At 45.7% G+C, this 72,089-nt stretch overlaps 1 long non-coding RNA gene across 1 annotated transcript; it reads right to left on the bottom strand.

Moving 5' to 3' along the window:
- Positions 1-33,890: 33,890 nt before the first annotated feature.
- On the bottom strand, positions 33,891-70,012 carry LOC146352318 (uncharacterized). The gene is made up of 3 exons (XR_014787347.1): positions 69,867-70,012; positions 38,904-39,181; positions 33,891-34,518 (listed from the first exon to the last, which is right to left on the bottom strand). It is a non-coding gene; the product is annotated as an uncharacterized LOC146352318 (long non-coding RNA).
- Between the last annotated feature and the right edge of the window lie 2,077 nt (positions 70,013-72,089).

Below are 72,089 nucleotides of genomic sequence, written 5' to 3'. Positions count from 1 at the left end.
TTTCAACTGGATCAACTGCACCGGTGGAAGTGGACTTCCCTGCTCCTTCCCATGGCAGCTCCTCCACCCACCAAAAAAAATGCTACACAGAGAGTCAGGAGACCCTGCTGAATGGGATAAGCTGTGATGTGTGTAGGTGGGGGGGGAGCAAACAAAATTGTGTGGTGACACATTCCACAAGTGGAGCCCTTTCTCCTGAGGAAAGTTCCTTCCTCTTGCAGAAGTCAGATCCTGGTTCCAACCCATTACCTATAAGTAACCCATGACACTTCCATCTCTCCCTGTTCCACCTCAACTGGTGAAACATTTATTATGCATGACAGTAGTCCTTCTTAGGCAATCTGGTGAATGCACATGAGCTCCTAACAGGGAAGGGAAGGACATGGATGCAACCCTTGCCCTTCTGTGAGCCAGCTCCACTTCTGACCTTCTTGCATTCAGCAAGTGTGTTCAGCTGAATGCACTTAAAATCCCCCCTCAAGCCATTATGCAGCATGAAAAAAAAAGTCAAAAGTAGAGCTGGCATGGATGGACAATGGGGGCAGGGCTTGCATGCATATGCCTTCCCCCCTTCAACCCCACACCCATTCACCCAGATGCCTGAATATGGCTACTGTCTGAGGTGACACTTTCAGGTGACATTGTGTGTGTGTGTGGACCAGTGGTTGATCATCCAAAGGGAGGATTACATTTTTTTAATGACATGTTCATTTGAGCTCTTTGAGCATTCTCATTTTTAAGATACTCATCCTTTTGTGGTAGAAAACAAGACAGAAAACAGCTTATGACTGAAGCAAACAATTGTTTTTGGAATTGCATCTAAATACTGTACACTGTGAAATGGCTATATATTCCTCAATGGCCATGAAACTCACTGCACAGCCTTTGGCAAGTCACTGTTCTTCAGCCTTGGCTACCTCACAGTGCTGATGTGAGGGGTGGGGTGGGGGATAAAGGGTTGTGAAGCATGTTGCTTGATAAAAGTGCTGTAAAAATGCTAAGCAATTATTTCACACTTATATCGCTATCCTGATATTTTAATGGAACCCCTACATGCGGATATAAGTAGGAACCAGGGGAGAAGATAGACCAGGAAGCAAGAGGAAGGAATCTAGGAGGTAGGGCTGAAAAATATGTGTGTGTTAAATAAAACATGCCCTCTTAAGATTCCAAACTTGTAGGAATTGAGGGGTGCACCTTCACTCTGCCACCATGTTGCCAGAAAGTGGAACAATCTTGGAAGATGCAAACAGTGCACAGGTATGAGCCCACAAACAAGTGATCTGCTTGGGCATTATAGCAAGCACACCTTCACGCATGCATCCTCTCAGCTGAATTCTCTCCTGTAGGATGCTTTAAGCTCTTGTAGCAGTTGGCGTGGGTGGGATGCTTCTCACAAAGGTCTGGGACCAGAGGAATGAATGTGTTGGATTAACTTCAGCTAACACAGACCCACAGAGCATGATGAATCTCCATTAGTCAGCCTCCACATCCCTAGTTGTTGGGTTGTTTAGGTCTTTTTGCCCACTGGCTCTATAAAACCACTTGATTAGAAAGAAGTCAGCAGACAGGAATTGGAGCCCAATCCAAATGAAAGGGCTCCAAGGGATATTCCCAGAGCCAGCTCTATAAAGCGAGGAGGCAAAAATATCTCCCTCTTCATTCTCCTTCATGGAAGTTTTAACATGTCTATGCTTTTCTTATATAAACTTCCACACATCCCACATAATAGAGTCTTCTATTCTTGAACCATTTTTACCAGCAGGGATGGGGTATGTTCTATTGGAAAAATGAGAGGGTGGGGGAAGAGAATGATCTATGTTTGGAGAATTTGCAGGCTTTCATGTGGGAGAGAGATGCCAAAATGCTCCTTTCCCTGACACACTGCATAGGGAATCTACTTATTCAGTTGATGCATTTATAAAACGTTCCAGCTTGTCTTTAATGGAACTCAAAGGGGTGTACATAGGCCTCCCAAACAGACTTCCACCTTGGCTCTAGCTGTAGATCTAGAACTGCTTAGCTTCAGGAAGACTGCTGCAATAGTTGGGCTTTACCTGGCTTTAGAGATGCAGCAGTGCCTTTGTATTGCATCAGGTGCCATTACTCCACTCACCACAGCCTATGTAAGCAGTCTCCACGTGAAAGAATGGGGAAAAGACTGCCATATTTAACAGGTCTGGAAGCCAAGGGTCAAGTAGCAATGTAGATACAGAGAAAACATAGCATAGCTATTGTCAGGACACAACTGAGTGACAGTGCAGAAATTAGAGAAGTGGGGAAAATTCTATAAGCTCTGGGGGAAACATTTTTAAAATCACTTCTTTACATTATGAAACAGTCAGCTCTAGGATTCAGTTCCATACATATCCATGCTATTTGATGGGCATTTCACAAGCAAGTGTAGTGTGGACATGCCTGCAATTGCTATTATATATAATGGAAACAAAATATGGCAAAACTAGCCTTGGTTGGCCTAAGATAGCACTTCCTTCCTGTCTTGATATAAAAGAGTATTTTCATTTACAACACACCAGCAACAATGTACACCTGACTTGATTATACATAATCATAATAAATAGCTTTTAATTAAAGACTAAGCCACTGAGATAGTTTGACTTTTGACCTTATACTGTAAGGGTTGGTCAAGACATGTTTACTTTTCACTACACTTGCTAGATCAGCAAGCCAATGCCAACACACACTGCTTCTATGTATTAGTGACTCTGAAAGAGTTTGCTCAACTACAACGGAAGGGGGAGAGAGAGAGAGAGAGAGAGAGGAAGACAGAGACAGAGATGTCCAGCGAGAATACCTTTAACCACTGCATTCTGTCATTCACACAGTCATAAAGCAACACATAGTCATAAAGACAATAAATCATTATCTGACCCCAATTCTGAAGTTCACAATGTTAGGTCTCTCTTAAAATGTCACAACTAACAATTCAGAGTTGGTAATTCATGGTACATAACTCTTTACTTTTTCTAGAGGATGGGTGGAAAAAAGGAAGAGCAAGGAATTAATGACTGGTCAACACAGAGCACTGATGGAAGGTCTAGAAAAAAATGAATTCCACAGGCTATCCAGTTTATAAAATGGAAAAGTAGATATTAGAGAAATATAAAATCTAACAAGTGGGACCTGTAAGAAAACAGTGGAGTGGGGAGTGCTACCGTCCATTCCATTCCCCCTCCCATTTCTTTTCCTCAACAAGCCCTATTCAGGCTTACGTGGAAAGTCTCCACTGATGCAGGAGACTCTCCTCTTCAGACAGTCGCCCTCCACAAGACAATGCCAATTAATGCAGAGGGGGTGGGGCTGAAGCATTCCCTCTCCTTGTGTGTTTGCTCTGTTCAGGTATAGAACAGTTGAACAGGGCGACAGTCAGTCAGCATTCCATAGCTGCTGAGCACACTTAGAGCTTTTCTACACGAGGCTGTTAATTGGCTGTTAATCCTCTGCATCTACATTTGGTTTTGTCACAAAATTGAGATCTGAGCACTACAGAAGGAGCATTTCCTTTCCTGCTTTCCCACTACATAGCCTTTAGGTGGCACTGTGGTATAATGGAATAGCACATATACACAAATAGAAACAGTGCTTCCATTCGCTTTCACAATTAAATGCTGCATTTTCTCAGCTCTAAAAATGCTTGCCAAGTCTTCACTGGCTGTTTTAGGGGTTCCTCTCCCCCTGCTTACCTGCAATGTACCTGCTTACAGGCAATGCACTTTCCTTGTGCATCATTTATTGTGGTCCAATTGAGAAGATATAAATGCTGGCATATTCCTTTCTCATTCACATCTGTTTCATACTTGGAAGCCAAAATGTAAGTTTAATTCACAGGGTACTACCATAACATACATTTACTTTTGTAAAGGCCCCAGCTTAGTGATAGAGCTAACACAGTAAAGCTTACATGGACAAGGTCTCAGGTTCAGTCTCAGGTATCTCTAGATAAAAAGGATCTCTGGTGTTAGGGTTGGGGAAAGCCTGGCCTGAGACCTTAGAGCAGCTATCTCCAACCTGGTGCCCTCCAGACCTTTTTGGATTACAACTCCTATCAGTTCTAGTCTCAATGGCCAATGGTCAGGAATGCTGGGAGTTGCAGTCCATAACATCCCCAGAGGGCACCAGGTTGGGGAAGACTACCCTAGAGACCCACCTCCAGTCAAAGTAAACAATAGTGGGCCAAAACGAGCAGTCGGACTCAGTATAAGGCATCTTCAAAAACATATGCATCTAAACAGAAATGTACACAGCCAATGGATAAAAAAATGATGTGTTGATCTTCAAACTAAGAAGAGTCCACCATTCCTTGCCTACCATTACTTATGCAGATTGAATCCCAGCAATAGTACAGTCAGTAGTAACAGTTCCAGGCGACTATATATGTGTGCAATGATTTCTTCATTGTTTTATATTGCCTTAAGCAAGTTAAACATAGGAACTCTGGGGGAAAAAAAGGTGTCCATTCCATCAATAAAGAAATATAAAACAAAACAACATGAAACAACAACAACAACAACAAAAACCCCTATCTTTGGTCCATGGAGATGAACACTAAAATCAAATACTTGTCAAAACTACATGAACGGTACCTACATTATGTCTCTAGTTTTCAAAAAGAATAAAAAGTTGAAACAGCAACGAATGTTGGAGAAACTGCAATTTTTTTATGTCTTAAAGGTCTGGATAGTAACTTATGCAAAACTTGTCCTTTCTTATTAATACTTAGGTGAGCATCTTTAAACTTTATATTAAGTGCATTGAAAACCATTTTCTAATAATGGTTTCCCAGTCCTTGGGTCCTATTAGCTTGCAGAACGTTCATGCAATATTCATGTTTTAATCTCCTAGAAGTAGACTACCTATAATATGCTAGCTCATTTTCTTTTCAAGTTCTCAAAACAAATCTTAATTCCCCATCTTGTAAAATGCCACACTGCATGAAAGCTGGTAACCACAGTGTAATTCCTTTCTGCTTAGAAATAGTTCAAAATTATAATATCTAAAGAAAGGGAAGAATATAATGTACTTTTGTCCCCTTAAATGCTCTCCACATTGTGGATCTGCTGGAAAGGATCGCAAAGGTTATCTCAAGGCCAACTTTGCAACATTCAAACCCAGAATAACAGGTATTTGGATAATTGCCCCTCAAGGTCCGAATTGCATAACCAACCATTGTGCATGTTGCCAGACATTTCTGATGACAGTTTGCTTATGTCAAACATGTCCTGTGTGATATCCTCACTGGTGTACTATTGCTCACCATACACATCTGTACAGTTTGTTGCGATGTTTGCACAACCTTGATCCTGAAAAAGAAAGAGAGCACCAGTTGTGTGCTTAGGAGTTGTGTGAATGAGTGCAGCTCTCTTTCTTGACTCCTTCCGGTTCTATTTTCATAAGATTGGAGGTGATAGCCTACCATTTCCCTATGGATTCTGCAGGGGGTCCAGTTAAAGATATCCTAGAAAAAAAATAATTGTTCCCCAAATGGAATGTGGGCAATTCAAAATATATCTAATTGCCTGCAGTGTTGTGAAATGGCAAACTTTGAACTCCATGGGGTCTTACAGCAGAATCCTATGCATGCTTATTAGGAAGTATTATTATTTTCAATGGGGCTTAGTCCCGAGTAAGTAGGGATGTACTGACTGTGTAAAATCTGTTCCATCTCTGTTCCGTGGATTGTCAGGCACCTTTCATTCCATCGTTTCCCCACTGATGGAATTGGGGAGGGTGTTTCTGAATTTGCACAAATTTGCATTAGGGCAATCGTGAAATTTTGCATGTGCAAAAATGTGTGAATTCCCCCCAAATGTGCATTTTCATGCTTTTGCACAAGGGGGAAATGTGCATTTTGACCAGATTTTTTTTATTTTGTGTATTTTTCTATGACGAATTTTGCACAAATTCAGGAAAATTAGGAAATCGGTCTGCAAGTCTGCGGAATCTGCCCAGCAGGGGGAAAGCTGGTCTGCTGTGTAATCCACAGGTCGGATTCATGAAAATCCAAACTCATTTGGTTCTGTTGCGGATTTCTCCAACATCTCTACTAGTAAGTATGCTTAGCATTTCAGCCTTAGTGTTCATAGACATGCATTTATGTGCATGCACACCAGAGGCAAGTTGCTTCCACTCCCCACTCTGAGATGTCATCTCTACAGACTCACAGAGGGGGCTAACAAACCATGAAGAGTGACACAACTCTAGTAATTCACACTAAACTTTTTAACAAGGCATCATGCAACAGGCAAAAACAGCAACAGTAATTTACCAGGGGTGGATACCAGATTATAGGGACAGTCCCTGGTAAATAGAGACAGTTGGAGCACACTGATGCTTCCCTGGGGAGCCATGTGCGTTTGATCCTTTGTAAGCATGCCAGATCCTGGATCATAAGTTTGCGTTTAGAACTGCCACTGAAAACAGCAGTACGCAATTAGTATTATGTCCCATATTCACAAAGGGTTAGCAATAGCTGGCAGAATGTTACGCAGTGGCATGTGCAAAGTGACATTAGGGATGTCTTTCTCTCATGGATAGAGAACATCCAGTGCTTCCTGTATTACTTGTGAAAAGTTTCTTTGGAAAACAAAACTTAAGAGCAAAGCCTTTTTGTAGAAATTATTTGCAAAGTAGAGGCCATTTTATGACTATATATATATATATATATATATAGCCAATGACATTCTAGAGTCAGTATATTTCACCCAAATTTACAAGCAGCTTTCTTGGATTTATTTTGGTAAGAGGAATAATTATCTCAAGTTTACTATCTTCTTGAGTATTACAATAATCTGTACTTTGAGAACTAGCCTGTAAATTCTTCACTCTGCCAAACGGTTGAGGAGAGAAAGAATTTTAAAAATTTATTTGGTTCATAAATCCTAGGCAATAGGATGGCATACAGGATTTTCCCTCCACATAACAAATAAATCACTTTAGAAGCTTTGGGGTTTTTTAGAATCAAAAGCAGCAACCCAGGTAATCAAGATATAATTATTAACTGCTGCCTGTTTCAAACGTTCAGCCACTAAAAACGATGACATATGCTTTCTTCATAGAAGAACTTGCACCATATTGTAGGGAATAAATGGAAATCAACATGCTCATGTTCATAACATGTACATTCACTAATTGGTGAAAATATTAAATCTAAACCACTGATGCTCCACCGTTAATATGTTCAAAAATTAATTGTAATATTTCAATAGAGCCAGTGTAGCATAGTGGACAGACTTTTGGGCCCTCGTCACATGAGCTTTTATTGTGCACTCATGGTCGGTTACTCGGGGAGGTCTGTGGGTCCTTTTCACGATATCATTAACCTCTGGTACCTCTCCCATCATTTTTAAGCTTTATTCTGGCTTTTTAAAAATATAAACTGCCACCAAAGAGGTGGTGTATTTCCAGAATTGTGCAATATCACAATGCCATCTACTAGCTGTATAAATGAAACATATAGAACATGCCCACAAAGGAAAGGGCCCCACAAAAAGTGGGGAAGGAGAAGTGCGTGTATTGTGCCAATTGTAATCCTGCAAAGACTCCAGAAGAAGAAGCTCCAGTAAGGGTGTGGAATTTTTGCTTCATGTAGACATGCTCTTGGACTAGAAATGTGAGACCCAGTCTCAAATCTCTGCTTATTCTTGAAATTCCCATCACATATAAGACGGCCTCCTCTCCTTGATATGGAGGGGAGGGGACAAGAGAGTAGAAGGGTTTTGAGGGAAGCCTGGGATCATAGTATGTGGTTTTTATATTAAAGCACATCTGATTAACATAACATACTAACATGACTGTTTTACCTGAGGTATCATTTTAAAGCTGCAATCCTATGCACACTCACTTGTGTTTTGAACTCATGGGACCTTCTTCTGATAGACATGGATAGGGTTGCACTTTTAGTCACCTCATGATAGATATTCACATACATGCTGATCCTGTAGGTGGTCTGATAAATACATCTGTTAAACAATCCGCAAGTCTGAAAAATATATATTATATGTGCCATGACTGGAAAATGGAAGACCCCCCCCCCCTTTAAGGTAGAATGAAAGATAAAATTTAGTTTAGTGAATCCACCATTTTGTGATGATGCATGAATTATAAATTACAGGGAGCCTCTTAATCCACATCTCTGCTCACAAGCATTGATAAGTACCTAGCAAATATTCATTAAGCAGATAATAAAAGTAGTTTACTCTTCAAAGCCTGTGTGCCAGCAAGAGTAATATCCTTTTGAGATAAATATATATTGAACAGACAATTGTCTTGAAGATTATAACCATAATGCAAATTTTCCTTGTAATAAGTCAATAGGTTGGATCCAGATTCACACATGTACTGGCAGAAGTCGACTTCCTCACCCTCACTTCTGCACTGCAGCCCCTCCAGCCCAGTGAAAATGTTACACAGGGGGCTGGGAGACCCTATGAAGGAGGTGAGCTGTGGACGTGTGGTGATGGTGAGGAGGGGGGAATTCCTGTTAGTCATGCAGAGGCACCTTCTGAGAATGGAGTTTTTCCATCTATGGAAAACAGGGAAGAGTTCACTGTCCTGCCTTGAATGTTGCAAAATCCTTTTGAATGTAGAACCCTTCCATCCATGGAAGGCAGATCCTGGATGTGACTCAATATGTTGCATTGACTTTCCAACTCTTCCAGTGATATCTATTAAAAACAACAACACTTAAACACTACTAACAACTTATTGGATAGTTACTTCTATGGTAACTATGTATGTGTATGGTAACTCTATGTGTATGGTAGAGATCATAGTCATGATCTCTTAGGTTCTAGAAAGCTAAGTAGACAGCAACTTGTTACAGTTTTCTTTGTTATACATACAATCCTTTAAAAAAAAAAACTATTAAAGTGTACAGCAAAAATATACCATACATACTTCCTTTCATGATATCCTGGGGACAGGGGGTAGATTCTCCAATCCGTTTCCTAAATGTACCCTGTTAGTAGGATTTAGGACCAAAATAAATTTCAGAATAGCCTTTATAAACCTCTTCATATAAAACTGTAGATAAAGGTATACCAATACCCTTCTTACCTCTGCTTATAAATATGCTATGGCTGCTGCTGTTCTCTGGCAATTTATTCCTTTGCAGTTGTGTGTCCAGAGTCCATTAATATGAGATGTTGTGATGATTAAGTTGTTATAAAATTGGAAACTACAGTGGGTCGTGCCAACTCTAAAGGACTCTGAGAAAATGCCACATTAATTTACTGAATTAATCCCTATTAATAGAGTGTTCTTAAAGACACTGATAATTTGGAGTCAAGCAGCTCATTAATATTTTAAATCCCAGAGGTTAGCATAAAACTAGGCTAATGGGTAAATCCTTTTGCTGCAATCGGAATGCAGTCTCTCCCCACCCTCTGAGGAGTTTGGAGTGTTTTGTTTCCAACATCCATCAGCCAAGAAGCATAGATAGAATTATTCTAACACCCTCACTTAATTAATTATGTAAATTATCTTGTGCTACTGTATTTTCCTGTTTGAATACATAATTCTACATTTATGAATATGTATGATTTGCTGTTTGCCATACTGCCCATTGTGAAGTCAGAATGGGTACAAAATGAAATGTTCTGTGGGGGGGGGGTAGGCGGGGTATTCCTCTGGATGAAGAAGGAATTACTGTACAAATTCGAGACATGGGCCAACAGATTTAGGGTGGCTCTTGAGATGTTTCTGCATAAGAAAATGTCTCCTTCAAATATCCTAGATACTCGGGGGTATACATTACCTTCATGTCCAGCTTTTGAGCTTTTTTTGAGCATCTGGAAATAGCATGCCAAACTAGTTGGGCTTTATTTTGATCCAGCAAGACTACTTTTATGTTCTTAAAATGTGTTGGTTCTTAAAACGAAAGCAAAAACAACAGTACCTTTTTTTACCATTAGACTTTCACTGTAGAGGGTTTTCCTTAAAACACAGGTGCAGAAACTCAGACCTGGGGGACCAATTCCAGCCCTCCTGGGGTCTCAACCTGGCCTTCTGGGGTCACCCGCCCATCACCTGGCCTCACCCTCTTTCCCCCAACCACTGATTGTTTGGTGGTTTCTCAGCTTTTGTGCAGTTCTTTTCTCCGTTCTAAAAGGTTGAAATGCCTCTCCTAGGTGTAGCGACTGGCGATAAGAGTTTTATGCTATAATAGGCTAGTATTTTTTAGTAGTTTGGCCCCAACTCCTTTTGCCTTTGACTCCACCCCTTTTACTTTCAGTTCTGCCCACCACTTGAATGTGGCCCCTAAATGTTTCTCCAAAATGGAATTTGGCTTACAGAGGTTCTGCACCCCTGCCTTAAAACATACTTAAGAACATACAAACCTAAGAACAGCCATGCTGGATCAGACCTGGGGTCCATCTCATCCAGCATTCTTTTCACACACTAGATAACCAGCTGCCTGTGGGAAATCCACAAGTAGGACATGAGTGCAATAGCACCCCCCCCCCCGCCCCGGCTGTGTTGATGCAACTGATGTACATAGGCATGATGCTGGAGGTAGCATATAGCCATCATGACTAGTTGCCATTGATAATCTCATCCTCCATGAATTCATAGAATCCCCTTTTAAAGATATCCAAAAGGTGGCTTTCACTACATCTTGTGATCACGAGTTCCATAGCTCAATTGTATACTGTGTGGAGAAGTACTTCCTCTTATCTGCCCTAAATCTCCCACCAATCAGCTTCATGGGATGACCCCAGGTTCTACTATTATGAGAGAAAGAAAGAAAGAAAGAAAGAAAGAAAGAAAGAAAGAAAGCCTCCTTATCCACATTTTCCACACCATGCATAATTTTGTACACCCCTATCATGTCTCCGCTTACTCTCCTTCTTTCCAAGCTAAACAATCCCAGTTGTTGTAAGCGTCCCTCATAGCGGAGATGTTCAGCCCCTTGATCATTTTAGCTGTCTTTTCCTGCACTTTTTCCAGCTCTATAGGCATGGGATAACTTCCTGAGATATGTGGGCTAAGAACATGAGAAGAGACATGCTGGATCAGACCAAGTCCATCTAGTTCAACATTCTGTTCACACAGTGGCCAACCAGCTATCAACTGGGAACCCACAAGCAAGACACAAATGCAACAGCACCCTCTGCCCATGTTCCTCAGCAACTGGTGTACAAAGGCATATTTCCTCTGATACAGGAGGTAGCATATCACCATCATGATTAGTAGCCATTTGTAGCCTTCTTCATGAATTTGTCTAACCCAGTTTTGAAGCCATCCAAATCGGTGGCCATCACTATGTCTTGCACTACGGAATTCCATAGTTCAACTATGTGCTGTGTGAAGAAGTCCTTCCTTTTATCTGTTTGGAATCTCCCACCAATCAGCTTCATAGGATGACCCCAGGTTCTACTATTATGAGAGAGAGAGAGAGAGAGGTCTCCCTACCCACTTTCTGCACACTAGGGATGTACGAAAGTGACTTACTTGTTCATGGATTCTGTTCACAGTGGGCTCCGTCCCTCCCCCCGGAATCCTTGATGGGGGGGAGGTGATCCGGTCCTCCCCCCCAGAAACCTGCCCAGCTGGCTCTGCTCCGCTGTGACTCCGCAGCCGGAGTTCTGGCCACGGACTGGCTGGTGCGGACACAAATGGCGGCCACTGTAGCGGCCACCATTTGCGTCCAGCCAGGCTGCCGTGATAAGCTACGTAAGTCTTTACATAGCCTATCACAGCAAGCCAATCAAAAAAAAGAAAATGGCATAGGCAAACGGCGGTGGCTATGGCAGCTGCCATTTACGTTCCCTATTTTTCGCCATTTTAGTCTTCGTAAATATTTACGTAGGCTATTACGGTGAAAAAAAAGGGGAACGCAAATAGCATCCACTATTTACATCCACGCTGTAATAGCCTATGTAAATATTTATGTAGACTAAAACGGTGAAAAATAGGGAACGCAAATGGCGGCCGCCGTAGCCGCCATTTGCGTACACTTTTTTTTTTTGATTGGCTTGCCATGATAGGCTACGTAAATACTTATGTAGCCTATCACAGCAAAGGCCAGGATTGAATGGCGGTTGCGGCAGCTGGTCGAAACCAGCTGCCGCTGGACCGGCTGCCAGACCCGCCGCCGGACCCACCACCATCCAGAACATCTGCCCCAGGTAAGCCTTGTCCCAGGGGGAATCCGCGGTGGGGGGGGCAGGCCATTCTGCCACGGATTTCAGGGGGCCGAATGTCAGTGCATTCAGCCTCACTGAAATCTGTGGCGGAATTCTCCGCCACCTCTACTCTACTCCACACAACGTATGGTTTTGTACACCTCTATCTTATCTCCCCTTACTCACCTCTTTTCTAAGCTAAACAGTCCCAAAGGTTTTAGCCTTTTCTCACAGGGGAGTTGCTCTGGCCCCTTGATCACCTTAGTTGCTGCGGGGGGGGGGGGGAATCACACGTTGCAGCCACCTTGCTGAAGCTAAGCATGTTTGTTGGGCCTGCTCATTGTCTGGATGGGAGACTACTTAGCAAACCCGTCATAGAAGGAAGGTGGGATATAGATGTACCAACATTAAATAAAATAGATAGACAGACAGACAGACAGACAGACAGACAGACAGACTGGTATCCCATGGCAGCTGCTAGGGCCCCAGCAGGCCCGCACTGCCCACCAGCACTGACGCCTGCCCTGCCCCCTCTCCCAATGGCAGGTGAGTCGGTCTGGAAACCACTAAATTTCCCACAATGCTCTGGAGTGACAATATGCTGGGCATATTAAAATGCCAACTCCAAGCCATCCTTAGAGCATTGCTGCTGCAGCTGTCACCACTGCCAGGTATGCCTGAGAGGGCCCATGAATGAAAGAGGGGGTCCAGCAGAGTTGCCCAGGGCCCCTTCAAACCTGGGGTAGTGCCCAGCATTACCCTAGTGTAGAGTAGATCCATCAACATGAAAAAGATGCAAATTAGTCCCTTTCATTTCAGTGGGCCTACTATACATAGGTCTAACATTGGATACGACCCATGGAGCTGGCCTAGCTGTAGCTGCAGCAATGCCAACTGCAATGTGTGTTCCAACATTTTAAACAGCTTCTCCATTTGTTCAATAAAGAAAAGGCATCCACCTCTGCCCCACATACTGCAAATAATCCTTCACTTCCCAGAAGACCCTAACAACAGGTGCAGGCAGCTGCCTGGCTCCAAGGCTTCTCAAATTGCCCTTAGGATGCTACTAGTGGGATAGTTACTAGCTCCCCTCCTTCATTCTTTCTTGTCTGTGTACCGCTCTGCCGTTCACATCAGCTTCTTCAATATTACCTCATTAGAGGTAAGGAGCTAATAGCCATATGTTAGGAGTGGGATCAGGGCACAGCAGTGGCCTTTATTTTTTTTCACTTAACATGTGAGGACTGGTACATATGTGGGAGTCACTGGAATGTAACACTGGACAACAATAATTGGGGGAAGCAGTTGGGGGAAGCAGTGTTGTTGGTACCTTTGTTAGTGATGCTGACATTGGAAATAACCACCTCACAAGTATGGATGGAAGATAAATTAGTTTGGTTTGCATTTTAATATAGACATATCCAATTTCACACTTTTGAACCAATACATAAACTGAAACACAGCTATCCTTTGAAATTCACACATCTTCAAATTTTGCAGTGGAATTCTCCATGCAAAAAATGAGTACAAAAATGCTTGTATTAGGGGAAAGTGTGCACAAATGGTTGAAATTTCAAATGCATTATATTAGGCAAATTGCTTGCAAAATGTGTATATTACACAAACGTGCATATTTGTACAGAGAAAAATGCATGTATTACTGGTAAATATATTATATTAGAAAATTTGCTTGCAAAATGTGTGCATTATTTATTTATTTGATTTATTTATTTAAAATATTTCTTGGTCACCTTTCAGGGCAGAAGCCTTCCCAAGGTGGCACACAATAATAAAGCACATAATAAAAATGGATATGGTCTTAAAAAGCAAAGGGATGTATGAAAGTCACTTACCTGGTCTCGCAGCTTGCTTCGCGGTGGGGGGGAGGCGCTTCACTTCTCCCCCCGAAGTTCAGGCCTGGGGGGGAGGCTTCCCGCCTCGCCTGGCCGAAATTCAGGCCGGGGAGAAGCGCCCTGTCTCCCCGGCCGTGAACTTCAAAAAAAAAAAAAAAAAAGCCCTGTGATAGGCTACGTAACGATTTACGTAGCCTATCACGGCTAGATCTGCAAAGTCAGCCGTGATAGGCTACGTTAATCATCACGTAGCCTATCACGGGTGACTTAAAAAAAAAAAAGCGCGTACGCAAATGGCGGCCCCCATAGGGAGCCGCCATTCGCGTTCCTTATTTGGTCCCTGTAGTCTACGTAAAGATTTACGTAGACTACGGCGAAAATACGGCGTAAATCGTTACGTAGCCTATCACGGGTGACTTTGGGGGGGAAAAAGCGCATACGCAAATGGCGGTGGCCTATGGGCACCGCCATTTGCGTACGCGCTTTTTTTTTTTCAAAGTCACCCGTGATAGGCTACGTAACTATTAATCGTTACGTAGCCTTATTTTCGCCGTAGTCTACGTAAATCTTTACGTAGACTACAGGGACCAAATAAAGAACGTGAATGGTGGCTCCCTATGGGGGCTGCCATTACCGTACATGCTTTTTTTTTTTTTAAGTCACCCGTGATAGGCTACGTGACGATTAACATAGCCTATCACGGCTGACCTTGCAAATCTAGCCATGATAGGCTACGTTAATCGTTACGTAGCCTATTACAGGGGCATTTTTTTTTTTTTTACTTTTCTTGTAATGGCGGCGGTGGCAGCTGGTCGAAAGACCGGCTGCCGCCCCCACCCCTGACAAAGACCTGCCGAACCGCCGCCGGGACCCGCCGCCGGGAGCGACATTCGTGAAAGGTAAGTCCCATCCCGGGGGGGTGGAGAATTTCTCCCCGAACAACCTTTGGAGGACCAAATGCGTTGGCACTCGGCCCCCCGAAGTTTCGGGGAGAAATTCTCTCCCATCCCTAATGTGTCACAGTAAAAACAGCAATTACAACAGCAACAACAGCAACCATATCAGGGGAAGGCCAAAATAAAATAATATGTTTCCAGGGCCTTCTTAAAAGCCTGCAGTAATGGAGCATGGTGAACCCCCAATGGCAACTTATTCCAGAGCAAAATTGCATACAAAAATTAATGGATTAGGAGAAATGTACACAAAAATGCATCTGCATTTTCATGCAAACTTTAACAAAAATCTCAAGGTTCAGGATGAATTAAAGAGATTGGAATAATTCTCAAAGTTCAGGACTAACCAAACTTAAGAGTCAAAAAATGAGAAACTGAAACTGAAGTTGATAGATTCATCCATCCCTACGCACAATCACAAGCCCCATCTGTGTGTGTATCATCATTAGTATGACAAAATTCAATGTTGCAAAAGATCCCACATCCCTGGAGGCAGTATATGTACTTCATAAACATGAACTACGGCTCCACTGGAATGCTTTCTCCCATATATACCTATCCATGCCTTAAGATCATCTGTGGAGGCCCAGGCCCTGTCAAAGTAGGATGGAGGGAGTGAGAAATTCTCTTTTGCTATTGAAAATCTAGCAAGGATGTGAAACTGTTAGGTCATGCTACCCTTTAAAAATCTAGTAGAAGCAGACATCTAGGTTAGAACTATACTAGTGCTTTTTTATTGGTAGTGAAGTGCAATGATAACTCTTGGGGCACATTACACATTTCTTATGCCACTTTTCTAGCATCATTTCTTGCTTTTTATTCCCTATTATCCAAAATACCACAACATATGTCATTGTGTCTGCTATGAGGCATAAATGCACAAGAGGGAGATAGCATCACCATGATGGGATCGTACTGATGTGACACAAGGAGTAGATCTGGCCTAGAAATAGCTACAATTTTTCTCTAGCCTTACCTGGTACAGGGGTTGGAAAATCCAGCAGGGGGAGATATCTTGTTGGAGTCTGGTACCTTTCACTTATATCCCTTTCTAGTTCCAGAATAGTTAAAATCCAGCAGGGACAGGCATCCTATAATTTTCTACACTTCTCCTCTAGCATCAATTTGTGTGGGAGTAACTTTAGGGGTTTCAGACAACTCTACCATGCGTTCCAAGACTGTATTAGGGGAGGCATAGGACTGTGTAAACTAGCACCCATCACCACCTCCAGTACCATACCCCCTACTATCTATGCATTCAGCAAACACAGGAAGGGATTCTATGCATGTACCAATCAAGGTCCTCCCACACATGGAGCTCTATGCATAGACATTGGTACACACATAGAGGCCACATTCTCACATCTGCCAAATCCATGGATGGAGCAGCCATGGGAGGGCAGGCTAGCCAGCACCCTGTCACAAGCATTCTTGGGTTATCTGAACCCCTCTAAAATCTAGCAGGACATATATCTTGCCAGAATCTATTATGTCAGTAGGATAGTAAAATCCAGCTGGGGAGGTGTTCTGCCAGAATTTGTCAACCTTCTATCCTACTTCCCACTTGTGTCCACGGGCACAAGTGGAAGGTAATAAATCCTGGCAAGTTGTCTTCTCCCAGCCAGGCCTTGTTAACTCTGAGCCAGGCATAGTTTCACATTTCAGCAAGGCTTGTCCTTCTGCTAGAATCTGCTACCACCAGAGCAGGTGTAGGTAGCAGAGAGAGGTAGCAAGTTCCAGCAGGGTTTTTTCTCCTGTCAGATTTTGCCAAGGTGAGGTTAGAGAGATGGGTAACAAATTCTGGCAGGATGTCAGTTTCCTGAGTTATCCAACTCATGGGCTAGATAGAACCTCCGGAGGCAAATTATCTGATGCTGCTACTTGTAGTAAAGTATTGCAAGGATGTATATTCTGGCTAAGGATGGCGGAGAATTTCTCCCTTAATCTTTGGGGGGCTGAGCGCCAATGCATTCGCCCCCCCGAAATCGGTGGTGAAATTCTCCCACCCGCCCCCCCCTGATGGGACTTACCTTTGGCGAATGTCCCTCCCGGCGGCAGGTCCCGGCGGCGGTTCGTGAGCCTTTCGTCGGGGGCGGGGGCGGCAGCTGGTCTTCCGACCGGCTGTCACCGCCGCCATTACAAAGTAAAGTGTAAACAAAAAAACAAAACCCTGTGATAGGCTACATAACGATTAACGTAGCCTATCATGGCTAGATTTCCAAAGTCAGCCATGATAGGCTACGTATATCGTTACGTAGCCTATCACGGGTGACTTTGGAGCAGAAAAAAAAGCGCGTACGCAAATGGCGGCGCCCTATGGGTGCCGCCATTTGCGTTCCTTATTTGGTCCCGGTAGTCTACGTAAAGATTTATGTAGACTACGGCATAGTCTACGTAAATCTTTACGTAGACTACCGGGACCAAATAAGGAACGCAAATGGCGGCGCACATAGGGCGCCGCCATTTGCGTACGCGCTTTTTTTTTTTCAAAGTCACCCGTGATAGGCTACGTAACGATTTACGTAGCCTATCATGGCTGACTTTGGAAATCTAGCCGTGATAGGCTACGTTAATCGTTACGTAGCCTATCCAGGGATGGCAGAGAATTTCTCCCCGAAACTTCGGGGGGCCGAGCGCCAACGTGTTCGGCCCCCGAACAAGTTTCAGGGAGAAATTCTCCGCCCCCACACCCCCCACACCCCCCCCCGGGACGGGACTTACCTTTCCTGAATGTCCCTGCCGGTGGCAGGTCCGGCCGGCGGTTTGTCGGGTCTTCATCTGGGGCGGGAGCGGCAGCCGGTCTTTTGACCGGCTGCCACCACCGCCATTCCAATAAAAGAAAAAAAAACGCCCCCGTGATAGGCTACATGACGATTAACATAGCCTATCACGGCTAGATTTGCAAAGTCAGCCGTGATAGGCTACGTAAACCATCACGTAGCCTATCACGGGTGACTTAAAAAAAAAAAAAGCGCATACGGATAATGGCGGCCCCCATAGGGAGCCGCCATTCACGTTCCTTATTTGGTCGCTGTAGTCTACGTAAAGATTACGTAGACTACGGCGAAAATAAGGGCACCGCTATTTGCATTGCCCTTATTTTCGCCGTAGTCTACGTAAAGATTTACGTAGACTACAGCGACCAAATAAGGAACGCGAATGGCGGCTCCCTATGGGGGCCGCCATTTGCGTACGCACTTTTTTTTTTTAAAGTCACCCGTGATAGGCTACGTGATGATTTACGTAGGCTATCATGGCTGACTTTGCAGATCTAGCCATGATAGGCTACGTTAATCGTCACGTAGCCTATCAGGGGGGCGTTTTTGGTTTTTTTTTACTTTTAATTTCGCGGCCGGGCGAGGCGAGGCGCCTCCTCCCCAGCCTGAATTTCAGCCGGGTGAGGCGGGAAGCCTCCCCCCCTGGCCTGAACTTCGCGGGGAGAGCAGCGAAGCGCCTCCCCCCCACCACGAAAAGCTGCAAGACCAGGTAAGTGACTTTCGTGCACCCCTAAGACTATCATCGGGGGGGTTGTTTTTTTTTAACTTTTTGTTTTGCGGCCGGGGAGATGGGGCGCTTCTCCCCGGCCTGAATTTCGGCCAGGCGAGGTGGGGCGCCTCCCCCTCGTCCTGAATTTCGGCCAGGCGAGGTGAGGCGCCTCCCCCCCAGCCTGAATTTTGGCCGGGTGAGGCGGGACGCCTCTCCCCCCTCGCCTGAACTTCGGGGGGAGAAGCGAAGCGCCTCCCCCCCACCGTGAAGCACCCCTGCTAAAAGGTAAGTGACTTTCGTACATCCCTAATTCTGGCCCTCTACTGGTGTAAGGAAGGGACATCACTATGTCACACCATGCACACACACACACACGCACACACACTGACCTGGTTCATGTGATTAAATGATCCATGTTTTGTTAACCATGGGTTGTTCGAAAGTCCCTAGGAGTGAGTGAGCTTTCTGGCTCCCAACCGCTTGCCCTCTTCTGGTGTGCTAAACAACCAAGGGATTGTTTATTTCATCCCTGGGTTGTTCTCCATTATGTCCAAACCCAGAACGTTGGATTGTTGAAGGAGTACCAACCTAGAGATATATAACCTAAGAACAAACCATGGGTTATATCTCTGGGTTCTATATCTCATAGGTTGTTTAATTGTGCAAACCAGGGCATTGTATTTTGGATGATTAAAACTGTACCTTTTAATTGGTGTGTGTGTGTGTGTAGGGGGGGGGGTATTTAATTGTTAAATATTCCAGCAACTGGAATAGCAATCTAAATTTTGACAGATAATGCATACATCTTTATCCTCTTTCTCCAGCAGTTTGCTGCATCTTTGTAGATTTGAACTAGCTGCCTGCCTCCCCCACACAGTCCGCCCCACTTTAATGGTATTTCTACATTTCAGATGCTTCTCCCCCCCGCCATATTTTTTCCATAGCCACATTTTAACCTCTTTAACATGCAGTATACTTTACTTTGTGCTTTGGCTATGTTCAGTCAGTAATATTTCCTTCTAATCTTCTAATATAGAACCTGAAATAATCAGTCATGGCTAATGCCCCAAATATTATGTAACTATTTTAAGCACTAGAATTATAAAGCAATAGCCTAAAATGAGATAATATATAAAAAGGAAAACAAAACCTCCCTAACCATAACAAATGCAGCCCCATTTCCACAATGATGGATATCCTCTCTATAGCCCTGCCAAATTTCTAAACCCATCCTAATTGGCTGTGTTATCTTAATTGAGCTCAAACTCATCAGGACAGTGTGTAATAGTTCTTTTTGCTATTTCAGGTTTCAATGACAAATTTATATTTTTTGCCTCAATCCTTGAGAGGTTTGACTCCCCTAATCCACACAGCTTGTTCTTTCCTTCAAAAACAAATCCTTTATTTTGCTTTTTAATCATTTTGCTGCACTGCAAGGTCAAGACATCAAAACCTCTTTTTACATCCAGCCATGTAGGAAGACATAAAGTAGTTCTCATGGAAGAATGTCTGGAAAGTATGGCAGGGCTGGACCAAAATGTTTTGCTGCTCAAGATGGAGCAAAAAATGGAGCCTCCCTTACCCCTACTCAAGGTGTATGCTATACTACCCAAGGCCAGCTATATTTTTTGGCACATGAGGCAGAAAATCTCACAAGCCCTTCTCCCTGTCAGTTGCAGTAAACAACAATAACAAATTAAGTATCAATTTGCTGCCTTTCATGATCATGGCACCTGAAGTTAGCTTCCTGAGGCAGCTGCCTCAATCTGAATAATGACAGGGCCGGTAGCAGCAGGCATGGCTAGAATAAGGAAGGACCGGTAGAAAAGTCAAACCATATAAGCAAAGATTATGAAAGAGCTATCATACAAAGACCCTATGCTATACACTGGGGTCTCAAATTATGTTCTGCTGCCATTATATTTGTTCTCAGAAGTAATAGGTTCTGGACAGCAATTGACTGAATGAATATGAACCTGAGCACGCTCCGGGAGAGAGCGCAGGACAGGAAGGCCTGGCGTGCTATGGTCCATGGGGTCATGAAGAGTCGGACACGACTGAACGACTGAACAACAACAACAACCAATATTCATTTGTCTAGTTACAAATGTGTTCCCTGCATTTGAGGAAAATAAGGTGCGGGTATTCCAAATAACCTCTTTTTCTGAAGATCACAGGCATCCTTGTGTAGTCTATTTATTCATTTATTCAGCTGCACATTTTTCTAAAGATAGCTGTAAAGGGAATAGCTTCTAAAATTTTATGTAACTTCCCCCTCACATCAAATGCACACAGGTATATTCTCTCTCTCTCTCTCTCTCTCTCTCTTTCTCTCTCTTTCTGTGCATGTGTGCATGTGTGTGTGTGTGTGTGTGTGAGAGAGAGAGAGAGAGAGAAAGAGAGAGAGAGAGAGAGAGAGAGAATGAGAACCAATTGGTTTAGCCCTGTAGGGGTTGAGTCAATCAGGAGATAACTAGGAGGAAAGAGAATCAGCTTGTTCTGCTGGGGAAGTGCATTATAACATTGGTCTTTTATTTCCTTCTATAAGGTAAATGGAACTGATGTATACACATCCTTGATTAGCAATGGAATTGGGAAACATTTTTCTATATATGATAATATCTGTTCTGTTTGCACTGTTACTGCTGAACCATGTCTTTCAAACTGTAATAGAGAAGTTCACCATTGTCTTGCTCCTTTGGTGCTAAAGTTGTCGGTGGAGGAGGAGCTCTGATGTGTCCAGCACCTTGTAATACCAGAGGAACAGTTGGTCTGGCTGATTACAAAGTTTTGGAAGCAAAAATCACACATTTCTGTTTGGATGAAGAGGGACTATCAGTTGAATTGTTCTTGTCTTAAATATACTACTTATGTGTTCAGCTGTATGTGGCCACAAATATCAGCTCCCCACCCCCTACCCCAAATTTTCGATTGTTTGTTTCCCATATCTGATTATCCCCCTCCCTTCTAATTACTACATCTTACTCCTAGATTAGTTCCATGGGCAATCCAAGCCAATATGAAATCATTTGGTGAACAGGTTGGTGTCACAATGCTATGTAGCTAATTAAAAGCTGTGTGCTGATGTCATCAAAGGTAAACTCAGTTTCAAAGAGTTGTATATCCATTGTTTTCATTCCTCTAGTGCAAAGCTTCTGCCACTTGCAGAAACCCATTTTCATCCTTGCACATGTGTCAAATCCTCAAGTACTTTGAGTCTGCTTGTGCAAGCTGTTCCAAAAGCTGGTGTTCGAGGCCTTCCACAAGGCGTTGCACAACTCCTTATGGCTTCATTCAGCTAGATGTTGCTTGCTTGTGCTAGATGTTCCACTAACACTTGCACAAACAGTAGTGGAAGCACAATACCCATTTTACTTTTTGTGCTAGTGTAACAGCTTAGAGTGATGGGATGAACAGGTAACTCTTTCAAACAGGCAATCTCTTTCAAAAGGCAATGCCTCTTGAATAGGTAACTCTTTCAAAGTAATCACTCAAAAATGGCTGAAATAGAGGATCATTGTTGGAAATGTTCATAAAAAGCAGTGAATACTTTTGACTCTGCCCTCATATGAGTATTTTTCTTCCTTGATAGTAGATGATACTGTTGAACCAAAACATAAAAGATATACTTTCTCAAGCACATTCAGACTACACTTAGACATTCAGAGAGCATACACTCCACCATACACACAAATTATAGTTGTAAGTACTCTTTCATAAAGTTCATTCACTCCTGTACAGTTCATATGGTTTGTGGGCTTCCATTGTCACTATAGATTGGTTTCTATGAAGTGGGTTTTGTACTGTACTTTTGATTCAGAGTAGGAACTGGTAGGGATGGCGGAGAATTTCTCCCGAATCTTCGGGAGGCAGAATGCCAACACATTCGGCCCCCTGAAATTGGTGGGGAAATTCTCCGCCGGCCCCCCGCCCCCCCCCAGGATGGGACTTACCGTGGCCGAATGTCCCTCCCGGCGGCGGGTCCCGGCGGTGTTTCGGCGGCGTTTCGGCGGGGGTGGGGGGCAACGCAAATAGTGTTCCCTTATTTTCGCTGTAGTATAAATAAATCTTTACGTAGCTAGACGTGCCAAAATAAGGAACTCAAATGGCGGCGCCCATAGGCCGCTGCCATTTGCGTATAGGGATGTACAAAGTCACTTACCTTTTCTCAGGGGTGCTTCGCGGTGGGGGGGAGGTGCTTCGCTTCTCCCCCCGAAGTTCAGGCAAGGGGGGGGAGCCGTCCTGCCTCGCCCGGCCGAAATTCAGGCCGGGGAGAAGCGCCCCGTCTCCCCGGCCGCAAAACAAACTGTAAAAAACAAAACAAAACATGATAGGCTACGTAACGATTAACGTAGCCTATCACGGCTAGATTTCCAAAGTCAGCCGTGATAGGCTACGTTAATCGTTACGTAGCCTATCATGGGTGACTTTGGGGGGAAAAAGCGCATACGCAAATGGTGGCGGCCTATGGGCGCCGCCATTTGTGTACGCGCTTTTTTTTTTTCAAAGTCACCCGTGATAGGCTACGTAACGATTTACGTAGCCTATCACGGCTGACTTTGGAAATCTAGCCGTGATAGGCTACGTTAATCGTTACGTAGCCTATCACAGGTTTTTTTGGTTTTTTTACACTTTGTAATGGCGGTGGCGGCAGCCGGTCGGAAGACCAGCTGCCGCCCCCGCCCCCGACGAAAGGCCGATGAACCGCCGCCGGGACCCGCCGCCGGGAGGGACATTCACCAAAGGTAAGTCCCATCCCAGGGGGGGCAGGGGGCGGAGAATTTCTCCGCTGATTTTGGGGGGCCGAATGCGTTGGTGCTCGGCCCCCTGAAGATTCGGGGAGAAATTCTCCGCCATCCCTATTTGCGTACACGCTTTTTTTTTTTCAAAGTCACCCGTGATAGGCTACGTGATGATTTACGTAGCCTATCACGGCTGACTTTGGAAATCTAGCCGTGATAGGCTACGTTAATCATTACGTAGCCTATCACGGGTGTGCGTTTTTTGTTTTTTTGTTTTACTTTTTTTTTCGTGGCCAGGTAGACGGGGCGCTTCTACCTGGCCTGAATTTCGCTGGCGAGGGATGGGGCGCCTCCCCTGCGGCCTGAATTTCGGCCGGGTGAGGTGGGGCGCCTCCCCCCCCCTCACCTGAACTTCAGGGGGAGAACCAAAATGCCTCCCCCCTACTGCAAAGCAAGCTTCAAGAACAGGTAAGGGACTTTCGTCTATCCCTAGGAACTGGACTGTTTCATGAGTGGTTGCAGTTAGGGAAGGAGTTCTGGGAAACACCCAGCAAGAAATAGATACATAGTGTGACAGTCATTTGATATTGTTAAGAGTAGTACAATTCAGATAAAATTCCTTTGTTTGATGTCCCAGCCTTCCGCCTTTATCATTTATAAAGTCTGCAGCAGCAAATATTACAGGATTCAAGTCACAAATGAGGCTGTGTAGACATTAAAGATGTATACTGCCACATTTATAAAGTTGTTCTTTCATTTTTTAAATCAGATTTTTCTTTTGGAAGACTTAAAGTTGCCTTGCTGCTTTTCACTAACAAATATAGGAAGCAAACCAAATTTTTAAGGCTCAACTGCCTATTTGGCTATTCTGTTATTGTGCACACTTCAGATTTAGAAGTGACCTTGTATACAACCAATATCTTTGAGGTACCTTTATGTAAATGCATCAATATACAGATAAAGCATGAAGAAAGTAATGAACAAAACTGCAGCCAGCAATACCGATAAAGAAAGAAATATTAATCTATGTCTTATCTATTATTTTGTTTCTTGGTGTGTAATCAGTTCTCAGTAGACTAGATTAATGTTTGTACCATGCTTCTAAAATTTTCTGTTTTTTCCCCCTCCTTAACAGAGTACTTAACCCCTCTGATGGAAAGTCTGGTGACCATTAGTAAGACTGCATTTCAATTTTTGTTACTAGCACTGAAAAATATCTGTATCATATATTTAGTGACAAATTTGAAATATGCCTGATTTGTTCTGTCGTACCATAAGTTTATGCATGTATTTTCTTTCCAAATAAAAACAGGTGATGTGTAAGGTTAAATACATTTTCTATAGATTTGCCAGCAGATTTCTAGCCCATATTTGTATCTATGTATTAAGTTATCAAAAATTTACTTTACCTAAACATATTTCTTCCTCTGCTAGTATCACTTTATGGCTCAGACTAGATGTGAAAGACACTTCTTTTCCATGAAGAATGATTATTTACAGCGTCTTCTTGCATTTATTTTAAAGGCAGTATTTAAAATGCTGCTACATGTTTTGTATTCATGTTTATGTTGCAGAGTTATGTAAATGAGCACATTCAGCATTATGTGTGTGTGTGTGTTTATAAATTGCTGAAGGCATGCTTTTCAGGTTTATTTATGATGGCTTAGATTCTCTTGTCCTTAATTTTGCTGTCCTGCAGTTTAAATACCCAATGAGAAAACTCCAAGACATGTTTGGAAGGGCCTGCTGGTGGGTGTGCAAAAGGTTAGATGGGCACTGTTCAAGGTCTGTGTTTGCACAGCCATCAGCAGGGCCCTTCCAAACATGTCTTGGAGTTTTCTCATTGGGTATTTACTGCAGGACAGCAAAATTAAGGACAAGACAGTCTATGCCATCATAAATAAATATAAGCTTAGAGGTAGAGATGAAGATTTCTAGCACCAATGCAGTACAATGTATGGAAGATGGAAGCAGATGTGAGCAGAGCTGAAGAATGTGTTGGGGCAGGGGGAGGACATTTAACCCAGGCCAGAGGTCCAGAGGCTGTAAAGGGGCGGGGAGGACAAAATAAAAAGCAATGTTAAGAATCCGATGTGAGACTACCACTAATGAAAATTATGTTGTGCTAGTGTAAACAACCTCTAGTGCAATGCCAACTTGCTGGCATGCTAGGGTTCCTGGGAAACCTGTCCCGCCAGCAAACACTATTGGCATTGAGCTTGAGGTAGTTTATGCTAGCACAGTGTAATTTACATTATCAGTAGGATTCCATTAGATAATCCCTAGTGTTAGAATAGAACAAGCATATTCTGAACAGCAAGCTGCCAGCTCAAACCTTCCTTTGGGGGTGGCAGGAGGAGGCATGTGTGAGAGGGGGAGACTGAGTGCACAACATTGTAAAGGAAACTATGACCTGTTGTTTGAATGTAAGAAGAACCATGCTGTGACAGACCAAAGGCCTATCTAATGCACTATTCTGTTCACAAAGTGCCCCACCAGGTTCCTATAGGAAGCCCACGTTAATGCAATAGGACCATCCTGCTCATATTCCCCAGAAACTGCTTCTGATACCGAAAGTAATATGTAGCCATTAGGACTAGTAGCCACTGATACAAGTATCCTCCATACATTTGTCTAATCCTTTTTTTAAAGATGGAGAGAAGTGACCCCCCCCCCAAGTGACATATTTTATCAAGAACTACAAGTGCCAGAGTTCCTTAATTCCTACTGGCACTTCCTTTGCATAGGAACCAGCAGCGTGTGGCAGCAGGCACAAGAGACAAGCACCATAATAATAACCATAACAATATTAAGGTCCCTGAGACAGTGGGAGACTATGTTGCTGATAGGATTTGCAGGCTCCAGGATGTATGTGAGTAAGTGAGTGAGGCCTCTAATCTGCAGAGTGAATAGATGAAATGATACTATATCTCAGCAATGGAACAGTGCCACTGCTATGGCATTTTGAAATGCAAATATTAAGCTACGATCTAACAATGAAATAAACTGCAAGCAGTAAACTATGCTGATAAAATGGCAGGTAGTATAAGCCTAGACTGAGCCCAAACAGTGGTTTAATTAAGAGCCTTGGTAAAAAGAAAGGACTTAACTTGATGCCTGAAAGATGAGAGTGTAGGCACCTCACTGATCTGTCTAGTGGGTCTCTTCTATGGGCAAGCTGCCACCATGAAAATACATTTTCTCCAGGCTATCCACAAGTAAGGATGTATGGATTTTGTAAACTCTGTTCCATCTGTGTTTTACAGACTGTCAGACACCTTTCATTCTGCCATTTGCTCATTGACAGAATTTTTGTCAATTTCCCAAATTTGCACAAATCTGCACTTGCAAAAATGCACAAATTTTCCCCAAAACATACAAATCTCCTCCAATATGTGCATTTTCTTGCTTTGGTCTATGGGGGAGATGTGTATTTTCAGTCAATGTTTGTTTTGTTTTGTTTTTTACTTTATTTCTACAACTAAATGTGCTCATGTGCATCCAGAAAGTAGAAAAACTAGTCTTCAAGTTCACGGAATCCGTGCAATTCAGGAAAAGCCAGTACTCTGTGGAATCAACAGGGTGGATGCATAGAAATCCAAACTCATTTGAGTCCATTGCAGATTTCTCCATCATCCCTAGGGGCAATGGAACCTGCAGAAGAGCCTCAGAAGTGGATCTCAACAATTAGGCAGGTAAATATAAGAGAAGGCAGTTCTTGAACAGTGCAGTCCTAGGCAGGTCTGTTCAGACATAATTCCCAATGTGTTCAGTGGAGCTTACTCTCTAGTCCCTAGCCATTTACAACTTTAGAAGTCAAAGCCAGTACTTTAAATTTGATCTTGGAAACAAATTAGTAACCAGTGGAAATCTTTTAATCAAGTTGCGGTATCTTCATACCGGCATATTGCTGTTAACAGTCCAGCTGCTGTTGATGAACCAGTTGAAGCTTCCAGCCTTCAAAGTAGGGATTTCAGAGAATTCCACCAAGGAATGAAATGGGATCGAATTCCCTTTAGTCCATGCCACAGAATCCTCTGCGGAATGGCACCACGAGGTCCTGTGGAGCCAGCAGTCATGCGGCTTTTTTTTCATCATCCACAAAGAGTCGTGAAATTTTTGTAAATAAAAATGCAAGGTAGTATATTCCGATAATAAATACATATAGTTTTTTAAAAAATGAATTGTGCTCACTGCCTTGTTTGTGGGTGTTCTTTTTAAATTGAAATCCTCCATCTCTGTTTACTTTCAGCCAAAACACTTCCTCTTCCTAGGGGCTTCCCAAAAGAAGGCCATCCTAGGTATGCCTGAGTGATAAACTATTTGTTTAAAGCAACACTGTTTTAAAGAAAGAAAAAAACTTTTGAAATGACCGTGCCAGTCCTGGAGCCCTGGATGAGGTATTATTCTCCCTGCTAAGCTTTATATTTCCACATCCAGCATTGCTGTTGACGTTGTGAGGATAAAATGTATTTCCACACCCAGCTCATTATCAAACCTCCTATTAGTTATCTCAGAAGACCCTTGGGTGAATGGGGGGGGGGTTTCCAGGGAAACAGCTGAATTGGGGGAGATGCTACACACACACACACACACACACACACACACTCATAATGGAAGAATATAGTTCTTCATATTCCCTGGTATGTTTATTCCTCATTTTGTCCATTCCCTGAGCATGTGCAGAGTGTGCTTTTTATTCAAACAAAGAGAAGCTTGCTAATGTTTCTGCTCATGCTGCATTTGTACAAGTGTCACTACTTCAGAAAGAACTTTCCATTATACTGTCTCTTTTTCATGAGTTTCATAACAGCAGTGTGGTGTAGTGGTTAGACAGTCAGTGTAGCCTAGTGGGTACTGGGACTTGGGAGATGGGGGGTTCTAGTCCCCACTTGGCTATGGAAGCTCTTCTGAGATAACTAACAGGATGTTTGCTAATGAGCAGGATGTGGAAATACGAAGCTGAGCTGGGGGCAAGTGGGGTGCTGACATGTGTAGGAGTAAGTCGCATTGAACTAAATAAGACTTACTTCTGAGTAGACATGCACAGAGTTGGTTCTCCTCTCCATTTTAGCCTCACAATGTCAACAGAAATGCTGGATGTGGAAATATAAAGTTTAGCAGGGAGAATAATACCTCATGCAGGGCTCCAGGACCGGCATGGTCATTTTAAAAGTTTTTTTCTTTCTTTAAAACAGTGTTGCTTTAAACAAAGAGTTCATTGCTCAGGCACACCTAAGATAGCCTTCTCTTGGGAAGCCCCTACAAGGAAGAGGAAGTGTTTTGGCTGAAAGTAATTACTGCATGTCAGGGCAGGGGGAAAAAATACGTAAATATTTATGAAACATAGCGATTCTTACGGAAGTTATGCAGACTCATGGAGATGGCTGGACACCGGAATTACAGTTGTTGGTATGGATTTATCTTCGTAATTTTCAGAGGGGAAAAAAAAGAGGAGAATTCTGGGGGCTTGTGAATGGCGGAACGGAGCACTGGCCACAAACTGCGGAAGTCAAGCAGCACCAAAGGTACACAGTTCGTACATCCCTACTTTAAAGTATGGTGACTATGTGTCTTCTTTCACAGAGGACAGTCCTCTATTTGAAAGGTGGTTAGGGGACTGTCTGCAATTTAGAGGGTGGCCAGAGGACTGTCCTCAATTTGAAGGGTTGCCCAGACCACGTCTGGCTTAAAGATTAAAAAAACATCAGAAGGAAGAGCTGGGTCTTAAAGATGCCCATCAGCAGAATTTGGACAGCAGACAGAGCAAGGCACCCATGTCACCTGGTCACAGTCTTCCACACTATGGTGAAATGTACCATATTTTTATTTAAATTATAATTATTTCTAAATTTGCATCTATACATATAAATTAGCATGTGCACATTTTATGCAAACTGATATCCTCTTTTTGGGTGATGCATGCCCTCTTTTTGTGTGTGGTTTACAAGTGGTCACCCTGCTTCAAAGGCAGCCCTGTGTACAATACATTACAGTCATCTAGCTCAGGTTAGCTTCAGAAGCCTAGAGTTATGCGAAAATGCCCCGTCTAGAGGTATTCTCAAGCAACCCTCCAAACCTCTACTCTTGCATTTGGAAATGTTACAAACCCAGGTAGGTGAAGAAAGGGCTGGCGCTTTCCTTGTCTATACTGGTTCGTAATAAAAGCACAGTACAAAACAAAAGGAATTGGATTGTTGGTGTTCTATGTTACAAGAAATGAGTAAAACAGTATTGTTCCTGAATCTCTACAACAGTCCTGTAAGGTAGCCCTATAATATTATCCCCATATTGCCAATAGAAAGCTGAGAATGAGCACATTTATATGTCACTGAATTTGCTCACATGAATCCCCTCTTATCTTAGCCCTTCTGTGGCAGCTAGGACAAAGTGGGGGGAGCATCTCCTACTTTGTCCTAGCTGCCATTGTTAAAAGTTAGACTGTAAGCTCACTGAGTCTTTTTGCTTATGTTATTCAATAAAGCAGTGTGTGCCTTATGTATGTACGTATGTATGTATGTATGTATTTAATTTATATCCCACCCTTCCTCAGAAAGGCCCCAGGCTGGCCCCATTCAGAAGTGTTGCTTAAGCACTGAAACAATCCACGAAGGGGGAGAAGGGTCATGCTACTAGCCCCACCCTGATGTAGTATACACTGAACAGCCCTGTTCCCTGTAGTCCACACAGGTAGGGCAAACATCTACAGGGAGGGAGCCTTTGAAAGTACAGCTGTATGTACTGTATGGTATGTACTCAATTATTGAATGCATGTATTTCTCATGGCACAGTTTGGAAGTTGCAGATGTCTGTATCTATCATGACGTTGAATGAAAAGTCTTGTAGGGGGCAAGCCCATCATTGGATTGCAGATGTTCAAGAAGTGGTCAAACTAGGGGTGCATGAAAGTCACTTACCTGGTCTCGCAGTTTCTTGCGGTGGGGGGGAGGAGCTTCGCTGCTCTCCCCCCGAAGTTCAGGCCGGGGGGGAGGCTTCCCGCCTCGCCCGGCCGAAATTCAGGCTGGGGAGGAGGCGCCGCGCCTCGCCCGGCCGCGAAATTAAAAGTAAAAAAAAAAAAACGCCCCGTGATAGGCTACGTGATGATTAACATAGCCTATCACGGCTAGATCTGCAAAGTCAGCCATGATAGGCTACATAAATCGTCACGTAGCCTATCACGGGTGACTTAAAAAAAAAAAAAGCGCGTACGCAAATGGCGGCCCCCATAGGGAGGCGCCATTCGCGTTCCTTATTTGGTCGCTGTAGTCTACATAAATCTTTACGTAGACTACGGCGAAAATAAGGGCAACGCAAATAGCGTTGCCCTTATTTTCGCCGTAGTCTACGTAATCTTTACGTAGACTACAGTGACCAAATAAGGAATGTGAATGGCGGCTCCCTATGGGGGCCGCCATTAGCCGTACTTGCTTTTTTTTTTTTTTTAAGTCACCCATGATAGGCTACGTGACGATTTACGTAGCCTATCACGGCTGACTTTGCAAATCTAGCCGTGATAGGCTATGTTAATCATCACGTAGCCTATCACGGGGGCATTGGGTTTTTTTTAGTTTTATTGGAATGGCGGCGGCGGCAGCCGGTCGAAAGATTGGCTGCCGCCCCCGCCCCTGACGAAGACCCGACGAACCGCCGCCAGGACCCGCCGCCGGGAGGGACATTCGGGAAAGGTAAGTCCCGTCCCGGGGGGGGGGTGCGGGGTGCGGGGGGGTGCGGAGGATTTCTCCCCAAAACTTGTTTGGGGGGCCGAACACCTTGGCGCTCGGCCCCCCGAAGTTTCGGGGAGAAATTCTCCACCAACCCTAGGTCAAACCAGAGCTGGATTTAGGGGCAGGCAACCTTGATGACTACCTGGGGTGCAGGTCTTAGGGGGAAGCACTTGCCAGCTATCCACTCAACAGTTGAAAGAAATAGTACCACAAACTCTTCATATGCCATGAATACATTCAGGTTTGCAGATCCTAGCTTGCAAAGTTATCATAGTATATGACAGGAATAAATAAACCATGCATGCAAAATGTGCATCAAAATCACGAAATATACTTTTGTTGTTGTTCAGTCATTAAGTCGTGTCCGACTCTTCGTGACCCCATGGACCATAGCATGCCAGGCCTTCCTGTCCTGCGCACTCTCCCGGAGTGTGCTCAAGTTCATATTCATTGCATCGGTCAAGCTATCTAGCCATCTCATCCTCTGCTGTCCCCTTCTCCTTTTGCCTTCAGTCTTTCCCAGCATCAGGGTCTTTTCCAGGGAGTTTTCTCTTCTCATTAGGTGGCCAAAATAGTTGAGCTTCAGCTTCAGTATCTGCCCTTCCAATGAGCACTCAGGGTTGATTTCCTTTAGGATGGACTGATTTGACCTCCTTGCAGTCCAGGGCAAACGTAAGAGTCTTCTCCAGCACCACAGTTAGAAAGCATTGATTCTTCAGTGCTCAGCCTTCCTTATAGTCCAACTCTCACAGCCATACGTTGCTACTGGGACAACCATAGCTTTGATTAGACGGACCTTTGTTGGCAAGGTGATGTCTCTGCTTCTTACTATGCTGTCTAGGTTTGCCATAGCTTTCCTCCCAAAGAGCAAGCATCTTTTAATTTCATGGCTACAGTCACTGTCTGCGGTGATCTTGGAGCCCAAGAAAATAAAATCTGTCACTGCTTCCATTTCTTCCCCTTCTATATGCCAGGAAGTCATGGGGCCAAATGCCATGATCTTAATTTTTTTTTAATGTTGAGTTTCAAACCAGCTTTTGCACCCTTCACTTTCACCCTCAACAAGAGGCTCTTTAGATCCTCTTCGCTTTCTGCCATTAGGGTGGTATCATCTGCATATCTGAGGTTGTTGAAAATTCTCCTGGCAATCTTAATTCCAACCTGTGATTCATCCAACCCGGCGTTTCTCATGATGTACTCTGCATATAAGTTAAATAAACAGGGTGACAAAATGCAGCCTTGTCGGACTCCTTTCCCAATTTTGAACCAATTGGTTGTTCCATGTCTGGTTCTTACTGTTGCTTCTTGGCCTTCGTACAGGTTTCTCAGGAGACAGGTAAGGTGGTCTGGTACTCCCATGTCTTTAAGAATTTGCCACAGTTTGTTGTGATCCACACAAACAAAGACGTAGTCAATGAAGCAGAAATAGACGTTTTTCTGGAATTCTCTGGCTTTCTCCATGATGCAGTGAATGTTGGCGATTTGATCGCTAGTTCCTCTGCCTCTTCGAAACCCAGCTTGTACTTCCAGTAGTTCTCGGTTCACATTAGGGATGTACGAAAGTCCCCTTACCTGGCTCCGCCGGGTTCCTCTGGGGGGAAGGCGCTGGCTAGCAGGGACACAAATGGCGCTGGCTAGCATCCGGGCACTGGCTAGCAGGGATGCAAATGGTGGTGGCCGTAGCCGCGGCCATTTGTGTCCCTGTAGTCAGCCGTGATAGGCTACATAAAGACTTACATAGCCTATCATGTCTGGCTTAAAAAACAACAACAACGCGCGTACGCAAATGGCGGCGGCTACAGCCGCCGCCATTTGCATTCCTTATTTTTGGCCATCTTAGTCTACGTAAATATTTACGTAGACTAAGACAATGAAAATAAGGGGGAATGCAAATAGCGTCCACTACACTATTTGCGTTCCCTTATTTTCGCTGTCTTAGTCTACGTAAATATTTACGTAGACTAAGACGGCCAAAAATAAGGAAGGCAAATGGTGGCAGCCATAGCCGCCGCCATTTTCGTAAGCATTTTTTTAAAAAAAAACAAACGTGATAGGCTACGTACGTCTTTACGTAGCCTATCATGTCTTGTGAAAAAAAACACACACAAAGTGACAAGACTGCAAATGGCAGCGGCGGCAGCCGGTCGGAAGACCAGCCGCCGAAGCCGCCATCGCCGAAGCTGCCACCGCAGCCGCCGCCACCTGGAAGAACCGCCCCAGCTAAGTCTCATCCCGGGGGGGGAACCTGGGGGGGCGGGGGGCAGGCATTCGGCATTTGGCCTCACCGGGATCCGTGGCGGAATTCTCTGCCATCCCTAGTTCACATACTGCTGAAGCCTAGCTTGTTGGATTTTGAGCATAACATTGCTGGCATGTGAAATGAGCACAATTGTATGGTAGTTTGAAGACTCTTTGGCATTGCCCTTCTTTGCCACCTTGCTTTCTTGCATTTCTTTTTCTTTGGGATGGATTGAGTTGCTGCCTCCTGAACTATGTTACGGACCTCCGTCCATAGTTCCTCAGGCACTCTGTCTATCAGGTCTAATCCCTTAAATCTATTCCTCACCTCCACTGTATATTCATCAGGGATATGATTCAGGTCATACCTGAATGGTTTAGTGGTTTTCCCTATGTTCTTCAATTTAAGCTGAAATTTTGCAAGAAGCAGCTCATGATCTGAGCCACAGTCAGCTCCAGGTCTTTTTACTGACTGTATGGAGCTTCTCCATCTTTGGCTGCAAAGGACATAATCAATCTGAATTCGATATTGACCATCTGGTGATGTCCATGTGTAGAGTCGCCTCTTGTGCTGTTGGAAAAGAGTGCTTGCTATGATCAGCGTATTCTCTTGGCAGAACTAAATTAGCCTTTGTCCTGCTTCATTTTGTACACCAAGGCCATGCTTGCCTGTTATCCCGGTGATTTCTTGACTTCCTACTTTAGCATTCCAATCCCCTATGATGAAAAATACATCTTTTTTTTTTTTGGTGTTAGTTCTAGAAGGTGTTGTAGGTCTTCATAGAACCAATCAATCTCAGCTTCTTCGGCTTCAGTGGTTGGGGCATAGATACAAATGCAATAAAAAAACAAGGTACTCAAAAGCTGAACAAATGGAGGGGGAGCTGAAGATGTTCCTTGCCTGAAGCATCTTTTGTTTCAGGGCTGGCCCTGAGTTAATCTGTGTAGAAGGTTTAATGTACTGATGTTCTAGGCTCCCAAGCTTATTCCTCTGGCTACAGAGGGCTTTTCTATACCAGGCTTTTATCAGTCACTTGTCATTCCCTTCTCATGGTTGTTTACAGGTTCTTTAGACAACGCCATGACCCTCCAGTTTCTCTTCTGTATCTAACGAGCACTTTTGGTGAGGTTTTTTAGACCAGAGAAACTGCGGCATTTAATTTATTTATTTATTAAATGTATTAATCACCCATCTGGCAATTGTGAAAGCAAAAGGAGCCACTTCTCCTAATTGTGACAGCAAAAGGAGTCACTTCTTTCACTCATGTGTTTGGACTATTCCACTGTGCCACCATGCCACCTAGCAGTTATGTACTGGAAAAGCAGGAAAGGAACCGCTCTTCTTGTAGTACTTGGATCTCAATTCTGCGAGGAAGCTGAAAGTAGATACAGTGGATTAGCAGCCTCATGTAGAAAAGCTCTGAACGATTTCTTCAGATGTTTCAATAACTGGGAAATTATTCTCCTTTGCCTTTCTCAGAAATTTTGAAATGGTGCTAAAGAGGAGTTAAGAGGTCAGGACTTCTTATTAATGGCACCTGAAAGACTAGCCATATCCTGGTGTCAAACGCCTAATACATGAGAGGAAGAGCAGGCATGGGCTTGCCCCTCCATAACATTTCCATAGCCTGGTCCAGTCATCTGCCATGTACTGGACGGCAGGGGTCTGAAGTGCAGAGCATGCTCTATGCATGGAGACTTGCTGCATGTTCTAGAAGACTGATCATGCATGATTCTAAACCATGTGGGGAGCTTCCATGTATAGAGCAGGCCTCCTACTTCAGACCTTTACTGTCCAGTGCTGGAAAGTGATGGGACAGGGCAACAGGGATGCAACAGAGGGGGAAGGCATCACACCACTGTTCCCTGACACGGATCACATGAGGGCATTATGTAGGAGTGCACGAAAGCCACTTACCTGGTCTCGCAGCTTTTTGCGGTGGGGGGGAGGCGCTTCGCTGCTCTCCCCCCGAAGTTCAGGCCGGGGGGGGAGGCTTCCCGCCTCACCCGGCCGAAATTCAGGCCAGGGGGGAGGCTTCCCGCCTCGCCCAGCCGAAATTCAGGCCGGGGAGGAGGCGCCTCGCCTCGCCCAGCCGCAAAATAAAAAGTTTTTAAAAAATGCCCCCGTGATAGGCTACGTGATGATTAACATAGCCTATCACGGCTAGATCTGCAAAGTCAGCCGTGATAGGCTACGTAAATCGTCACGTAGCCTATCACGGGTGACATTAAAAAAAAAAAAGCGTGTACGCAAATGGTGGCCCCCATAGGGAGCCGCCATTCGCGTTCCTTATTTGGTCGCTGTAGTCTACGTAAATCTTTACATAGACTAGGGGTGGACGAAAGTCACTTACCTTTTCTCGCAGCTTGTTCGCGGTGGGGGGGGAGCGCTTCGCTGCTCCCCCCGCGAGGTTCAGGCCGGGGGGGGGAGGCTTCCCGCCTCGCCCGGCCGCGAACACGAAAGTAAAAAAAAAAAAAAAAAAAGTCCCCTGATAGGCTACGTGACAATTCACGTAGCCTATCATGGCTAGATCTGGAAAGTCAGCCGTCATAGGCTATGTGAATCGTCACGTAGCCTATCACGGGTGACTTTAAAAAAAAAAAAAAGCGCGTACACGAATGGTGGCCCCCATAGGGAGCCTCCATTCGCGTTCCTTATTTAGTTGCTGTAGTCTACGTAAATGTTTACGTAGACTACGGCGAAAATAAGGGCAACGCAAATAGCGTTGCCCTTATTTTCGCTGTAGTCTACCTAAAGATTTACGTAGACTACAGCGACCAAATAAGGAAGGGGAATGGTGGCTCCCTATGGGGGCCGCCATTATCCGTACACACTTTTTTTTTTTTTAAGTCACCCATGATAGGCTACGTGACGATTCACGTAGCCTATCACGGCTGACTTTGCAAATCTAGCCGTGATAGGCTACGTGAATCGTCACGTAGCCTATCAGGGAACGTTTTTTTTTTTTCTTTGATTGCAATGGCGGGGGCGGCAGCCGGTCAAAAGACCGGCTGCCGCTCCCGCCCCGCTCGAACACCGGATGAACCGCCAGCCGGACCCACCGCCGGGAGGGAAATTCAGGGAAGGTAAGTCCCGTCCCAGGGGGGGCGGGGGGCGGGGTGTGTGTGGAGGATTTCTCCCCGAAACTTGTTCGGGGAGCCGAACACGTTGGCGCTCGGCCCCCCGAAGTTTCAGGGAGAAATTCTCCGCCATCCCTAACATAGACTACGGCGAAAATAAGGGCAACACAAATAGCGTAATACGTAAAGATTTACGTAGACTACAGCGACTAAATAAGGAACGTGAATGGCGGCTCCCTATGGGGGCCGCCATTAGCCGTACGCGCTTTTTTTTTTTTTTTAAGTCACCCGTGATAGGCTACGTGACGATTTACGTAGCCTATCACGGCTGACTTTGCAAATCTAGCCGTGATAGGCTACGTTAATCGTCACGTAGCCTATCACGGGGGCATGTTGTTTTGTTTTTACTTTTATTGGAATGGCGGCGGCAGCCGGTCGAAAGACTGGCTGCCGCCCCCGCCCCTGACGAAGACCCGACGAACTGCCGCTGGGACCCGCCGCCGGGACCCGCCGCCAGGAGGGACATTCGGGAAAGGTAAGTCCCATCCTGGGGGGGTGCGGGGGCGGGGGTGTGTGGAGAATTTCTCCCCGAAACTTGTTCAGGGGGCCAAAAACGTTGGCGCTCGGCCCCCCAAAGTTTTGGGGAGAAATTCTCCGCCAACCCTAGCATTATGCCTTCATAAGGCTACTCTGTTCTAGGGATGTCAGATAATTCTGCCATGGATCTCAGTGAGGCCAAATGCCAGTGCATTCGGTCCCCCAAAATCCATGGTGGAACGAAGGCCCCCACCCCACCACCCCGTGAAAGACGCAAGAAACAGAGCACTTACCAGGTGCCATTCGCGCTGCTTTGCGAATGGCGGCCACGTCTGCAGCCACCATTCGCTTCACCGTTTGTGTTCCCTTTTTTGCCATGATAGGCTATGTAAATACTTACGTAGTCTATCATGGCTAATGCAGGGACACCATTTGCATCCTTGCAGAGGCTATGATAGGCTATAAAAAATATTTACATAGCCTATCATGGCAAAAAAGGGAACGCAAATGGCAGCCGCCGTAGCTGCTGCCATTTGCGTTCCTGTTTTTTTGCCATGATAGGCTACATTAATATTTACGTAGCCTGTCACGGCAGGAAAAAAAAGGTGCAAATTGCATAGCGGCCGCCATTTGCGCCCCTGTCTTTCACCGTGATAGGCTACGTAAATATGTGGAGCCTACGTAAATAGGCTCCATACTCCTGCGAATGCACTCGGCCGGCGGCTCCACAGAGTTGCCGTGGAACGGAGGCAGCCAGGTTAGGATTTCAGGGGGAAGTGTGGAGCGCCTCCCCCCCCGCACCGTGAATCACACCTGCGAAACGGTAAGTGACTTTCGTACATCCCTACTCTAATCTTCAGATTAGGGATGTCAGAGAATTCCGCCATGGATCTCAGTGAGGCCGAATGCCAGTGCATTCAGGCCCCTGAAATCCGTGGCGGAACAAAGCCCCCCCGCCCCCCAACCCACAAAAGGCGCGCAAAACAGGACACCTACATGCTGCCATTTGTGCTGCTTTGCGAATGGTGGCCGCGGCCATGGCCGCCATTCGCTTCTTCATTATAGCCACGATAGGCTACGTAAATACTTATGTAGCCTATCATGGCTAATGCAGGGATGCCATTTGCATCCCTGCAGAAGCCATGATAAGCTGCATAAGTATTTACGTAGCCTATCACGGCAAAAAAGAGGGAATGCAAATGGCGGCGGCTATGGCGGCCGCCATTTGTGTTCCCTTTTTTTTTGGCTGTGATAGCTTATGTAAATATTTATGTAGCCTATTACAGCAAAAAAGAGGGGCGCAAATGGTGTAGTGGCCGCCATTTGTGCCCATCTCTTTTGCCATAATAGGCTATGTAAATATTTACGTAAGCTATCACGGCCAAAAATAAAAGGGAACGCAAATGGCGGCCGCCGTAGCCGCCACCATTTGCATTCGCTGTTGTTATTTTTTGCCGTGATAGGCTATGTAAATATTTACGTAGCCTATCACGGCAAAATACAGGGACGCAAATGGCAGTGGCTACGGCTGCCACCATTTGCATCCGTGTGCAGGCTGCCTAGCAGCCGGATGTCCGGCTGAGGGCAGCCCGGACCGGCGGCTCCATAGAATCGCCACAGAGTGGAGCCGGCCAGAGAGAATTTGGGGGGGAGGGACAGAGCATCTCCCCCCCACCGTGAATGTCACCTTTCGAAAAGGTAAGTGACTTTCGTATGGTACATCCCTACTTCAGATATGATTGAAATGCTAGTGAAGGCTACTTGGTTGACCTCAGTAGTATCATGCTTGCTAGGCTGAATTCTCTGAGTCTATTACTATACATGCAGCTTTTCCATTGGGAACCTGCTCTCCACTTCTGGTGTGCTCTAGGGTGAACCAGAACACCATAATGCTATTAAAAATTAAAAATTAAAAGGAAAAAGAAGATGCAAGGAAACCATTAATTAAAGCCTCCCCCACTCCTCGGAACAGAAATGAGCATGGGGCAGTTAAGACAAGGCTTTTAAGGGGCAATTAAGGAGCTATTCATTGCTAATCCCCCAGCCTTGATGACTAAGAAGCAACAAAACACGCATGACCTGCAAACCAGAAATGTTTAATTAATGTTGGAAGGGACCTTTGCTGAATAGGGTGAATACTTACTTGTGATTAGCTGTGGAGAAGGATCTTGGCCATGATGAAGGACATTGTCAAATAATGCAGCATTATTCCACTTCCAGCTAATTGTGGCAAAGCAGTGTCTCAGCAGTGTGAAAGGACTCCAGTGTGGAAGCAACCATAGTTTGGTGAGTGAATGTCCTTGCCTTCTGGTGGGAAGTTGGAATAGATGGCCTTTCACCATTTTCAGTGCTATGGGTCTATGAGACTATTCTACATAGTTCAGTAAGTCAATTAAAGGGACTAATCTCAATAGTGGAGACCTAGATGGAAAAAAATTAAACACGGTCAAAATTATTTTCACACACACATTTTCAGCATAGGTATACAGTTGATCATGTCTGTGAAATAAGAATGGCCAAACTACATAGGTCTTTAAAACTTATGCCCCGATTTTGTGCAAGGTGGGCCGATTTAAAGCACAGAAGGGTATGCATGTGGGTCTATGGACCCCTGAGATACCTACCACATTCCCCTCCACAGCCCCTTCTCCAGCTGATTTTCTCTCTAGGTGGGCTCTCTTTTGGTGCCAGAGCCTAATAGAGTGGTGTTGGTGGGAGAGGAGAGGAATGGAATAATGAGTTCTCCAAGAACTGGATGTTGACATTTGGGAATTGGATAGTGGGGGTGGTGAAAACAACAGGCATTCTCACTTCCCCATCCATACACCCCTTTTCTGCTTTAAATCATAACCCTCCCTCTGACAGATTTACACATGTTTGGGGAAGATTTTTGTTTAAAGACACAGGCCCTCATGCATAGTTTGGACCTGAGACATTTGTTGTAAGGTATTACTTTCAGAATTAGGAGCTCCTGAGTATTGTGAGAGTAGTTTTCATTAGAAAAAGAAAAAAGAGTTTACCCACCAATAGAAATTTTCTTTATTGGGATTTACCTGTATGTCTTTCCCCCCACTAGGATGTTGCCTTTCCTGTCATTTCTGGTATTGAACTAGATCCTTCAGTAACTGTTTCCAGCACCTGAGAATGCACTACTAGCCCTCCATTTGGCAAGCATTAACTTATGGTATTGTGTTAATTGATACTAGTATGATGTGATGCTCAGTATTCTAGATCTGTTGGCATTTGGGTTGTTTAACAGGTGCCAAGATAGAAATGTGCAAACTGAAGTTTCCAATTTCATGCTAATATAAGAATAAGAGGTAAAAATGAAAATGGATAAAAACTTTGGATGTCTGAGCTGCAGAGCAGATGTGAAGTCATGTAGATATTACGGTTAAAGGGTAATTGATGTTTTAGAACAACTCCAGGGCTTTGCAGAAGACAGTGGCAAATGAGAGGCTACTATAGCACAAATAGAGGATTGATTATACTTTTTCTTACCCAGGGGAAGAAGGAAGCTAGCCATTCTCTCAGTATTTTAAGTATTTGATTTTATTCGCAGAAGTCCTGTTAAAATGCCAATAGAAAAGGAGTGCTGGAAGTGAAACACCACAGGGATGAGAAATACTCTCTGAGAGGTGTGGCATGTTGGAAGGGATGAAGCCTTTGATGTTGGACATGTAGGTTCAAATCCCCTGCATGCTTGGCCAAGTTGATATTTCTCAGAAAAAGAAATTAATAAATAACTTCCCATTTTTGCAAGGATAAAAGGAGATAAAGACATAGGCTTGGATCCTAAAATAAGTTAATGTTAGGAAGTTCACAGAAGCAAAGTTCCTCATTCCCTCCTCCCTCCTCCCTCCTCCAGCCACTTCCAAAAGCTTGTCTGAAGGATCACACACACACACACACACACACCCCAATCAATGTGAGGTTTTAAGGGGTTTTAAGGGGCTGCAGGCAGAAGGAGGGTATGGCAAACATTTCTTCTGTAAACTTCCTTAGGTTAACTTATCTTAGGATGAAAAACATAATATTGTAACATGATATCTGAATAAATAGTACATGTAAGTGGAGACTTTCAGTCAAAATATGGAGACCAGGCTCATTGAGAGGAAATTTGGGCCTAGGAAGGAAATATTCACAGAGCAGTGACATTGCTACTTCCTGCTCCGCAGTCAGTTTTCTGTCTTCCCTGCTGCCTCATCTTTGTGTCTTGTCAGATTCATCCCTACTCCCAGGGTTGCTTCTACGGTAAAACCGGAGATGCAGGAAAGGGAAAATATAAGGTTCAGGTGGCCTTCTTTCCCATCCCTGGCTAGAGACAACCAATGACTGGCTATTTATGGGAACAGTAGCCAGCATAGAGAATAGCAAGGAGAGACAAGAAGGCCTTCTTAAATGAACAATGCAAGGAAATCGAGGAAAACAACAGAATGGGAAAGACTAGAGATGAGATCTCTTCAAGAAAATTGGACATCTCAAGGGAACGTTTTGTGCAAAGACGGGCATGATAACGGACAAAGAAGGCAGGGACCTCACAGAAGCAGATGAGATTAAGAAGAGGTGGCAAGAATACACAGAAGAACTCTACAGGAAAGATCTGAATGTCCCTGATAGCCATGATAGTAATGTCCTTGATAGCCATGATAGTGCGGTCACTGAACTTGAGCTGGACATCCTAGAGAGTGAAGTCAAGTGGGCCTTAGGAAGCATTAGTAACAACAAAGCTAGCAGAGATGACAGTATTCCAGCTGAGCTATTTAAAATCCTAAAAGATGATGCTGTTAAAGTGCTGCATTCAATATGCCAACAAATTTGGAACACTCAGCAATGGCCGCAAGACTGGAAAAGGTCAGTTTACATTCGAATTCCAAAGAAGGGCAACGCCAAAGAGTGTTCAAACTACCGCACAATTGCGCTCATTTCACATGCCAGTAAGGTGATGCTCAAAATCCTACAAGCTAGGCTTCAGCAGTATGTGAACCGAGAACTACCGGAAGTACAAGCTGGGTTTAGAAGAGGCAGAGGAACTAGAGATCAAATCGCCAACATTCGCTGCATCATGGAGAAAGCCAGAGAATTCCAGAAAAACGTCTCTTTCTGCTTCATTGACTACGCTAAAGCCTTTGATTGTGTGGATCACAACAAACTGTGGCAAATTCTTAAAGAGATGAGAGTACCAGACCACCTTACCTGTCTCCTGAGAAACCTGTACGAGGGTCAAGAAGCAACAGTAAGAACCGGACATGGAACAACCGAGTGGTTCAAAATTGGGAAAGGAGTACGACAAGGCTGCATATTGTCACCCTGCTTATTTAACTTATATGTAGAGTACATCATGAGAAATGCCGGGTTGGATGAATCAGAGGTCGGAATTAAGATTGCTGGGAGAATTATCAACAACCTCCGATATGCAGACGATACCACCCTAATGGCAGAAAGTGAAGAGGATCTAAAGAGCCTCTTGTTGAGGGTGAAAGTGGAGAGTGCAAAAGCTGGTTTGAAACTCAACATTAAAAAAACTAAGATCATGTCATCTGGCCCTATCACTTCCTGGCATATAGAAGGGGAAGAAATGGAAGCAGTGACAGATTTTACTTTCTTGGGCTCCAAGATCACCGCAGATGGTGACTGTAGCCATGAAATTAAAAGACGCTTGCTCCTTGGGAGGAAAGCTATGGCAAACCTAGACAGCATACTAAGAAGCAGAGACATCACCTTGCCAACAAAGGTCCGTCTAATCAAAGCTATGGTTTTCCCAGTAGTAATGTATGGCTGTGAGAGCTGGACTATAAGGAAGGCTGAGCGCCGAAGAATCGATGCTTTCTAACTGTGGTGCTGGAGAAGACTCTTACAAGTCCCCTGCACTGCAAGGAGGTCACATCAGTCCATCCTAAAGGAAATCAACCCTGAGTGCTCATTGGAAGGACAGATACTGAAGCTGAAGCTCAACTATTTTGGCCACCTAATGCGAAGAGAAAACTCTCTGGAAAAGACCCTGATGCTGGGAAAGACTGAAGGCAAAAAGAGAAGGGGACGGCAGAGGATGAGATGGCTAGATAGCATCACCGATGCAATGAATATGAACCTGAGCACACTCCGGGAGAGTGTGCAGGACAGGAAGGCCTGGCGTGCTATGGTCCATGGGGTCACGAAGAGTCGGACACGACTGAACGACTGAACAACAACAAGCCAGCATAACACATTTAAGGTTTACTTCCTAAACATGTATTTTCTAAAGGAAATTTAAGCTGGGACTAGCTAGGGATAAACAGAGTAGGCTCAATTTGGTCCATGCCAATTTCGAATGTGACTGATATTAGGTCCCTTAAATCTTGTTTCAAGTTGCAAGTGTTGCTGTAGTTATTTTTATGCAGAAAGCATAACATGAACTTCTTTAAGAAGAAGAAAAAGGTATGTACAAGTTCACGAGATGGTCCAAGGGCTTCCTTTTAAATTGTTTATTTTTTAAAACTCTTTTCTAGCTGCTTGAAGCTGCCACACAGTTGAAATGACATGCTGTTCATCACATGGACTTTGCAGGCACGCACACACGATGGCTGTCCCTATGAGCATGTGATCGTATACCTGTACGCACGCACACACCCTGAGAGAATTTCAGCCCCATTGCTACCCATGTGGCAGCTGCTTCTAGCAGCTCCCTTTTTAAAAAAAGAAAATAAATAAATAATTGAAAAGTAGCCTTTGAACCACCTTGAAGGTTTTGGCAAGGGTACAGATTCTAGACTGGACCACATTCTAGTCTGCAAGTCAATTTGAAGGCTGATGAATGTGCCTCCCCCCAATAAATCTCCACCATCCCTAGGCTAAAACAGTGCAGATTCCCTAATTGCAAAAGAAATTCATTTCAACAAACTGGTGTGTGTTGGAGTTCAACCTTTAGCACTAAATATTGTGCCATATTTAAAATACTCTAGTATAGGAGGACTTTATTGCATTTTGAGGGCATGTACCTTTATCTGAAGAGTACCAAGCTGCCAGTACATGTGCAACAGAACTGGGGTCTACTCATGAGGCAGCACTCATGGGACATGGGGCTTTCTAATAAATATATTTAGCATTTATATATCTTTGCTGCATGTTCAAGGTGCCTTATGTACATTAACTTGGTAAATGTATTGCGGATGGGGTGGGGACTGAAGCTGAAAGAGGACGGTTTGCTTAAAACTAACAAGTGTGTGGCATAAGTGATATTTCAACATGTTACAACCCAGATAACAGTCACAGACATGCAGTGCAATCCTAGATATGTCTACTAAGACATTCCAAGGATTTGAATGGGACTTACTCCCAGGTAAGGATGTGCACAATTACATCACTACATTACACCAGCTTTTACCAAATCCTGGCACCCCATTCAAAGACAACATGGCAATCGTGGCCAGTTAGGTATGAAATATAAGAACAAAGTAAAAGATCTTGTGACCAGCTGCATTTTAGTAAACTAGTTCTAGTTTCTTTGGCACATTTCTCCCCCAGAAACATATAATGAGACAAGTGAAGGATGCAGTAGAAGTCAGTGGGGAGTGTAGGAATGTATGGGAAATTATTTCAGCTCATTTTTAACTGGAATTGACCCAGTTCCCTCCTTGCAGAACAGAACGCTGACCCAAACAACATCTCTGGCTGAAGTCCATACATTGCTGAGCTTGCAATGCATTTCGTGGAATGAACAGATGTGTTTGGAAAATGCATACATTTGAAAAACATCCATGGAAAAACTTGTGTACTTTTGAAAAATGCACACAAACACATTTTAATCAATAGGCAAAAAATGCATACATTTCCAAAAATGTGTGCAACTCTGTTGATTCTGCTCAATCTCTCATCAGCTTTTGAAAACATTGACCAAGGTATTCTCCTGGACCAGCTCCATGGGTTGTGGATTAGAGTCACTGTGTTATAGTGATTCCAGTCCTAACTGCAGGGTCGATTTCAGAGAGTAATACTGGTGACTATTCCTCAGCCCCTTTGCGATTGAGCTGTGGGGTTCAGCAGGATACCATCTTGCTCACAATGTTGTTTAACATCTATATGAAGCTACTGGGAGTGGTTTTTAGGGGATTTGGAGCAAAGTGCCATTAGTATGCTGATGACACACACAGTTCTATCTCCCTGTGACATCGGAATCAGGTGAGGCTGTGCAAGTCCTGGATCATTGCCTAGACTCACTGATGGGCTGGATGGGGGCCAATAAACTGAGGATGAATCATGGCAAGATGGAGATAGGGTGACCATCTGTCCTCTTTCCCAGAGGACTGTCCTCTATTTTGCAGGTGCTGCCTATTTGAAGGGCTGCCCAGTCCAAGACAGCTTTAAAGATAAAGAACCATCAGAAGGAAGAGCTGGGCCTTGCAGTTGCCCATCAACACCACCAGGGCAGCAGACTGAACAAGGCACATAGGTCACCTGGTCAAAGTCTTCCACACGATGGTGAGATGTACTGTATTTCTATTTAAATAATAATGATAATTTCTACATTTGCATCTATACATAAACATTAGTATACGCAAATCAATGTCCTCTTTTTTGGTGATGCATATCCTCTTTGGGGGAAATTCAAAAGAAGCCATCCTAGGGTGAATAGTCTGGGAGGGAGGGAGGGATGTAGGAAACTCACTTACCTTTTTGTGGAATTTTTCACAGTTGGGGGGGAGGCGCTCCATCCCTCCCCCCAGAATCCTCAATGGGGGGAAGGCAATCTGGTCCTCCCCCCTGGAATCCTGCCCAGCCAGCTCCGCTCCACGGCGGCACTGCGGAGCAGCCGGCCAGGGCCATCTGCAGCTGGATTTCCAGCCACGGACGGGCTGCTGCAGACGCAAATGGTGGCCACCGTAGTCCAGTTTGCGTCCAGTCAGGCTGCTGTGATAAGCTACGTGAGTATTTACGTAGCCTATCATGCAACCCCCCCCAAAAAAAACAGCGTACGCAAATGGCGGTGGTACGGCAGCCGCCATTTCTGTTCCCTATTTTTCTCCATTTTAGCCTACATAAATATTTGCGTAGGCTAAAACAGCGAAAAATAGGGAACGCAAGTGGCGGCCAGCATAGCCACTACCATTTGCGTACGCCGTTTTGTTTGGTTTTTTTGCTTGGCTTGCTGTGATAGGCTACGTAAATACATACATAGCCTATCACAGCAAAGACCAAGATGCAAATGGTGACCGTGGCAGCCGGTCGAAAGACCAGCCGCTGCCAGCGGAGCCGCCGGCAGAGCCGCCGCCGTCCGGAACATCCACCCCAGGTAAGTTTCATCCCAGGGAGAATCCACGAGGGGGGCAGGCCATTCCACCACGTATTTCGAGGGGCCAAATGCCAGTGCATTCAGCCTCGCTGAAATCCGTGGCGGAATTCTCCGCCATCCCTACAGGTTTATTGCTTGTTCTGGATGGGGTTGCACTTCCTTTGAAATATCAGGTTCATAGTCTGTGGGTACTCCTGGATTCATTTCTGACACTGGAGGCCCAAGTGGCCATGGCAGTGCTTTCTACTAATTTCAACTGGAAAGCTCTAGGGATGTACGAAAGTCACTTACCTGAACCTGAAAGTTGATTTGCGGTGGGGGGGAGGCGCTCCGTCCCTCCCCTCGAAATTCTGGCCGGGGGGGAGGCGCCCCATCCCTCCCCCCCGAAATTCTGGCCGTGGGGGAGGTGCCCCGTCCCTTCCGCCGCGAATCCTGTCCTGCCGGGACGAAAATGGCGGCAGCCGTAGCCGCCGGTGTTTGCGTCCCTGCAGTCAGCTGTGATAGGCTACGTAAAAGTTTACGTAGCCTATCATGGCTGAGTGAAAAAAAAAACGTGCGTACGCAAATGGCGGCGCCCATGGGCGCCGCCATTTGCGTTCCTTATTTTGGCACGTGTAGTCTACGTAAACATTTACGTAGACTACAGCGAAAATACGGGGAACGCAAATAGCGTATTTGCATTCCCCTTATTTTCGCCATAGTCTACGTAAATGTTTACGTAGACTACATGTGCCAAAATAAGGAACGCAAATGGCGGCGCCCATGGGCGCAGCCATTTGCATACATGCGGTTTTTTGTGTTTTTTTTCACTCAGCCGTGATAGGCTACATAAACATTTACATAGCCTATCATGGTGTTTTTTAAAAATATAGCCGTGATAGGCTACATAAATCTTTACGTAGCCTATCACTTTTTTTTTTACTTGGAAATGGCAGCGGCGGCAGCTGGTTGGAAGACTGGCCGCCGCAGCCGCTGCTGCCGAACCGCCGCCAGAGCTGCCGCCGCCAGGGACATTTGCACAAGGTAAGTCCTGTCCCGGGGCGGTGGGGGGGCAGACCGTTTCTCCACCAATTTCGGGGGGCCGAATGCGCTGGCATTCGGCCTCCCCGAAATTCATGGAGAAATTCTCTGACATCCCTAAAAGCTACATCGTTTCCTGGACAGGGAGAGCGTGGCCACAGTGGTACAGGTGGGAGTAACCTCAAGACTGGACTACTGCAACATGTTCTAGGTGGGGCTGCCCTGAAGCTACTGCAGAATGCAGCAGCTCAGCTGGTGTCAGGAGCTGCCCCTTTTCAGCACGCAACACCTTTACTGAAGGAACTGCGCTGGCTGCCTATTTGCTACCAGGCCAGTTTAAGTTTTTGTTATTGGTGAATAAAACCCTAAACAACTTGGCACCAGGGTATCTGAGAGAGCGGTTTCTCCCTTATCAGTCTGCCTGGTCACTGGGGTCATCGGATGAGGTGCTCCTGGTGATTCCATATGAACCTGCAGTCCATCTAGAGCCTTCAGTGTATTGGCTCCCTCTATGTGGAACTTCCTACTTGTTGATGTCAGGGAGGCACCAGTGTTGTTTCATTTTTGGCACCTGCTGACAACATTTTTTTTTAATTTATTTAAACAAGACTTCCCTGACTGACCAGCCACAATTTTATTGATATAATCTGATTCTAAAGATTTCAGTTCTGTATTTGATTCTTTTGTCTTTCTTATTGCTCACCACTCAGGAACCTTATTGGATGTAGAGCAGTTTATAAATCCTGTAAATCAAAATAAATAAATAAATAAATAAATAAATGAATGAATGAATGGCACAATTGATGTACTGATTTGGTAAAAAGCACATGGAAATACTCATGAATTTTGGTACGAACAGAAAGAAACAAAGCTCACAATCTGATATGACAATGAATCAGAATGCGTTTGAGCCAGTGGAATGCGTTTTGCCAATTCACACATACCTAAGTTGAATACCAGTAATGAAACATTGCAAGAAATACCAGCTTTTGTGTTGTGGGTCTGCAAATCTGATATAGACTGACAGATAGATTCTTTGAAGTCAAATTATAAATCTGATTAAGCTGCTAATAGTTTTAAGACTATTAATTGACTGTGCCATTTTGGGCAATGTGCTGAATTTTTTCTACATAACATCTCCAGGGTTGCTAGCTCACAGATCAGTGATCTAGAAATTGTTGAATATATGATTGAACCAAGAATGAAGATTCAAAATTGAATGTTGTATTTACACATGCATTTTTATTAGATATGTATTTACTCAGGTTAATAAATAAATATTGAAAGCATAAATTGAGTATGATAATGTGGCTGGTTCAAAGTCAAAACTGAGATCCTTGAGCTAAATCCTTAACAGTTTTGCTGTCAGGGTATGTTTTAGTGTTTTGAGTGACTTTAAATTGGATTTACTGATGTGTGTAGCTTTGCTTCTGGCTAACAAGATGCTCCTACTACAAGGTGAAGTTTTGGTGCTCTTTGAATGTAGAAAAGAAAGCAGCATTGTTAAACTTGCCCATCAGATACATAAATAAGAATTATATACCCACTGTCATCCTTAAATAAGAATTATATATCCATTTTCATCCTTAATTCTATATAGCACCATAGTTGTATTTAATTCTTATAGAAGTACCTGCATTCCACTACTATTACTACTACATCATTTACTGCTACTGTTGTTTAATATTTATATAATACCATAAATATTTTCTACTGCAATTTTAGTGCTAAAAATAAAAGGAGGAAGGAAAACTCCAGGCTGGCTAACCGCAGGAGGATTTGCATAAAAAGGGGCAGTAACTGTGGGTGGCATATCAAAATATGAGAGGTGGCAGGTATTTAAGGAGGACCATTCTGGGCAGGGAGTCAGTGAGTCACGAGCTCTCAATTAGGCTACAATTGCACTGTGCACCTGCTGAACTTTGACCTGCTGCAGGATGAATTCATCTGAGACAACACTGACAAGGAAATGGAGCTCTGCTGGGGGCGCAACTCGCAGCTCTGGCCAACCTGAAGAGACTTCCTTGTAGGGATGTCAGAGAATTCTGCCACGGATCTCAGTGAGGCCAAATGCCAGTGGCGGAACAAAGCCCCCGCCCCACGAAAGGCATGCGAAACGGAGCACTTACTTGCTGCCATCCGCGCTGACTTGCGAATGGCGGCCATCCTGCAGCCGCCATTCGCTTCTTCATCATAGCTGTGATAGACTACGTAAGTATTTAAGTAGCCTACCATGGCAAGCCCCCCCCCCCAAAAAAAAACAGTGTACGCAAATGGCGGTGGCTACGGCGGCCGCCATTTGCTTTCCCTATTTTTCACCATTTTAGCCTACGTAAACATTTACGTAGGCTATTACGGCAAAAAAAAGGGGAACGCAAATAGCGTAGTGGGCGCCATTTGCATTCCTTTTTTTTCGCCGTTTTAGCCTATGTAAATATTTACGTACGCTATTACGGCGGGAAAAAAGGGAACGCAAATAATGCCCACTATGCTATTTGCGTTCCCCTTTTTTTTGCCATAATACCTACATAAATATTTATGTAGGCTAAAGCAGTGAAAAATAAGGAACACAAATGGTGGCCGCCATAGCCGCCGCCATTTGCATATGCTGTTTTGTTTTGTTTTTGCCTGCCATGATAGGCTACGTAAATACTTAGCCTATCGTGGCAACTTCGCTGGACGCAAATGGCGGCTGCTATGGCGGCCGCCATTTGCATTCGCAGCAGCCCATCCACGGCCGGAACTCTGCCTGCGGATGGCCCTGGCCGGTGGCTCCACAGAGCCGTCGTGGAGCGGAGCCGGCCCAGGGAAGATTCCGGGGGGAGGGACGGAGTGCCTCCCCCCCACCGCAAGTCCAAGCTGCAAAAAGGAAAGTGACCTTCGTACATCCCTACTTCCTTGCAGTGGCTGTATCCGCTGAACTGTGGCACACTGTGCTTTATTGCTTTCCTGGTAGCATTGAGGTGGTACTTCAAACTGAGAAGAAGCAGGGGGCATACCACTGTCACCTTCTCGTCCAGGGACCCATGGTCAGTAACTACAACTTCACGCGGTTTGTCCATCAGGCCATCAGGTTGTGGTGCCGCCACATCTACTCCCAGCTCCCTGAAGGTACTGTACAGGGACTGGTGCAGCCCTACTTCACACGGGGCTCCCGAGGCTGAGAGAAGCTGCACCCGGTGATCTGCACAACTTTGTGGCCCAGTACTTATTTGGGAAGTTGGGCCTGGATCAGAGCCAGAAGTGCGAGCGAGGGGATTAGGACTGAGCCATCTGGTGTTGGACCAACTCGCCTGCTTCTCCGCCACTGTGCTGTGCCTGCCCCTGCACTACGAGATCCAGGCCGACATGCTGCGGGCCATCCAGCCCACCCTGCCCCCCAACTTGGTGGAGCCAGAGATAAGCCGGAGCGAGCGTTGGGATGTCAGAGAATTCTGCCACGGATCTCGGTGAGGCCGAATGCCAATGCATTCAGCCCCTTGAAATCTGTGGCGGAACGGCCTGCCCCCCCTGCCCCCCGCGGATCCCCCCTGGGACGAAACTTACCTGGGGCAGATCTTCCGGGCTGTGGTGGCTTCGCCGGCAGTGGAGGCAGTGGTGGCTGCTGCGGTTGGTCTTCTGACCGGCTGCCGCCACCGCCATTTGTCTTGTAAAAAACAAACAAAAAACGATGTGATAGGCTAAAGATTTACATAGCCTATCATGGCTGGGTTAAAAAAAAAACACGACGTGATAGGCTATGTAAAGATTTACGTAGCCTATCATGGCTGGGTTAAACAAAAAACAAAAAAACTGCGGACGCAAATGGCGGCGGCTATGGCTGCCGCCATTTGCGTTCCTTATTTTTGGCTGTCTTAATCTACGTAAATATTTGCGTAAATATTTGCGCTATTTGCGTCCCTTTTTAATTCATCGTTTTAGCCTACGTAAAGATTTACGTAGGCTAAAACGGTGAATCAAAAAGGGACGCAAATAGCGCTCGCTACGCTATTTGCGTTCCCCTTTATTTTCCCCATCATAGTCTACGTAAATATTTACGTAGATTAAGACGGCCAAAAATAAGGAACGCAAATGGTGGTGGCCATAGCTGCCGCCATTTGCGTACGTGTTTTGTTTTTTCCCCCCCAGAGCCCTCCGCGGCCGGAAATCCAGCTGCGGACGGCTCTGGGCTGGCTGGGGCTGGCCAGTTGCTCCGCGGAGCTGCAGTGGAGCACAGCCAACCGTGGAGGATTCCGAGGGGGAGGAACGGAGTGCCTCCCCCCTGTCGAGGATTCCGGGGGGAGGGACAGAACGCCTCCCCCCCCCACCATCAACATAATCCGCGGAAAGGTAAGTGACTTTCGTACATCCCTAAGTGAGCGGCACTTTGCCAGCTAGTGCAGCTTCCTGGTGGATGAGCGGCTGAGCACGGAGAAGGGCGTGCTGCGGAGGCACCCCAACCTGTACATAAAGTACCATTTACATTAGCAAATCAATTAAACTTACATTAGCAAGTCAAAAGAGGGAAAGGGAGATTTGCAATGAATAGCAATGAGCAGACATTAGATAAGACAGAGATCAAAACCAAGAAAGAGCAGGTAAGCTGAGTCTTGGGTGGTTCTGGGGACACCTTGTTATAAAGTAGGGATAGGTGAGAATAACGTTAGGTTCATTTTTTGACAAGAAGTTACCAGAATTCTCAAATATCTTGGTTTAAAAAAAAAATCTGAAATGTGAGAGAAAGCAAAATGGTCAGATTTATCCATGCAGGCAGAGGGCTTTGAGTGCTTAGCTCCCCAAAAATCTGGCTTTGAAGCCCTGTGTATTCAGTAGGGATGTCAGCTTCACCCCATCCACTTCTCCATTTGTACACTTACTTCCTGCTGTAGATATTAAGTCCAACCCACATGGGGGGGGTCAGTTTTTTCCCCAAGGACTGTAAAAAAGAATTCCAACACAACATTTGAAAATTGGGGGAACACTGAAAAATCTATTAAATTTTCTCTTTTGGAATGAGTGAAATGCTTTTTAAGACAAGGTTTTACTCAGAATGTGCACTGTGAAGATTTTTATGTGAAGACTATCTGCAGCATTGAAGAATGCTGTTTCTTGTGTACATTCTGAACATGTACAACAACAACAACAACAACACTCAAATACAAGATGCATTTCTGCAAGTGGAGATCGTTGCCACCTTGCTGCTTGCCACCTTCTGATGACCTTTGATCTAGTTTGGACATCCTAGAAGCAAGGGTCCTTTTCTCCTGGCCCCTCAAACGACTATGATACAAAGAAGGTTCATGCAAAACTTCCCACCATGCATTGGGAAAAAATGTGTGAGGAGGGTTGTGCAGCCACTTGGGCTACCCCTTGCCCTCTGCTGACATATGTACATGCAAGCCACAGCCATGACACACACACCCCACTCCTGCAGTGGAAACACTGCACCCTCCACTCACTTGGATGGCATGGGAAAAGCCCTCCATGTATACTAATGTTTGGGGAAGAGCTTGTCCATGCAAGGAGGCACACTTATTGGCCCAGAGTCCCTCCGCACATGGAGGAGCTCTACACATGTACATCAGTGCACATAGAGAGCTATTTCCCATGCTGTCTGGATGTGCAGATGGCAGGGAAGCATTTCCTCTGACATGCATCAAAGATGGCGGTGTGGCTAGACTGCATGGCCTCACAGCCACTCTCATGTGTCCTGTGAAGGCACAGGAGGGGGTTCATGTGAATCTCTCTAGTGACACCCTGCTATACAGTGGGAAACAAGCAATTTATTCCTGTGTCTTGCTGGAGGATAAAAAGGTCCGGAGGAGAGGAGATTGGAGCAGAAAATGTAAAAGACCCATTTGCAAAAAAACTGTTTTGGGTACCAAAGGTTCAGAGTTAAAACCTGGAAGTTTGGTTGAGAATCAATCTCTGACTAAAACCCACAGAACAAAATGGACTACATCTGGTAAGACAGTCAACATGCATGGGATTGCTCTGCAAATGTCATGAATTATGCCAAATAGTAAATATTACGTGCTAAGTTATAAACAATGCACTTTATGTTGTTAAAGCTGTAAAATAAGCTTAGATTCAAAAAAGAAAGGAATTATTGCATAATGTTCAAATTCTTCAAAAATTTCACTCAGGCCCCAAATGTGGATTCTCCCCCATGGCTCCAAAATTTCCAGAAATGTTATATCTCTAGCCCTGTCCCTGCCTGTTTCCCCTCTTGCCTTCATTCCTGTTCAACTGTAGCCTATGCTTGCAGTCCTGCTAGGTGGGGAAAACCAGTAAATCCATGACTTCAGCTTCCATTACACCAATCCTTTCTCTTATGCAAGCCCCCTTTGTACCCTTCATTCAGTTTGTTAGCTGCTAGGCATGCAGCTAGGTCTGTGTTAAGGATGGGGCTTGACATCACCAAGGCAAGATCTTTTGTCTAAAAGAGAGGCAACAGCCCTGCTTCCCCATGCAGTTCCTAGGGGAATCTGACACTCTCAAAGGAGAAAGATCACAGGTTCCCTAAACGTAGTCTATTGCATTCCCCTCTTTACAGCTTTCAGATGGTGCCCTCTGAAGCAGCTCAGGAGGAAGAGGCAGAAAGCAGACTCAAAATAATTTTAGGGGTAACTTTATAGAAGTAACTTTTTAAATATGATTTCGGGTGCAATCCTATGCCTGTTAAGACAGAAAAAAGTCCTACAACCCCAACATGCCCCAGCCAGCTGGCAGAGGCATGCTGGGTGTTGTAGGACTTTTTCCTGACTAAACATGTATAAGATTGTCATCTTATACTATTATTTCTGTACCCTCCCTATTGTTAGTTTTCATTCAAGAGCTGTCTGATAGATTTCCACAGCTGGATAGCTCTAAACTGGAATTTGATTCACACATCACATATTGTTTTCTGTTCTATAAGACAGGGCTGATCTCCTTTCATTTTATTTTGCGGGTTCATCTGATTTTGAGGAGGCAACCTCCATGAAACAAAGGGCTGATCTACATTGCGCCCGCCATCGCAATGAATTCGGTGTCCCATCAGGTTAAATGCTCTCGTATTAAAATGTGATTATTCACATTCACCCATTTTCCCCGTTGCAGTGCTTCATCGAATGCGCAAGCTTGCTTCACACTCGAGCGCTGTGCTGTTTTCCTGCTGTTTTCCTGCGCGTGCTTGTCTGATCTCGGATGCTAAGCGGGGTCGGCCCCGGTCAGTAGTTGGATGGGCGACCGCCTGGGAATCAGGCTTCCTGCATTGAGCAGGGGGTTGTTGTATCCCTTCAAATGAGACTACGTTTTACCCCCTCCTATCCCCCGTTCCTGATGTTTTTTTTAAAAAAATAAGGTGTTATCCTCACAGAATCAGGGCTTCTCCGTGATGTTTTTTTTTCTAATTGAGGCATGATCTTGGAAGCTTCCATAGGAGGGGGTAAAACTTAATCTCATTTGAAGGGATACAACAACCCCCTACTCAGTGCAGGAAGCCTGATTCCCAGGCAGTCTCCCATCCAAGCACTGACTGGGACCGACCCCGCTTAGCTTGCGAGATCAAACAAGCACGCGCACATCCAGCCCTTTGCTTGTTGCTGAGGAAATGGGGGCTGCTGAGGAAGCTATGTGATCGGTAGCCAGAAGAAGACATGGGGCCATCGAGAGTTGTGACTGGACAGGAGGGAAATACAAACACCGCCACATATGGATAGGCAGGGGAGGGGGCTACAACTGGATATGGTAATGAAGGCGGTGTCAGGAGGCACCCTAGCGGCCTCTTTCAGTACACTCCAATAGCCAACTCAAGACACAGACAAAAGGATTCTTTTCAAGGCTTTAATCCTTTTACAACTTAATGACTTTAGATCATATGCTAATCACCAGCGACTAAGCAAGGAACAGCAGAGTGGCCTAAGCACCAAGTAGGCAGTTGATCCCTGTTTGAAGGAGAGTCACTTGAAGACCCTGAACTTATGGGCTAGGGAGAGATCCTCCCTTTTTCCCCTGGGTCCATGGGAGGCGGCCGTTGCTTGTGCGCCAAATGGGCACTATGCCTCCTTTCCACACCCTCCATCACTCGTTGCTCTTTGCGTCTGCGTCGAGCATCCAGCAAGCCCCCCTCCCACACTTTCTCACTGCTAGGATCACTATCTATCTCAGGAATGCCGGCAGGTGGAATCTCTGCCAGCTGCTGTGCCTGTGAGGGATGAGCTGGCTTCTCTCACATGGATTGCTAATCCTCCTCAGAATCAGAACTGCTCTGGGGCTCTATCAGCTCAGTTTCCACCCTGACAGATGGAAAATCAGAGCACATTAAGGGAAAATACTGGGATATTAGGATATAGAAAGCAGGAGCACGGAAGTAGGGATGGCGGAGAATTCCGCCACGGATTTCAGTGAGGCCGAATGCACTGGCATTCGGCCCCCCGAAATCCGTGGCGGAACAGCCCTCCGCCCCCCCGTGGATTCCCCCCCGGGATGAAGCTTACCTGGGGCGGATGTCCCGGCGGCGCCAGCTCCAGCGGCGGCTCCGGCGGCAGTGGCTGGTCTTTCGACTGGCTGCCGCATCAGCCATTTGTGTCTGCTGTTTTCAGTGATAGGCTACATAAATACTTACGTAGGCTAAAACAGCGGGGAAAAAACGCAAATAGCGCCCACTACACTATTCGCATTCCCCTTTTTTTTCGCCGTAATTGTTGTTATTTATTTGATCAGTTGCTTCCGACTCTTTGTGACTTCATGGACCAGCCCACGCCAGAGCTTCCTGTCGGCTGTCACCACCCCCAGCTCCCCCAAGGTCAAGTCCGTCACCTCCAGAATATCATCCATCCATCTTGCCCTTGGTCGGCCCCTCTTCCTTTTGCCTTCCACTTTCCCTAGCATCAGCATCTTCTCCAGGGTATCCTATCTTCTCATTATGTGGCCAAAGTACTTCAGTTTTGCCTTTAATATCCTTCCCTCAAGTGAGCAGTCTGGCTTTATTTCCTGGAGTATGGACTGGTTTGATCTTCTTGCAGTCCAAGGCACTCTCAGAGTTTTCCTTCAGCACCACAGTTCAAAAGCATCTATCTTCCTTCACTCAGCCTTCCTTATGATCCAGCTCTTGCAGCCATAGGTTACTACGGGGAATACTATTGCTTTAACTATGCGGACCTTTGTTGTCAGTGTGATGTCTCTGCTCTTAACTATTTTATCAAGATTTGTCATTGCTGTCCTCCCAAGAAGTAAATGTCTTCAGATTTCCTGGCTGCAGTCAGCATCTGCAGTAATCTTTGCGCCTAGAAAGACAAAGTCTGTCACTGCCTCCACATTTTCTCCCTCTATCTGCCAGTTCTCAATCAAGCTGGTTGCCATAATCTTGGGTTTTTTTAGGTTTAACTGCAACCCAGCTTTTGCACTTTCTTCTTTCACCTTCATCATGAGGTTCCTCAGCTCCTCCTCGCTTTCAGCCATCAAAGTGGTATCATCTGCATATCTGAGATTGTTAATGTTTCTTCCAGCGATTTTAACTCCAGCCTTGGCTTCATCAAGCCCAGCACATCGCATGATGTGTTCTGCGTACAGGTTGAATAGGTACGGTGAGAATATACAGCCCTGCTGTACCCCTTTCCCAATCTTAAACCAGTCCGTTGTTCCGTGGTCTGTTCTTAACGTTGCTACTTGGTTGTTATATAGAGATTCCTCAGGAGGCAGACAAGATGACTTGGTATCCCCATACCACCAAGAACTTGCCACAATTTGTTATGATCCACACAGTCAAAGGCTTTAGAATAGTCAATAAAACAGAAATAGATGTTTTTCTGAAACTCCCTGGCTTTCTCCATTATCCAGCGGATATTGGCAATTTGGTCTCTAGTTCCTCTGCCTTTTCGAAACCCAGCTTGTACATCTGGTAATTCTCATTCCATGATTTGCTGGAGTCTACCTTCCAAGATCTTCAGCATTACCTTACTGGCATGTGAAAGAAGTGCCACTGTTCAATAGTTTGAACATTCTTTGGTGCTTCCCCTTTTTGGTATGGGGATATAAGTTGATCTTTTCAAATCTGGTGGCCATTCTTATGTTTTCCAAATTTACTGGCATATGGCATGCATCACCTTGACAGCATCATCTTGCAAGATTTTAAACAGTTCAGCTGGGATACCATCATCTCCTGCTGCCTTGTTATTAGCAATGCTTCTTAAGGCCCATTCAACCTCACTCTGCAGGATGTCTGGCTCTAGATCACTGACCACACTGTCAAATCTATCCCCGATATTATTATCCTTCCTATACAGATCTTCCGTATATTCTTGCCACCTTTTCTTGATCTCTTCTGCTTCTGTTAGGTCCTTGCCATCTTTGTTTTTGGTCATACCCATTTTTGCCTGGAATTTACCTCCGATGTTTCTAATTTTCTGGAAGAGGTCTCTTGTCCTTCCTATTCTATTATCTTCTTCCTCTTCCGCGCATTGCTTGTTTAAAAATAATGCCTTATCTCTTCTGGCTAAACTCTGGAATTTTGCATTTAATTGGGCATCTCTCCCCCTATCACTGTTGCCTTTTGCTTTCCTTCTTTCTTGGGCTGCTTCCAGTGTCTCAGCAGACAGCCATCTTGCCTTCTTGGTTTTCTTCTTCTTTGGGATGTTTTTTGTTGCCGCCTCCTGAACAATGTTGCGAACTTCTGTCCATAGTTCTTCCGGGACCCTATCTACTAAATCTAGTCCCTTAAATCTATTCCTCACCTCCACTGCATATTCATGAGGAATATTAGTGAGCTCATATCTAACTGATCTGTGGGTCTTCCCTATTCTCTTTAGTCTGATTCTAAATTGTGCAATAAGAAGTTCATGATCTGAACTACAATCAGCTCCAGGTCTTGTTTTTACCAACTGCATAGATGTCCGCCACCTTTGGCTACAAAGGATGTAGTCAATCTGATTTCGGTGTCAACCATCTGGTGAAGTCCATGTATAAAGTCGTCTCTTAGGTTGTTGGAAGAGAGTGTTTGTTATGCACAGTGAGTTGTCTTGGCAAAATTCTATCAGCCTATGTCCTGCTTCATTTTCTTCTCCCAGACCATGCTTGCCTGTAATTCCAGGTGTCGTTTGACTACGCACCTTAGCATTCCAGTCTCCTGTAATGAAAATAACACCTTTGTTTGGTGTACCATCCAGTAGGTGCTGCAGATCCTCATAGAACTGATCTACTTCTGCTTCTTCAGCATCTGTGGTTGGGGCATATATTTGGATCACTGTCATGTTGAATGGCTTACCCTGAATTCGAATTGAGATCATTCTGTCATTTTTTTGATTGTATCCAAGCACTGCTTTAGCCACTTTATTATTAATTATGAAGGCTACTCCATTTCTTCTGTGGTCCTCTTGTCCACAGTAGTAGATCTGGTGGTCATCTGATGTGAAGTGGCCCATTCCAGTCCGTTTCAGTTCACTGATACCCAAAATGTCTATATTTAATCTTGACATCTTCCCAGTAACCACATCCAATTTGCCCTGGCTCATAGATCTTACATTCCAGGTTCCTATGGTGTGTTGATCTTTAGAACATCAGATTCGTCGTTCACCACCAGCACCATCGGCTGCTAGCCGTCCTTCCGGCTTTGAGCTAGGCTACATAAATACTTAGCCCCACATCTGGGGCTAGTTGAACTTATCCTCTGTTCCTCCCCAGTAGCTTTTTGACCATCTTCTGACCTGGGAGTCCCATCTCCTGATGGTATACCAACATATCTCTGGTTGTACTGATCCATTTAGTTTTCATGGCAAGAATACTGGGGTGGGTTGCCGTTTCCTTCCCCAGGGAGTGTATTTAGTCTGACCTCTCTGCCATGACCTTCCCGTCTTGGGTGTCCCTTCATGGTTTAGCTCATGATGTCATTGATGTGTCAAGCTCCAGCACCACGACAAGGTAACGATCTCCTTTGCTGAAGAGCAAACCTTCAGCTTCGCTGTAATAGCCTTAGGGATGTCAGAGAATTCCGCGACGGATCTCAGTGAGGCTGAATGCCAGTGCATTCGGCCCCTTGAAATCCGTCACGGAACAAAGTCCCTGGTGCCCCCACCACACAAAAGTCCTGCCCGGCCTCCACACCCACCCCACCTATGTAAAAAATATTTAAGTAGGCTAGAATGGCGGGGAAAAAAAGTAACAGAAACAGCGCCCACTACGCTATTTGCATTCCCTGTTTTTTTGCCGTAATAGCCTACGTAAATATTTAGTAGGCTAGAACAGTGGAAAATAGGGAACGCAAATGGCGGCCGCTGTAGCTGCCGCCATTTGCGTACGCCGTTGTTGTTATTGTTGTTTTTGAGGTTGCTATGATAGGCTACATAAATACTTACATAGCCTATCACGGAAGCCTAGCTGGATGCAAATGGCAGCCGCTATGGCAGCCGCCATTTGCGTCTGCAGCAACCTGTCCATGGCCAGAAATCCGTAAAATATTTACATAGGCTAGAACGGCAAAAAATAGGGAATGCAAATGGCAGCCACCATAGCCGCCACCATTTGCATACTCTGGTTTTTTTTGGGGGGGGGGTTAGCCATGATAGGCTACGTAAATACTTACATGGCCTATCACAGCTGCAAGGATGCCAATGGCAGCTGCAGCAGCCCAGCCACGGCCGGCCAGGTAGGGATGGGGGAGAATTTCTCCCCGAAACTTCGGGGGGCCGAGTGCCAACGTATTCGGCCCCCCGAAGTAGTTTCGGGGAGAAATTCTCCGCCCCCCCCGCCCCCGCCCCCCCCCCGGGATGGGACTTACCTTTCCCGAATGTCCCTCCCGGCGGCAGGTCCCGGCGGCGGTTCGGCAGGTCTTCGACAGGGGCAGAGGCGGCAGCCGGTCTTTTGACCGGCTGCCGCCGCCGCCATTCCAATAAAACTAAAAAAAAAAAAAACGCCCCCGTGATAGGCTACGTGACGATTAAAGTAGCCTATCACGGCTAGATTTGCTAAGTCAGCCGTGATAGGCTATGTAAATCGTCATGTAGCCTATCACGGGTGACTTAAAAAAAAAAAAGCGCGTACGCAAATGGCGGCCCCCATAGGGAGCTGCCATTTGCATTCCTTACAGCGACCAAATAAGGAACGCGAATGGCAGCTCCCTATGGGGGCCGCCATTTGCGTACGTGCTTTTTTTTTTTTTTAAGTCACCCGTGATAGGCTACGTGACGATTAATGTAGGCTATCACGGCTGACTTTGCAGATCTAGCTGTGATAGGCTACGTTAATCGTCACGTAGCCTATCATGGGGGCGTGTGTTTTTTTTAACTTTTTAGTTCGCGGCCGGGCGAGGCGAGGCGAGGCGCCTCCTCCCCGGCCTGAATTTCGGCCGGGCGAGGTGGGAAGCCTCCCCCCCGGCCTGAATTTCGGCCGGGCAAGGGGGGAAGCCTCCCCCCCCGGCCTGAACTTCGGGGGGAGCAGCGAAGCACCTCCCCCCCACCGCGAAGCAAGCTGCGAGACCAGGTAAGTGGCTTTCGTGCACCCCTATGGCCAGGAGACCAGCCGCTGGAGCCGCTGCCGGAGCCGCCACTGCATACGCCGCATACGCCCCAGGTAAGTTCCATCCCAAGGGGATTCCACGGGGGGGCAGGAGGCCGTTCCACCATGGATTCTTTAGAATCCGGCCTCACTGGAATCCATGGCAGAATTCTCTGCCATCCCTAAAACAGATAGGAAGTTCTTTAAGCACTGGGGAGGTGTGTTCTGAACACCCAGTCTCAGTCAAGAGCATAGCAACTGTGTTGTGAACTAGCTCCAGTTTTTAGGCAACCCCATTCTTCAAAGGCAGCCCCATTTATAACTCAGTGCAGTAGTGTAGCCAACTGCACAAAGAGGATGGAACTAACATGTGCATTAGGAAGCTTCTGTGGTGCTGGTGGTGGTGATGGCTGGGGAGGACTGTAATTATTTTATGGTAAAGCCATCATATGCCAAAGCCATTGTATACATAGAAAAGAGACCCTAAATGTAACACTGACCCCAGCCATTGTGGGGTAGAGTTGGTGATATGGCATCTGTAGCAGAAAGAATTGCAATTATTTTGGTTTCTGTAAAGGGAAGAGAACACACATTGTTTTTAATTCATTTTGGCACACTGACTCCAACTTCATTGCTAATTCCCAAGTCATTCTGATGAATTCATAGAAGAATAATTTGAATGAAAAAAAGCTTTAGCAAATTAACTGACAAAAATCCATTATGTAAAGACAGGAGGCTGCTATACAGACTATTTATCAAATGTTTATCCACAAGTCACGGAAGTGCAGGCTTTGTCGGCAAGTATGAATCTTGCGATAATAATCGTTGCAGAAATGGAAGGAAGAGAGGCCCTGGAGCTGGATGGTGGAATGCAAGCTGGGCAGGAATGATCCATCTTGCTAATTGTGATGGCATCTTACTCACTACTGCACCTCCGCAATATGACTCTATTGTGATAAGTCCTTGTCCTCAGCAAATTAAAACTCACAGTTCATTCGTAGCCAGCTAGTTGCCATATGTGAGGATGGAAGGTACCTCAGTGCCATCTCTTCCTTACCTGTAGTTGTTAGAGGAAGGAATTCAGGGCCACACACCTAACAAGTAGGGGTACACGAAAGCCACTTACCTGGTCTCGCAGCTTTGCACGGTGGGGGGGAGGCGCTTCGCTGCTCTCCCCCCGAAATTTAGGCCGGGGAGGAGGCGCCTCGCCTCGCCCGGCCGCGAAATAAAAAGTAAAAAAAAAACCCGCCCCCGTGATAGGCTACGTGACAATTAACGTAGCCTATCACGGCTAGATCTGCAAAGTCAGCCGTGATAGGCTACGTCAATCGTCACATAGCCTATCACGGGTGACTTAAAAAAAAAAAAGCGCATACGCAAATGGCAGCCCCCATAGGGAGCCGCCATTCGCGTTCCTTATTTGGTCGCTGTAGTCTACGTAAATCTTTACATAGACTACGGCGAAAATAAGGGCAACGCAAATAGCGTTGCCCTTATTTGGTCGCTGTAGTCTACGTAAAGATTTACGTAGACTACAGCGACCAAATAAGGAACGTGAATGGCGGCTCCCTATGGGGGCCGCCATTATCCATACGTGCTTTTTTTTTTTTTTTAAGTCACCCGTGATAGGCTACGTGACGACTTACGTAGCCTATCACGGCTGACTTTGCAAATCTAGCCGTGATAGGCTACATTAATCGTCACGTAGCCTATCACGGGGGCATTTTTTTTTTTTTTTAGTTTTATTGGAATGGCAGCGGCGGCAGCCGGTCGAAAGATCGGCTGCCGCCCCCGCCCCTGACAAAGACCCGACGAACTGCCGCCGGGACCCGCCGCCGGGAGGGACATTCGGGAAAGGTAAGTCCTGTCCCAGGGGGGTGTGCGGGGGGCGGGGGGGTGCGGAGAATTTCTCCCCGAAACTTCTTCGGGGGGCCGAACACGTTGGCGCTCGGCCCCCCGAAGTTTCGGGGAGAAATTCTCCACCAACCCTACTAACAAGGAACAATTGGGATGGAAACTGTTCGCATTCATGTCTTATGACTAAGAGGTAAGAGCTCATAGAAAACAACTATGAATCATTCTACATACTCTAAAACCACTCAGGAATACAAAAGATGCAGAGAATAATGCAGGGAATGCAGAGACATCTAATAAAAGGAGATGTTTAGTCATTTTACAAAGGAGTAGAATATTATATAACTTGGTTGTGTATGTGCTGTCAGAATCAGAGCTGTGTGTGTGTGTGTGTGTGTGTGCGCGCACGCACGTGTGTGTGTTTGAAAGAGAGAAACAATACTTTGTGATAGTGGTTTATACTGAAAAAATAAAGTTAATGTTTTGTGCTCCCCTCTTCCATTGAGAGGTCCCAAGGGCAGCATGACCCAGATATGAGGTTTCCTTTGGAGGACAGAGTACTGAGACTTAGGCAGAAATCCTGTGTTCACAGTGGGACTTGCATCCCAAGTAAATGCGCTTAGGATTGTGCTGTGAAGGCAATTTTGTAATATTTGCTTGATTTACAAATATACCGGCAGAGGATATGTGAAGGCAATGAGTATGTGCTATTAGCTGTGCTACAGCATATCAGATCCCCAGAGTGAGGCAGTACACCCCAAGGTGCTTTCGTCTTCAGCCAACTATCAGTTCTGCTTCTCTCTCCCTCAGTTTGTTTAATTTGTTCCTGACTGCTGCTGTTCACACAAACACACATGCTCCTTATGTCAGTCTCTGTTCTCAACCAGGAGAGGTCTGTGTCTCCTCCCCCAACTTCTGATGGATATTTGGTGGATATATCAAGCACATAATGGTTGCCAGCTGTCTCCCAGCTAATAGCTCCTATCAAAGAAACATCAACCCAGAGCTGTGCACAAATAGCCTCTTAAAATTCTCCACTGTATTTCTGGGCAAAGAAATTGGAGAGATAATTTCACTGACTTCCTCCAGGGTGGGGTGAAATTCTCTAATAGTTTCTCACAGGTGGAGCTCACCCTTGGCAGGTGTTTTTGCAAAGCTTCCCCTCCCCTAGGGGTTTTTGGTTTTATGCATTGCACTAGCAGCAACTGTGTTGGTAGCTTGGCCCCCATTTCGCATCCTCCACAAATATCTAGATTTGTTTTACTGCATTTCTATCCCGCCTTTCCCCCTCTTTTCCTCCTCCCCTCCATTTCATCCTCACAACAACAACCCTGTGAGGTAGGATGGGCTGAGAGTCTGTGACTGGCCCAAAGTCACCCAGTGAGCTTCTATCGCCAAGCAGGGACTAGAACCCAGTTCTCCCAGCTCCCAGTCCAACACTCTCACCACTACACCACAGTAGTTCTCCAGTGGCCCTTTTGGTACTCCGTAGCAGCTACGGAGCACTAAAAGGGTCAACTTTAGCTTCCAAACTAGCTACATTTGACCCTTTTGGCACTCAGCAGGAGCTACAATTACCATTCCCCACCCCCCAAAGAAATATTGGGCAGTGTGGCAGGAGCATAAGGTGGGGCTGAGGGGGCCTATGGGGCCAAATGTTCTTCATTCTTCCTATTTAGGGTGGCTAAATAGCCGCACGGGCGGCTCGCCGAGTGGCAGGGAGCTTGAGAGCTGGTCTGGGTGCATGCAAGCAGGGGCAGGGGCTGGGCAGGCAGGCACCTGGAGTACCCGGACGGGTGGGGTGCCTGCCCATCCCTAAACGAAGTGCCTAACTGCGGTGGTTTTGTTTGTTTCATTGTTTGTTTTGCTAAAAGGTAGGGATGCCTGAGGAATTTAGTCTTTGCAAATTCTGATATGTACTGACACCATCCACACCTTGCAGATTAATCTGCACATCAGAATGTAGCTTACTTATCTGTCAGTTTTTAGTGGAGGCTGGTGGCTCCTATGTCAGTGGGGCAGTAAATCCACTGTGCTGAACCTAAGGTGCTGAACCTATTTTTGGGATAGGGTCCAGCACTTTGGAGAGCTCCTTCGGAGTTATCACTGGTTCTGATTGAAACCCAGAGTGGATTCACTGCCCCACTGACATCAGAGCCGCCAGCCTCCACTGTCAGATTTTGCACATCTCCAAATGTGGAGACATGATTCTCAGCTCCAAAAAAAATATCAATGTGCATTTTAAAATGTGTAGCTTGAGATCAAAGTCATTTATACATGTGTATTTTAAGAGAGGATAGTTCAAAATATGTATTTATATTAGGGATGGTGGAGAAATCCACCATGGACTCCAATGAGGCTGGATTCTTTAGAATCCAGCCCCCTGGAGTCCGTGACGGAATGGACTATTCCCCCTCCGTCACCCCTCGAAATCCTCCCCGGACGGACCCTACCTGCTGCCGGCTGGTCCAGGTCCGTTCGCTGCTGCTGTCCGTCCGCTGCCCCGGACTGTGGACACAAATGGCGTCGGGCGTAGCGGACGCCATTTGCATCCCTGCTCTTTTCGGTGATAGGCTACATAAATATTTACGTAGCCTATCACGAAAAGAGCAGGGACACAAATGGCGTCCCCTACACCGGACGCCATTTGCAGCCGCAGCCTGGCCGTGGACAGAAGTCTGGCTGCGGATAGGCCCGGCCGGCAGCTCTGCGGACTGGCTACAGAATGGAGCTGGCCAGGGAGGATTCCGGGGGGAGGGATGGATCACATATATGCATATGTGCATATATTCCAGGGGGAGGGATGGATCAGCCCCCCATGGATGCTCGGACCAGAATGGTAAGTGGGTTTCGTACACCCCCAACTTATATGAAATTGTCATTTAAAAAACAAAACAAAACACAGATTAATGCAGAAGTGAGCCAGAATGGACTTATTAGTGAACACATGAGAAGGTGGCCTGGGCTAGAAATAGACAGATCTTACTATCCCTATGAAGTGGAATGAAGAAATCCTTGTCTTAACATATTCCCTGCTTGCTGATGCTTAGGGATGTCAGAGAATTCTGCCATGGATCTCAGTGAAGCCGAAAGCCAGTGCATTCAGCCCCCCGAAATCTGTGGCAGAACGAAGCCCCCCGCCCCACCACCCCACGAAACGTACGAGAAACAGAGCACTTACCTGGTGCCGTTCGCACTACTTTGCAAATGGCGGCCATATCTGCCTCCGCCGTTCGCTTCCCCATTTAGGCCGTGATAGGCTACATAAATACTTACGTAGCCTATCACGGCTAATGCAGGGACACCACTTGCATCCCTGCGGAGGCTGTGATCAGGGATGTTGGGGAATTCCACCACGGATCCCGGGGGGAGAATTCCAGTGAATTTGGCCCCATGGAATCTGTGGTGGAACGGAGCCCCCCGCCCCTCCATCCCGTGAAAGCCCCGCGAAACGGAGCCTACCTGGCTGCGGCTCTTGCTGCGGCGGTGGCGGCAGCGTAGGTGCGTAGGGGACACCATTTGCGTTCCCATTTTAGCCGTGATAGGCTATGTAAATATTTACGTAGCCTATCATGGGCTACCATAGGGATGCAAATGGTGTCCCCTACACAGGACGCCATTTGCGTCTGCACCAGCTCAGCAGCGGCTGGAGGCCCCGCTGCGGGTTGGCCCAATTCCGGGGGGGAGGAACGGATCACCTCCCCCCCGTCGAGGATTTTGGGGGGAGGAACGGATCGCCTCCCCCCACCTGCGGAACCCAGCGGAGCCAGGTAAGAAGGGTTTTGTACACCCCTAGCTGTGATAGGTTACATAAGTATTTACGTAGCCTATCACGGCAAAAAAAGGGAATGCAAATGGCGGCCGCCAGAGTCGCCACCATTTGCGACTGCAGGCTCCAGACGCCTGCGAATGCACCCGGCCAGCAGCTCCGCAGAGTTGCCACAGAGCAGAGCCGGCCGGGTTAGGATTTTGTGGGGAAGGTGCAGAGCACCTTCCCCCCACCGCAAATCACCCCTGCGAAAAGGTGAGTGACTTTCGTACATCCCTACTGATGCTACATATAATTTTAGAAGCTCTATGTTTCTTCTTCCATTAGAATTCTTTTTCCAGGGAGTTTTTAAATCTATCTATCTATCTATCTATCTATCTATCTATCTATCTATCTATCATCTATCTATCTATTGCATTTATATCCCACCTTTTTTCCTCTTGCAAGGAACTCAAGGCAGCTTACATTCTCCTCCTCCTCCTCCTCTCCATTTTATCCTCACAACAACAACCCTGTGAGGTAGGTTGGTCTGAGAGTCTGTGACTGGCCCAAAGTCACCGAGTGACCTTCCATGGCGAGTGGGGACTACAACCCGGATCTCCTGGCTCCCAGTCCAGCACTCTCACCACTATACCACACTGGCTTTCAAAATAAATTATTGTGACTAAATAAGGCATTTGATTCTCCATGTGTCAATGTTTACATTACATTAAATGGGTTAATGAGTTTTCAGGCTTGTAACACAGCTCTCATTTTATCTTAGATGAAAGGTCTTGCCAGATCAGATAACCTTTATGATAGAATATCAAAAGAAGGTATAATTAAATCAAATTATTCTTCAGAGTTGAGATGATAGACAAAATAGAGACAGGCTCCTCAAGTGATAGCAGAACAGAGACCACTTTACCCTTCATTGCTCTTTGCAGCTATTTTAAAGAAAGATTTCCCATTTTCATGTTCAGTGGTCTGAGAAGGTTTTATGGTACAGAAATAATAATTTGCTCAAACAAATTTAGCTGCCCAATTTCTTTTGGCATTGTACCAATTAAGCCATTCAAGAGACATACTCCTGCCAACTAGATTAGGCTGCAGTGCATTTACGAAAAGCAGAAAAAACACAAGATCAACTTGCTATCTATGCTGGATATTAAGATGAAATGTCCCACTTGAGGTCATATAATTTCTTCTCTTTTTTGTCTATTTATATATTTCTGAACATGGATTAAGTTGGATAAACTTTAGTTGTATCCCTGGGGATGATCCATTCAGACCTAGGCACTTTTAAGGACCTATTGAATTCAGTGGGAGACTCACATATGTGCTTAAACCTCTCCCATTGAAAAGTAGGGTTGGCGGAGAATTTCTCCACAAATCTTCGGGAGGACGAGTGCCGACGCATTCGGCCCCCCAAAAGTGTTGGGGAAATTCTCTGCCGGCCCCCCGCCCCCCCCGGGATGGGACTTACCTTCGGCGAATGTCCCTCTCGGCAGCGGGTCCCGGCGGCAGTTCGGCGGCGGTTCAGCAGGGGCGGGGGCGGCGGCCGGTCTCCCGACCGGCTGCCGCCACCGCCATTGCAAAAAAAAAAAGTAAAGTAAAAAAACCCCACACACCTCTGATAGGCTACGTAACGATTTACGTAGCCTATCACGGCTAGATTTCCAAAGTCAGCCGTGATAGGCTACGTAAATCGTCACGTAGCCTATCACCGGTGACTTTGAAAAAAAAAAAAAGCGCGTACGCAAATGGCGGCACCCATGGGGCTCCACCATTTGCATTCCTTATTTTGGCACGTCTAGCCTACATAAAGATTTACGTAGACTACAGCGAAAATAAGGTAACGCTATTTGCGTTGCCCTTATTTTCGCCGTAGTCTACGTAAATCTTTACGTAGACTAGATGTGCTAAAATAAGGAATGCAAATGGTGGTCTCCATGGGAGCCGCCATTTGCGTACACGCTTTTTTTTTTTTTTTCAAAGTCACCCGTGATAGGCTACTTGACGATTTACATAGCCTATCACGGCTGACTTTGGAAATCTAGCCGTGATAGGCTACGTAAATCGTTACGTAGCCTATCACGTGTGTGGTGTGTGTTTTTTTTACTTTTTTTTCGCAGCCGGGTAGACGGGGCACTCCTCCCCAGCCTGAATTTCGCTGGCAAGAGATGGGGCGCCTCCCCCCCGGCCTGAATTTCGGCCGGGTGAGGGGGGGCACCTCCCCCCCCTCGCCTGAACTTCGGGGGGAGAACCGAAGTGCCTCCCCCCCACCGCGAAGCAAGCTGCGGGACAAGGTAAGTCCCTTTCGTCCATCCCTATTGAAATGATTTGGACTTAGGCATTCTGAACTTCAACTGTTCATGCCCTTTAGGGTTTTCAGCTGTATTAAAACATCTACTGAATTTTGTTGCAAACTATGGAGAATCCATTGTTTCACTAGCTGATCTCATAAAGATCTTTTTAATCTTAGCACCAGAACTATGGGCACCTTTTTGTTTAATTAGTATCTATAATTGTATTAAATATCACTTGGATTCTGAAAATAATATATATTATTGCATTTCTTTTATGGGGAGAGCAATCCTATGGCCATAGGATTTTTCAGTTTCTGGTTGGGATGGGGGAGAATTCCGCCACGGACCCCAATGAGGCTGGATTCCAAGAATCCGGCCCCATTGGGGCCCGTGGCGGAACAGAACACTCACCTCCATGCCCCTCCTTAATCCGTGTGGGTTGGCTCCCTTTGTGTGCTGATTCTGCGGAGCCAAACTCCAGCTCCGCTCCGCTGGCAATATGGCTGGCCGCCATTGCCGTGCCATCTTGCTGGGGTAGGGTAAGTGAGTCTCAGGACGCAAATGGCGTAGTGGGTGCCATTTGCGGTCATAAAGCTGGTAGATTAGCCTAAATGCCTCTGTAAATGGATGCATTTAGGCTAATCTATCAGCTTTATGGCCGCAAATGGCATCCACTATGCCATTTGCGTCCCTGTTTTTCCCCACAATAGGCTACGCAAATATTTGCGAAGCCTATTGCATGAACAGGGATGCAAACGGTGTAGTGGATGCCATTTGCAGCCATAAAGCTGGTAGATGAGCCTAAATGCAGGCATTTACGGCTGCATTTAGGCTTACTACCAGCTTTACGGCCGCAAATGGCATCCACTACTCCATTTGGTCCAGAGACTCACCCTACCCCAGCGATACGGCACGGCAATGGCGGCCAGCTGTATCAACAGTGGAACGGAGCCGGCAGCCAGCTCCGCAGGATTACCGCGGAGCGGAGCTGGCCCGCATGGATTCCTGGGGGGGAGGGATGGCTCACCTCCCCCTCATGCAGACCCCCCTGCCAGAATGGCAGGTAAGTGTTCTGTACATCCCTTGTTTCTGGGAACTGAGCTCCCTGCCCTCTCCCCTGCCACCTTGTAGGCAGCATGGTTCTTCCCCGTCTCCATACTCGTAACCACAGTGTGGTGCAGGTGAAAAGGGGGCTTCCTGGGGGCGGGGAGGGGAGGAGACCACAGAATCATAATTATGACACTTCCTATGTGCCATCTAGCCTCCCTGCTCCCACTCCAATGGCCCCAGCTAGACAGCTAAAATTGGCTGTCTAGCTGCTAGGGATGTATGAATTGTGTACCTTCCATGCCACTTGACTTCTGCAGTTTGCAGCCAGTGCTCCGTACCATCGTTCACAAGCCCCCGGAATTCTCCTCTTTTTTTTCTGCTCTGAAAATTATGAAGATAAATCCATACCAACAACCGTAATTCCGGTGCCCAGCCATCTCCGTGTGTCTGCATAACGTCTGTAAGAAAGGCTATTTTTCGTAGATATTTACGTATTTTTTCCCCTGCTCTGAGACGTGCAGTAATTACTTTCAGCCAAAACACTTCCTCCTCCTAGGGGCTTCCCAAAACAAGGCTGCCCTGGGTGTGCCTGAGCAATGCACTCTTTGTTTAAAGCAATGCTGTTTTAAAGAAAGAAAAAACCTTTTAAAATGACCATGCTGGTCTGGAGCCCTGCACGAGGTATTATTCTCCCTGCTAAGCTTTATATTTCCACATCCAGCGTTGTTGTTGACATTGTGAGGCTAAAATGGAGAGGAGAACCAACTCTGTGCATGTCTACTCAGAAGTAAGTCTTACTGAGTTCAATGAGACTTACTCCTACACATGTCAGCACCCCACTTGCCCCCAGCTCGGCTTTGTATTTCCACATCCAGCTCATTAGCAAACGTCCTGTTAGCTATCTCAGTGGGTGACTTTGGGCTGGACTCTAACCACTACATCATACTTCTGTTATATGAAACTCATGAAGAAAAAGAGACAGTATAATGGAAAGTTCTTTCTGAAGCAGTCACACTTCACTTGTACAAATGCAGCATGAAGGGAAAGATCAGCAGCCTTCTCTTTGTTTGAATAAAAAGCACACTCTGCACATGCTCAGGGAATGGACAAAATGAGGAAGTTTTTTCTCATTACATATATAAAAACTTACGTATTTATTATTGGAATATACTACCTTGCATTTTTATTTATGAAAATTTTGCAACTCTGTGGGGATGACAAAAAAAAAGTCGCATGACTGCTGGCTCTGCAGGACCTCGTGGTGCCGTTCCTCAGAGGATTCCATGGCACGGACTGAAGGGAATTCGATCCCATTTCAGTCCATGGCGGAATTCTCTGCCATCCCTACTAGCTGCAAATGTAGGGTAGCTGGAGTACGGAGGTGAAGATTCCCTCTGCACTTTGCCCACCCTACATTGGATAGTTGGGCTCCTCTGAGTTTGGAGGTGACCAACTATCCCCATAGGATTGCACCCTTACATGCTTTTATATTGAGGCAGGAAAATGTTTAAAAATAGATTGCAATCACGGGAAAGAGCCTTAACTTACTTCATAGTTCCTCTTGGGTTGTTGTTGTTCAGTTGTTAAGTCGTGTCCAACTCTTCGTGACCCCATGGACCATAGCACGCCAGGCCTTCCTGTCCTCCGCTCCTCTTGGGTTACCATCAAACAATAACAAGAGATTAGATCAGGGCATTGTACTTCTTCCAGCCCTAGGGCCAAATTCAGTTCTGGAGAAGCTCCCGGGGGCCACATTTCAGTGGTGGGTGGGCCCAAAGGCAAAGGGCTGGGGCCAAGATATTAGAACATGCAAAAAATGCCAGCATACTTTAGCTTAAATCTTTGCTGCCAGTAACTAAGCCTTAGGAGAGGCAATTAAACCTTTTAGAATGGGGGAGAAGGTGAAAAACCCTGGAAACCACCAAACAATTGGTGGGTGGGGCCAGGGAAAGGGGCATAGTTAGAGATATCCGTTATAGGAAATCTGGCCTTTTCAGGCTCGACCCAGCACCCCATCCCAGCTTGCATTTGCGACCCGAGCCAAAGGCTTTCCCTCGAAATCCGGGAACTTTTCTCTGGGTTTTTTCTTCTGTAAATCACAATTTGTGCAAATGTTGGCCACAATTTGTATAATTTGCACACATTTTGGCCACAATTTGCACAAAATATGCAAATTACAGGTCCAATTTGTGCAAATCACAATTTATTGGGGCAGTGAGAAAATCCACGAACTGGCCTGACTTGGGCTAGCTTGCAGGGAGGCAAGCCAATATCCGGGGGATCTGAGCTGATTAAAGCTCAGTGAACTCCACCCCCAAGATAGATTCCTCTGACACCCCTAGGCAATGCTGTTTGGGTAACCCCAGAGGGTTGGATTGGGACCCCAGGTGGGCCAGGTTTGGCCCAAATTTACTCCGGCTTTGATACCCCTGGAGAAAATGTACAGAAAAGATGAATCTGAGTCATTTCTGTAAAGTAGGGATGGACAAAAGTCCCTTACCTGGTCCCGCAGCTTGCTTCACGGTGAGGGGGGAGGCGATCCGTCCCTCCCCCCGAAATTCTGGCTGGGGGGGAGGCGCCCCATCCCTCCAGCTGAAATTCTGGCTGGGGGGGAGGTGCCCCATCCCTCCG

This window comes from Heloderma suspectum, chromosome 2 (assembly GCF_057233095.1).
Source record: "Heloderma suspectum isolate Gila_16-S chromosome 2, 16-S_ref, whole genome shotgun sequence".
NCBI lineage: Eukaryota > Metazoa > Chordata > Lepidosauria > Squamata > Helodermatidae > Heloderma > Heloderma suspectum.
This window is presented reverse-complemented; position numbering and strand designations above follow the sequence as displayed.